Raw genomic sequence first — 72,089 nt, 5'->3', positions numbered from 1 at the left:
ATATTTATAATAGAAGTTACGCATATATACCCATGATGTTTTTCCCACGCCACATTATTTCTAGCCTACTACACTTTTTCTGAGCAGTTGTTTCTGTTGCAGTTATTTTCTGGGGCGATTTATTTCGGCCACGCAAATATTCATCAAGTGGTGCATAAAAAGTTAGCTTAAATGAGGGGCGCATTGACACAAATAGATGGGGGGCTTTATAAACCTTTAAAACATGTAAATCCATAAGAATATCCTCTAAAAGTACTGTAAATCATGAAAAAAAAACTTTATTTATATGTTTGGAAACATTTCAATACCTGATTTTACACAGGTGTGCTGAACTAGAACATAAAAAAAAAGTGGACAAACCTTGTTCATATTTTCGACTGACTGACTAACATCAAATACCCTACTCCAATTGGCAAGGTTTTCTAGAGTTTATCTTTAACCCTTTCAATACGGCAGTGTGCTCCGTCGGAGTGCTACCGCTATACGGAGCACTGCGCCGAAAAGTATGCACATTGCGCTGGCACACACAGCTCATCGCGCGGATGTCGTCTATAGACTACACTCCTACACACAGGTCGTCGCGCGAACGTCGTCTATAGACGACGCTCGTAGCGAAAGGATTATGCTCCTTGCTGTAGTGTTTACAGCGAAATATTCCCCCTTATTCCACGCGGCGAGTGACATGAGATAGCAAAGTTTCTCGCATCATTGTGGAAGCAACCTTATTTTTAAACTTCTTTTTGATACCCGAGTCGATAACGTATGAGGACACGACTTCAAATCTCACCTAGTGACAAACTAGAGTCACGCCATTCGCCTACGGGAATGCATTGACTTGAGTCATCTCACCTCATTCGTCGCGCGGAATAAAGGGGACTGTTCTCTGAAGCTTGTGTGCGGAGCAATGCGTAATCGGTGTTCTCTATCAAACGCTGACAATTTATTATTTTTGAATTATGTATGAATAATGTTAATGAGCTATTTTGTTGTTGATGGCACTTACGTTCCCAGTGAAACTTTTGCCTTCTCAACGTAGGTATTACTTGCGTTATTTATAGTACTTAGTTGAGATTTCTATGCCTAATAACACGCCTTGAATGTATACTGAAGTGGAAAGCTCTAGAATACACAGTGTAAGTCGGAAGAAAATTCATTGACAAAAATGAATTCGGGTTCGATTCCCGTTCCAACCAGAACGGGAATCGAACCCGAACCCCCGGCGTGATAATGTGGGACGCTAACCACTCGATCACGGGAGCACTTGTTGTGATTTATCTTGTGTTAATAAGAAATTATTGTATTTTTAATATACGATATTTTAAATATTTACTTTCACTTCGTCTTAGATTTAAAACAAAACATATTCCTAATTCTACGTTTCAAAACATATTTAGATACATTAAAATCGAAGTGACATTGAACTTCATTAAACGCACGGAAGCAGCTGGACAAAGGACAGTTTTGCCCGTACGAAGTTCTATGCGGCCGTATCGCCAATAGTTGTCTTTCGCGGAGCTGTCTGGTGAGCGCGTAAAGCCGTATCTCGCTGATTAACTCCGCACAGTCGATGTTTCCGGACAGTAAATCAAAGACAAACAGGCGTTGAATTTTCTTCCGCCTCACCGAAAGCGTTTCTATGTCAATAAGCATGCAGCGACTTTCGTAATCAGGAAGATGAGCGGGATCATTTCATGGCAGTTGTCTTAAGGCGTAGCGAAAAAAACAGCGTTACACTTTTTCGATCCTGATGATGTGCGTTGTATGGTAAGGAGCCCACACGCATGCTGCGTATTCAAGAACACTTCGAACCATTGAGCTGTACAGAGCCTCCAGCGTGTACGGGTCACGGAAGGACTGCGTGTTCCGCCGAATAAACCCTAGAACAGCGTATCCTTTTGCGATGACGTTGTTAATGTGCTCGGTAAACTTTTGTTTGATGTCGAGAATTACCCCGAGATCTCGAATGGAGTTAACGCGATCGATAACAGCAGAAATCGATGATGTAGTCATGAGACAGAAACGATTGGCGCCTTGTAAATGTGATTGTCTTGCACTTGCTGATGTTCAACTCCATGCCATTATCAGCACACCATGCAACCAATTCATTCACGTCAGCTTGTAGAGCACAGCAGTACACTATGGAAGAGATTTTCCTAAATATTTTTAGGTCATCAGCGTAGAAAAGTTTACCAGACCTCAGCCGGCTGGCGAGATCATTGACGAAGAGAATGAAAATCAAGGGCCCAAGAACGCTCCCTTGAGGGACGCCAGATGAAATATGATATGTACGGGAACGAGCACTTCCAACTCTCACGAAAGCTTTTCTATCGGTTAGATACGATCTGAGCCACTCAGTTATCCATTCAGGAAGTCCAATATGTTTGAGTTTCGCGATAGCTAGTTCGTGGGGGACTTTATCAATAGCTTTCGAGAAATCAAAATAGATAGCATCTACCTGACTGCGACTTTCTACAGTTTCTGACAGAACGCTCATGTAACTCATCAGATTTGAAACGGTTGAACTTTTCTTCACGAAACCATGTTAAGCATCAGTTATGAACGAATGAACCGCATTAAAGAGACTCCGGTGGACGAGTTCTTCAAAAACTTTAGCAATGCAGCATAGTATCGAGATTCCTCGGTAGTTACCAATGGCGTGAACACTACCAGACTTGTGGGTTGGAGTGATCGATGCCATCTTCCACACCTCTGGAAACCTATGCTCGCTCAGGGAACGGTTGAAGATTATGCTGATAGAGTTTTCAATGCATCTGTACATTCCTTTAGAAATGCTGGAGGTAGACAGTATGTACCGGCACCCTTGGAAGCGTCAAGGTTTTTCAAAACTGCAGCTACGTCATTTGGAGCGAAAGTTAATAGCGGAAGGTTTATGTCAAACGATGGAATGTTTCGACCAGCCGCTGAAAAACTGGGAGTGTCACGATTGTGCACGCTACTAAAAAAGTCCGCGAAAAAGTCAGCGATATTCTCGGTCGAGTCCACAGTAGCTCCATTATGCGTCATTCATAAGGGAATTCGATTATTATTTTTCAGGTTCCTAATGTAGGACCAGAAAGATGCTGGATCACGTTTCAAATTCGATTCGGTGCGGTTGTTGTAACTTCGAAACGCGTTTTCTTAACATTCATTGTAAAGCGTTCCAATGTGTTTTAATCTATTCCTGTTGCACGAAGATCTTTCGCGGAAAAAACGTTTACGTAATTTCCGAACGTTATTACGAAGGTGTCGTAGTTCTGGTGTCCACCAAGGGAGTTTTCAGTGAACTGCGGAACTCCTGTGTTTTCGTGGAACTTGATCGTCGAGTATGCCAAAAACCTTTTCATAGAACAGTGTAGCTGTCTGGTCTGTGGATGCGTCGCCGAGTATAGCATCCCAGTCAACCGCCGCAAGCAGGTCATTAAGCGCTACGAAGTCACATCGTTTAAAATCGAAATCATCAACATCACTTACGCCGATAGGGTTTTGATTTCCAGTCACGATTTCAAGTCGGAGAACAAACGGGTTATGGTGAGGGTCAATTTTTAAAAGCGAAGATGGTGGATCTATGAGTTCTACATAGGTAGATTCACTCACAAAGGCCAAGTCAAGAAGACGTCCGTTTGCGTTACGAACTGAGTTGATTTGGTGAAATCCGGATGTGAGGATGGATTCTGCAAATGCAATTTCTGATTCGGTAGAGGCGTTGCTTGGCAGGTAACTGTTGCAGTCGTTGTCGAAACACCATGATAGATGTGGGAGATTATAGTCGCCAAGTACAACAATGACGTCGTTTGCGGAGAACAGGTCGCAAATCTCTTGAACAGCAGCTGCGTGCGATTCATAAATATCAGGACGAGAGCTCGGGCGAATATAAATTCCGCAGACGTAAATAGTTGTCCCGGGAAGACTAATAGAAACAGCCGTTTGTTCGAGATGAGTACAGTTTGTTAATGTAACCGCACAACACCAAATATCGGATTTAACGGCGACAAAAACGCCACCGCCGCGTTGTAGAGTGCTTGTGTTGGCATTACGGTCACAACGAAAAATGCTGTAGTTTGATGTAAGCTCGGCGTTTACTACGTCTGGGCTCAACCACGTCTCGGTCAGAACAATTATGTCGTAGTCACAACTCGTCGTTTTCCTACGGAATTCGCTAGTTTTAGTACGCATGCCTCGAACATTTTGATAATAAAGTGTCAAATGTTTTGAGAATAATGTCACCGCAGTGTCAAGATTGGAAGGGCAGATGATTTGATCGACAACGTGCAAGCTTTGCGTAGATGACACTAGTTGGATAACAGTACTGTTTGGGGGTGGCGGAGTTGTTACGTCGACGTTGAGGCTCCTGGGTCGGCTATCGGCGCTGGTTTCCAAAAATGCCGTGAGTTGGAAACATTGTCCTCAAATACGCGAAATTCGATCCCCTGCGGCCAAGTAGAGGGGTCCATTGCCTTGGTTTTTAAGTTTGGGTTGATACCCACCTTAAACGGGTGAAATTTTCGACAGGTACATCCAAAGTCTACTCTCTGTCCTTACGGAGGCAGCAATAGATGCCCCGTTTGCCGTCAATATTCAGTCGGATAGCGAATATTGGCCGGATAGGCCGGATACCGGATATCAGTTTCATCTCTAATTTTTACTACCACGAAGTGATACTCGTTTACTTCAACGTTGATTTGATAACGACATCCAATAAGATTCCCCATCCGAATTCCGAATACAGAAGTGGAGGAAACACGGCGTTGTAACTTGGCTAAAATATTTTTTATCTAACGTTAAACGTTTTGAGAATTGATTAGGAACGTGATTAAGGATGCATTACATTCGGTACATTCCAGTATCCATGAGATTGAATCCATAGGTTAATGAATCTAGTGAAAGTTCGAGTAACAGCATAAACGAGCGCTCATATTTCATGGCCGGTTTTGTGTAATTGATGTGAAATAACGATTCATACCATTTACATCAATACATTTTTTGAAACTGACTGTTTTCAATGTACAATTATTTACATGAAAACCGGCGTTGCATTCGAACTTTCGGTTGCAAAACATACAAAGACCCGCGAAGACAAGCAAAACAAAGTCTACCCCATAGTGATGAATATACGGAAAGAATATTTTATCTAATTAGTCAACTCGTTAGCGTTTATCGATACAAATTATGTTCATTTCCACATTAATTAGAAAATTCCACTTCTTGTTGATAAATGAAATATTTTCAACGGTGCTTCTTATCAATTTTTTTGTGAATTGAAAACCGATGTGAATGGAAATCGAGTTTGAATGATACGAATATAAAAGAAACGAACAACAAAACGCAATTACAGTTGTAGCATAACTTTTCTAAGAACAGCATGGCTTTAGCAGGTTATTTTTGTCTCGTGGTTCTTCTCGGTGTTATTCATGCTGATTACTATACTCCAAGTGAAGAAGTTGGTTAGTAATTCCAGAGTATTTTGACTACCAGTAATAATGATTTTTTACGAATTCCAGGACGGGAATTGGCAAAATATGATCGAGAAAATGATGAGCGATATCCTTTTGAGTATGGACTTGGGTACTATTATCAAGGAGACATAATGCTTGTACCTCCAGAGGACGCCCGAGTCTCTATACCGGATTCATTAACTTCTTATATATGGCCCAATGGCACAGTGCCATATGAAATAGCAGGAAATTTCTGTTAGTTATACTGACACTATCTTCAATGCTTATTATAATCAACTTTTTTTTGTTATTCTAGCTAGAAGTGAGTTAAGAACTATCCGTAATGCTATGAATATGTTCAGACGGTATACATGTGTTCGGTTTGTTAAAAAAACGGATGATGATGACTTCTTCGTTACAATTGTGAACAACAATACGGGATGTTATTCATATGTTGGTAGACAGTCTAACAATGATTTCAACCTGATCAATTTGCAAACACCTGTGTGTTTGATGGCGGTCGGTACACCGGTACATGAAATGATGCATGCTATCGGGTTCTATCACGAGTTTGTGCGTCCGGATAGAGATGAATATATTTATATAAACCGTAGCGCTTTGCTTCCAGAATTACAGAGTGAGACAACAAATATTCTTCTGGAAAATATTCGTTTTTATATAGTTGTTTTTTTCAGCCGATGAAGTTTATAATGATAATTTTGCAAAGCTACAGCCACAAGATGGTCAAACATACAACATTTCATATAACTATGGAAGTGTAATGCATTATTCACGTTACGCAGGCGCAAGGAGTCGTGAATATCCAACACTAATAAATAAGGTAATGAATTTCGCTTTTCGGGAACTTATTATTATATAAATTAATTATTCACTATCCGTATTGGCACACCAATTTCTTCTTCGTATTGGCATTTTTGATGTTTGACGCAGGTAATACACCAGTCTATGAAGTTTATCACCCTGATTCTGTATTCCGACGAATTTACATCCCGTTTTAAAGAGATATTACAATTGAGTTCGAATTTGTCTATTTCCTAATTGTTCTACTACACAGGGAATTAAATTAGCCAAGTTGGTCGAATAATTTCAATTCAATCGAAATAATGATTCGGGTGATTTTATAAAATCTGTTAGAGATATTTTATACAACATCTAAAACGATCCTATCTTTTCAGAAACCATATGTTGGAGACTTTGGTAACGAAAATGGATTCGCACTCACCGATGTCATGGAAATTAATTTGAGATATAAATGCATCAACAGAGATAGAATTCCGAAGCCCTCCACATCCTTTTTCCAAACGATGTAATTGAAATAGAGTTAAATTTTATCGACCAGCATAATACCCTCAATAAAGTGTTAAATAACTTCCGTGAAAATTTCAAGGTTATTGTTGTGATATCCAATAATTTATATTTCCAACACGTTGACTGCCACGTCAGTCAACGTTCATATATCGAATAAATTCTAATTTTCCAGTATTGCGCTTCACATTGCTGTACTACGATATCAGCACGTGGCCTGACGGGAAAGTCGCTATAAAACCGCGAGGCACTCAACGTGTTAAACGTTGTAGTATGGACACGGGCTATTGGTGCTATATCACTGCAAGTTAAGCAGCACACTGTTATAGAATTGTTAATTTTTGAACTGATAACTCTCATTATTTCTTGGATATTGCTTCCAGTGACTTTTATTCATTTCTTCTACTAACAAGAGACAGGCGATGAGGTAGTGTCAAGTCCTGGATTGAAAAAAGTCAAAAAAAAAAGGTCAATGACGAAATGAAAAAACGTTCTTTCACGTTGGGAGAAATCACTATCTCATGGATGGCACACCAAGTTGCGCCCAGCCTAATCCTTTCGTATATGGCCGAAGATAGGCCAAGTTTGCCAAATTTCAAGCATACAGCGAACATATTTCCGAAAAATTGCAATGTAATGAGCGATTCGAAAAGTTTAATTTCAATTTGAGGAGCGAGGAACGTGGAAAACCGCCGGAAACGATGGGTCAACTCAACAACTCGCAGCTCGCAAAACAATTAAATCAAGCTTTATGTACCAAAAAAGGACAGAATATCAGAAATGGCAACACAGAGTGTTTTTTCTTGATGACAATGTCTCGTCACACCGAGCAACACTGGCGAGCTTGTAATTTTGTATTTACTTTCTGTGTTAAAACTAGCTCATTCAGCAGGGTCGCTCCCCCCAACGCTCACCTCCAACCACTAGATGTCAGTTGGGAGCTGATGGGAATTCTCCATTGTGTTCTACACACGTCCACATGGGCTAGGGTCCTCAACCACGTTCTAACTCCCCCACAAAGCCTACGATGGTTCCTTTTCCATCAAAACATATCGAATTCTATTACTCATATATATTTTAACTTTGGAAGAACCATTCCAAGAAGAATATACGTTTTATTATAAGTGTTTTGTATGTGTATTTTTTCCTTATTTTCCTTACAAGTAGGATTAGAATATTCTGACGTCACATTTTTCATTTATTTCTTGCGCAGTTTTGAGCAATGTGGTTCTGTTTGTTAGATTTCCTGGTTGGTTTCAGGGTTAGCTGTGTCATCCACGTTTGATTTTTCTTTCTATATTACAGTAACGTCTAGTCTGTAATACAAAATATTATTACATTATTACATATTATTATTACAAAACATATCGAGATTATTGTTGCAAAGCTTTACTCATATTACTCATAGCATACGATTTGTTTTGCCCAATCTTATAATTCGAATTATTTACTGTCATTCAGTGTGAATTGTCTTCCGCTGATGTTTTTTTTTATCCAAAATATATATTTTTATTAAGGCTCATATGGCGTCAGACTAACGAGGCCGGGAGTTCAATTTTTCGACAATTTTTGTTTACAACTATGTTAGTAATATGTAACCGATTACTCCCGGTTGGCTCGAGGTTAGTATTACAAGTGTTCTCATAATTGGGATGTTGCAGTCTTCAATGCGTGTGTCCGACACGGGATACTTCCTATTGGGATGCAGCTGACCGTTAATCTTCCGCTGATGTTATACCGCTGAGGTTATTCGATCGCATATTTCAGAGTTGTTATTTCCAGTTGATATCTGTATGCATTCACTAACTTCTTCATCTTCGTCAAAATCAATATCTTCAATTCTTTAAAATTGCCCATTCTGTACACTGATAACATGTGACACTGTGACACATTCTTTCTTCTCCGATTTCCGGTACAACTATCCGAGTCTCAATGGCAGTTAAAGTAGGTGATATTATTACTGAACCTTTCTTCGTTACTTCCGGTGTTGGACATTGGACAATTCTTATTTCTGCTCTATTTGAATGACATCAGCTTCACTCTGAAATGTTTCAAACTTTCGTACGCAGATGACTTCAAGCTTTATCATGTGATAACTTGCCAAGAAGACGCTCAGTTCCTCCAGCTGGAACTCGATAGCTTCTCCGACTGGTGTGCAATAAACCATATGAGTTTGAACGCTGACAAATGCTCCGTCATCTCCTTCGCTCACAAACGTATTCCGTATTCTCGTTCGACTACACTATTGCCGATACAGTTCTTAATCGGGAGGATAAGGTTAGGGATTTGGGCGTGCTCTTAGATTCAAAGCTCATTTTTAAAGATCATATAGTTTACATTACTTCCAAAGCTTCGAACTGCTTGGACTTCATTTTCCGTGCTGCAAAGAAGTTCTCAGACATCCACTTTCTGAAAGTTTTGTATTGTTCGTTAGTCCGATCTATTTTAGAGTATGCTGTTGTTGTATGGGCTCCGTACTATCAAAACAACATTTTTTCCCCTGTTGGGTGTGAACCACTGCGTCCATTATTTTGAACTATTGCGGTATACCCCTTTTTTATACCACACTTCAAGTTTATCTACTACTTATTGATGAAGGAGTAGACTGAAAGCTATAGTGTTATAGGTGCCAATCAGGAATAATCTGTTTGATAAAATTTATAATCCTGATCGACGACGCAGACCAAAATTCCTTGGGCTCCAGAATAGCTTTATCAAGGTGTTGAAGTCTGCGTCTAGTTAGAGCTCCGCAGTTACAGAGCAAATATTCCGAGGTTTCGCTTTCGGCATTACAAAAGCGACAAATATCATCTTGTGCTAAACCTATGTTCAGAACAACATACAACAAACAGAAGCAATAAAGGGTGTGTCACATTAAATTGCATCACGGAAAAAACGCTGTAGAAATTTAATTTTTAGGAATTATATCTTCAGCTGTCGCTTATAATCAGATAAGAGTGTATAGATCACGTTGGTCATGCTTCACTGTCAATTTTTCGTAAATTTGGAAAAATGTCGTCGAACGAAAAAGAGCGTCGTGAATTAATCCTGTGCACTCATTTCGAGAATCCGGAGTTGTCACATCGGGACATCGGTAAGATGCTGGGAATCGTCCAATCCACGGTCAGCAGAGTACTAAAACGATACTTCGAGAACCTAACCATCGACCGGAAGGGTGTGTCACATCAAATTGCATCACGGAAAAACGCTGTAGAAATTCGCCCAGTAGACCGATCCTTTTGAAAATTTTAGACAGTAAAATAAAAACTATTAAACAACTTTTGGCCTTTTTTTTTATTCATACTTCGAGCCCAAGCCCGTATGCTCGCACCTTCCTCTTTACCCCATCCATAAGGTTCTGTACAACGTCAGGTTGTAGTTTTTTTTGAACAGAAATCCATTTTCTCTTGAAGTCCGCCTCCGATTTGACAACTTTTAGGTTCTTCCGGAGGGCTTGCTTCATAATCGCTCAATATTTCTCTATTGGGCGAAGCTCCGGCGCGTTGGGCGGGTTCATTTCCTTTGGCACGAAGGTGACCCCGTTGGCTTCGTACCACTCCAACACGTCCTTTGAATAGTGACACGAAGCGAGATCCGGCCAGAAGATGGTCGGGCCCTCGTGCCTTCAATAGTGGTAGTAAGGGCTTCTGTAGGCACTCCTTAAAGTAAACCTGCCCGTTTACCGTGCCGGTCATCACGAAGGGGGCGCTCCGCTTTCCGCAAGAGCAGATCGCTTGCCACACCATGTACTTTTTGGCAAACTTGGTTGTTTCTGCTTGCGAATCTCCTCCGGAACGCTGAATTTGTCCTCTGCGGAGAAGAACAACAGGCCCGGCAGCTGACGAAAGTCCGCTTTGACGTAGGTTTCGTCGTCCATTACCAGGCAATGCGGCTTCGTCAGCATTTCGGTGTACAGCTTCCGGGCTCGCGTCTTCCCCACCATGTTTTGCCTTTCGTCGCGGTTAGGAGCCTTCTGAATCTTGTATGTACGCAGGCCCTCCCGCTGCTTGGTCCGCTGGACGAATGAACTTGACAAATTCAGCTTATTGGCGACATGGCACGAAGGTGACCCCGTTGGCTTCGTACCACTCCAACACGTCCTTTGAATAGTGACACGAAGCGAGATCCGGCCAGAAGATGGTCGGGCCCTCGCGCCTTCAATAGTGGTAGTAAGGGCTTCTGTAGGCACTCCTTAAAGTAAACCTGCCCGTTTACCGTGCCGGTCATCACGAAGGGGGCGCTCCGCTTTCCGCAAGAGCAGATCGCTTGCCACACCATGTACTTTTTGGCAAACTTGGTTGTTTCTGCTTGCGAATCTCCTCCGGAACGCTGAATTTGTCCTCTGCGGAGAAGAACAACAGGCCCGGCAGCTGACGAAAGTCCGCTTTGACGTAGGTTTCGTCGTCCATTACCAGGCAATGCGGCTTCGTCAGCATTTCGGTGTACAGCTTCCGGGCTCGCGTCTTCCCCACCATGTTTTGCCTTTCGTCGCGGTTAGGAGCCTTCTGAATCTTGTATGTACGCAGGCCCTCCCGCTGCTTGGTCCGCTGGACGAATGAACTTGACAAATTCAGCTTATTGGCGACATGCCGAACCGAACTTCTCGGATCACGTCTAAACTGCTTAACTACGCGCTTGTGATCTTTTTCACTGACGGAGCATCCATTTTTGCCGTTCTTCACCTTCCGGTCGATGGTTAGGTTCTCGAAGTATCGTTTTAGTACTCTGCTGACCGTGGATTGGACGATTCCCAGCATCTTACCGATGTCCCGATGTGACAACCCGGATTCTCGAAATGAGTGCACAGGATTAATTCACGACGCTCTTTTTCGTTCGACGACATTTTTCCAAATTTACGAAAAATTGACAGTGAAGCATAGCCAACGTGATCTATACACTCTTATCTAATTATAAGCGGAAGCTGAAGATAAAATTCCTAAAAATTAAATTTCTACAACGTTTTTTCCGTGATGCAATTTGATGTGACACACCCTTTATTCTAGTCGTATTCTGAACACCCATGACTTCCTCCGAATTCGTACATTTCGTACCAATTATGGCTATAATGAGCCTATTAGTAGTATGTGGCGTGCGCTCAACCGTTGTTTCCATGTGTTTGACTATCGCTTGTCTCGTCACGTCAGTGAGAATAGGCTTCGTGGAGTGCTTGGAAATACTAGCCTAGTTTTGAGTTAGAATGAATCGTATTTTTGTTAGGATTAATATTGTGTCATTTGGACTGTATTTTCTGTTGACGCAAAAGATGAGCAGGTTTTATGACCATTTTAGAAAAAAGCTTCAAGCACACTAAAATGGGCTTTTCCCTGCTCCAAATAAACAAATAAACGCATTTTCTGAGTTGAAACCAGCTAATAGTTATCACGTTCCTTCACCGAGTTCAATTTTGTAAGAAAAACCGACAAAAAACTTTTTAACATAATTATATTTACGCAATTTTTACATGTTTTGAACACAACATCGCGATTTTGATAATTTTGTTATGTAGTGGAACTGGCGGAAATATGGACAGGTTGAGGAGAATTTCGCTTGTATCGGTGGAAACTTATAGCTTTCAAAGTCAGAGGCATTTTATTCAGAAAATTGTTGAACGTTGATAATGGATATTTTTTGTCTGACGGAACTATTTGAGGGACTTAGAATGGAAGGGGTATAAGAGATTTGATCGATTTCTCTCCATCAACTTTCTCTTTGGTTAATAATTCAACTGCAAAAACGTTCCAATTTGAGTTTGCTATAGAATCCGATAGATGAGGTTCTGATCTATCTTCCACATTGTCAAATACAGCTGGGAATGAGTTTGCAACTGAGTTATGACCAAAAGAGAAATGCGATGTAGAGAAATCGATGATGTCACTTACATCCCTTTCATTTTGAGGCCCTCATTTATAAGCATGAATTTCTGTGGAATAAATGGAAAAAATCTCGCCAGAGAGTATGAAATGCACATGTTTTACACGAACGAAGTTTTATACAGCCAAACCGATGTAGCGGTTCGCCGACTTTCGTTAAAATTTAAATTTTTGTTTCTTTTTGCAGAATATTACAATTATATTACATCCGCAATTCCATATTATATTTCATACCTGTGCCCGTACCCATTTCCGTTTTATGGTGGCTAGAAAAATATTTTTTTTTTTGACGTAGAACTACGTCTTTCATTAAGGGTGCCAAATCAGAAAACAGGTCACGTTTTTATGAAATAAAGTTAACGTTAATAACTATTTTTGCTGCGAGAGAATGTTGGCGATTTACATACTAAACGAATCGGAAATTCCGTAAGATTTGTTTAATATGCTATACATTAGAATCCCCTGGTTTTAAATGGTTGAAATTCATGAAAACTTGAAGCGTTTCCATTTTCCCTTACATTTGTTCTGTCCATTTGTGTGCTTTCCCGAACAGAGCTGTCAATAACGAGCAACTTATCGCCGACCAACGGAGGGGAAATCGTAGGAATTAAAGTCTCCGTGAACAAAGGAAAAGTAGAAGAATGAAGGGGAATACTTGTCTACAGTATAAACAGTGGATCTCGCTGAGGCAAACTTTCATTCTGCATCGGACTGTTGAGCAATTCAGTTCACTTTGCTTTCGCTGCGCTTCGATCTGAGATTGGACCCCAAAAGTTGTAATCCAACTTGGATATCGTCGTGTGGTTTTTCTGTTAGTTTTTCGCGTTATTCGTATCGTGTGTTTTTCTTTCCGCGTCATAAATTGGACGCTTCGCGTAGTGTGTGATGAGCAAGAAGAAGAGGAAGGCAGGCTCGAGCCCTGCAAAAAACGAACGCATTGCCAGGGGCAATAAAATTTCGAGGCAAGCGTCATCTAATGATGCACGCGATGTTGGTGCAGTAAAAAGCGCTCGCACTGAACCGAGCCTTCGCGAGTGTGACAGCGCATCGAACAAGAGCGAAGTAGGCGATTTCGGCGCATCGGTCGAAAATGTAAACCCAGGCAGCAACCAAAATCAAGCTCCCCCGCTGGTGGTGAAGGCGGTCGCTCTTGACAAACTCATCAGCGAATTCGCATCGACGGGTGTTACAACAGAGTACAAGCTGTGTGGCATAATTCAGTCTTTTTCCAAGCAGTTAACATTGTTTGTTTTCCGTCATCATAAGGGCTTCGTTAGTGACTTTGGGAATACAACAATGCATCAAACTGACGTTATGGCGAAGCAAGCGTTAAGGTTGTGCGCCAAAAAAATATCTTGAATGTCTTACTGGAATGTTATTAGTTATTTGGGTTCGCGTGCCAGTCGCAAAACTGCCTTCAACTAGGATTGCATTTGGGCTAATATTGATCATTATGAAGCATTGCTATTGTTTTCGAGGTTGTTATTAACAAAAAGAGTTTATTTAGCTTGTTTAGTCACCAAGAAACTAAATGTCGTTCTGGAATTGTGTATGTGATTAAGTTTCGCTTGCCAGTAGAAAAACTTCCTCCACTAAGGGTGATAGCTGCGCTTCTCTCGAGCATGAGAAAGTAATGCAACATTTTTCGAGGCCAGTAATATTAACAGAAGAGTTTCTTTTGAGAATAGCGCAAAATGATGAGAAGTGTTTATATTCCTAGTAGTTTCAAGCCACCAATATATGGCTCTGTATGCATGCTATGGCGAACGCTTGTTTGGCGCTTGGTTTATGTTGTACGAACGATGCCTAGAGGTGCGATTCCTTTGAGGCAATACTAAATAACATGTAGCATGATATTTGATACTTGCAAATGTTGTCATTGTTGTTGTTTCCATGCGGTACCAGAGATATATTGATGTAGTTATGAGAGGTGGAATAATGGTGCTAATGCAACATGTATACAATCGAGTGTAGCCGAGTCTATGTCAATTTCGAAAAAAGTCACCGGAATAACGTTCGAGGTAAATTTTCAATGCATGCTAGTGTATTGTCTTGCGAGGACAAGAATGAATCATCAATCAATTATCGTCAACAGATTCTACAATGAAAAAACTATTTCAGAGATTATTCTACTAAGCAGTTGTTTCTAAAATTTCACAGCATTATAGAATAATATCCGAAGGTATAAATAAGCGACTTATATAAAATAACAGCGTAGTTCTACGTCAACAATGCAGTCGTATCTTGGACACAACCTCCTATATTTTTTTTTCGTAATTATTGATTGTGCAGAGCGTTGTCTCTAATTCGATATACCGAGGCACCACTCAGTGTCGCATTCGAGGGGAATGTGACTTGTAATTAGACATATCAACAAACACTACACAATGTGAAGTTAAAACAGGAAAATCATTGAAAATCTAAAAAAACAGGCATTATAAAAGAGTGCAAAGTACATAAACTGTGTTGAAAACACTCCTAAAAATTTATCGTGTTGTAGAAACTTGCACAAGTGAGGTTTACAAAAATGTCCAATTAGAGGCGAAAATGTCCATTTATTCGTGTCGCATTATACACGGTGTACACCAATACCAAAGTACATAGAATAGAAGGTAAGTGATATTTTCTGTGCATACACACGGAGCGCGCATGTGTTACACACACAAAGAAATTAGGAATAAATTAACCTCAATTTGTTCGATGTTCGGAAGTTTTTTCAATATTTCTTGTTTTTAAAAGTTCAATAAATCCTACAAAGTGACAAAATCGTAAGTCGACCCGACGATAAACACGATAGTGTACCGCATTTTCACTGCAGGTAAGGTTTGATGTAATTTTTTTATCGATTTCATACTGAACAGTGTTTGTTTATGTGAAGCATTCATATATTTACTGTACAGGTTCCTCAATGTAGTCGGTATAAACCTACAGTGAAATCACCCGACACAGGGAATAAATATTGAGTATGACTTACCGGCTCGACAGTTGTCTGTTGTGAGAGGAAATGATGCCCAATGTATGGCTAACTAGTGTTGCCAGTATATAATATCAACATCACTGTTATACAGTCAACTGCGAGGGATAGGACGTTGTGTCTTTCACGCACCTCACATCTCCCTTCTCCCTTATTCTTTTTATGTTATTTTATTTTTTTGTGTCATCATTTGTCATTTCAATTTATTTTAATTTCTTCAATCAACACTATAGAATACTTGAAATAGTGTAAACGGATTAAAAAAATGTACTGCTGCGTGCATTTTATCTGATTACTGTAGCGTCTCGTCTGAAAGTATCCTCCTATTTCCCGGAATAATTGAAAGTCCGTAAATTGTCCTTAACCCTTTTATTTGCTTCCACTCGCCTCAACGGTTAAACTCCTAATAATCCCCGAACATCACAATCGTTTTCTCTACCTCCACGCGATTCCCTCTCCCTCTCTTCGAATCATTCGCTCGCCTCGCATTATTCTCTCTCGCACCAAGTACACGAAAACTAATAGGGTTAACGGCCCTATTAGTTGGCTATCGCTTACCGACTCTACAATTACAATCCCAACGGTCTATACTGATCTGCATACTCTATCTATTCTTACCATTTGCGTAACACTTGTAAAACGGTTTATAATTCAGAAAGGTGTTTTGTAATTAGCATGATTTTTTAAAGGAACGAAAAATGGCGCCAAATTCTCTGGGTGATATCCATAATTACAGTTCGATAATGCTGACGTAATATGTTTACATCCAAATTGGATGTCTACTTGCGGGAATGGACTGCCTTGTTTTGTATACTTTGGCTAGTGCCTGTACCAAGGCGCGTAGAAGTATATTCTAAGGTGGGCCAACTTGCTAAAACCACTCTTCAGCCATATTGGAAGTCTACTGTGTTTTGTTTGTAAACAAAACACAATACGCTAGTGCCGAAGCTCGCTCCTGATCAGTCTGTCTCTTTCACGCTTCAAGGAAATAATTCCCCTTCTGCTTTCTTCCGTACTGTTTTCATATACCGCTCCCCTAACCAACTTAGTTACGAAACGGCCTCACCTAGTACCATAGACCCGTCTTGTGCCTGTACATACCAGATGAAGCAATCATGTGGCATTCTCGAATTTATGTGAAAGAGAAGGAAGGATTTTGTAGAATTTCATTCTCACACAGTTCATCTCTCGTATCTCGCTCTCGCATGTGAAAATGCGAAAATGGCATACCCTAGCAATAACAAAACAAACAACCCCCGCTCGACAAACCGTAATCCTCTTCCTATTGAAGTAATGTTGTTGCTTCACTTGTATATATAATCATGGGCTAGATCTAAGTAAGTACTGCACGCACTCAATAGATATAAGTAAGTACTGTACGCACTCAATAACACGCAACTGTTAAAATTGTTCATTGCTTGTGTTTTTTTTATTCTTTTCTTGTTCCTGTATCATCTAAATTTCCACAGAGTCAAATTATAAATACTCGCATACAGAAAAACCACCCAGGAAATGGCAACGAAAATATCCGTAGTTTTTCCATACGCTGCACACCGGAACAAATATCCACGTTATTAATACATACGTTAATACATACATTCCAACTATCTTAATAAGAAATGGAAACAGAATTGAAACTTTTCTTGGTGCAGGCATGTCAGTTGTGGATACATGATTTAAAAATATATATACTGCTTGCTCAAACCTCTACTTTAGGTTATCCAGCTGATTATCATCAATGAAACGGTGTACAATGCTCTTCACAATGTAACGTTCTGTGTCAAATCCGGAACTTCCCCTAGTTTCAGATTGTCACTCGACCATTACAGTGACTATGTGCTCCTCCACGGTCTAATAGGGGCGAAAACCTTTGGATTTTCCTTCCCGCATTACTTTCTCTGGAGAAAACCCTGATGATTGAGTTGGAAGCTAATATGCTATCAACCAAACTCGCATTATCACTTCTGCAGCCATTCAAACTCGCCGACATTGGGTGGCTGCTCCGCCACCATTCTTTTGCTGAAACGGTTGTCCCAACACGCAGCTTTCTTAGACGGTTGTCCCGACACGTCTCTTCCAAGCGGTTTCCCAACACGCGATTGTCCCGACACGCCACTTCCAAGCGGTTTCCCAACACGCAGTTTTCAGACGGTTGTCCCGACGCGCCATTTTTCCAAGCGGTTGTCCCAACACGCCTATTTTTCAAGCGGTAATTCCAACACGCAGTACCTCTGGCGGTTGTCCCGACGCGCCATTTATTTTCACAGACGGTTGTCCCAACACGCCATATTTTTAGAATTTCTTTTCTCTATGTCGGGTGATTTCACTGCATATTTAAATATCCGGCAGGATCGCCAATGTGAAGCATTCATATATTTACTGTACAGGTTCCTCAATGTAGTCGGTATAAACCTACAGTGAAATCACCCGACACAGGCAATAAATATTGAGTATGACTTACCGGCTCGACAGTTGTCTGTTGTGAGAGGAAATGATGCCCAATGTATGGCTAACTAGTGTTGCCAGTATATAATATCAACATCACTGTTATACAGTCAACTGCGAGGGATAGGACGTTGTGTCTTTCACGCACCTCACAGTTTACTTCAGCAATATGTCGAAGTGCCACGTCCCGCGATGCCGGAGCAGAAAAATTTTAAAACTTGGGGATACTGTTTTAACCTATAATCAGCAAAGCAGACATCTTCGTACTGGAGGTAAGTGTGTTTTATATAAATTGTGATGAGATAAACTAATCGGAGATGTTTTCAGCTATTCAATGCATTCGCTTCTTGGATCTTCCTAAACGTTCCGTTCCAATGGTTTCACATGAAATTCTAAATTTATACATTCACTTCTTGCGAAAGTGCAAAATATTTATTTGCAATCACTTCGGAAGTAGACCCGGGATGGAGGAAATGTTTTTCTCGTTTTCCAGAAACGCCAATTTGGTCCCGGCTGAACGGCTGAACACTCCAAACCGAAACCATTGAAAGCGTTGCGATGATTCTTGATAGCTGCTTCAACAAAAGAGGAAAAAATCAGCAGTGTGGGAGTTAATCTTTCATCATACTTTGAACGACACGAAACGAAACTGCTGCGATATAACCTCTCCACACATTTGTTCATTGGCGATCTAACGTTCAAATCTACACCTAGTCGGCGCTGCGGTGAAAGTGATGATGGTTTTAAATTTTGCCATGTGAGCTTATGGAAGGTTTGTAGTTCTTTCCATAAATTACAATGTTATAATCATAAAAGATTATTTGATTGCGATGAGTTTGTTAGAAATTTAATTCTGCGCAATTTTATATATAGCATGTTATTTATTTACCTCTTTCAGTATTGAAAACTATAAAAATGTTGACAATGGTTGAATTAAAGAAGGAAATTCGAGAGCACAATCAAACACAAGTAGAAAAATGCACGATTCCTGCATGTGAGAACTACCTTGGAAAGCCCGGAAGTAAAATATACATGATTTGTTTTTGAGTTTTAGGTTACATTAGCATCATTTTCTTAGTTCAAAAACAAAATCCAGATGTCTCACCGATCGTTTACGTTTTGCGTTAGATCGCCAATCGGTTTTTGCATTATTTTCATAATACAGGTGTGATAATTTCACTTTTTTCTATTTTAAAATGATTAGGTAAATTGCTATTTCATCATTTAGAAACATATTTTGAGACAGTTCTTTTGTAACAATTTAAAAAAAATCAAAAAAGTTCGAATTTATATAGATTCGATCGATGGCTTATTACAATTTTTTGCTTTTTTCCTTTACCTACCACTACTTGAACAAAGCAGGGAGGAGACTACCTTCTATTCTACGTACTTTGCACCAATACAAGGTGATATCAAGGTGATATATTCCCGAAAATGACATTTGCGTGATGTCAGTTGTATCTGTGTTGTCAACAAACTCTGCATCCTATCAGTGTTATCAGAGACGAATGAACTCCCAGAGTTTGAAGTCTCTTTAATTCATCATCATCATCATCACCTATCAGTGTATAAGAGCAAGCGAATGCAGTGTACGAGCGTAGTAATCGATTTGATTCAATGTTTTACTTCACTTCACGTTTAGCTGCTTTGTTCGAAGAAAAGCGGCCCGATAATGCTGACGTCAAATGTTTACATTCAAATGTGTTGTTTACCAGCGAGTTTTTCATAGTTAACATGGTTTCGGGACCAAGGGCGCTAAAATTTATAATATTTGTCTTGCATGTTGAGAAAACGAATATAATCAGTGATAAGAGTTTAATTTCAGTTGCGTAATTTATGGACGCCAGCTCCGCTCCGAAACTCTACACATTGCATTTTTGACATCTGTTCTGACATTCATTGTAAAGCGGTTGTGTGATTTGAAAACGATTTTACCATTTCACCTCGAAAGTAAACAAACAAGTTGAAGCGTTTAAATTTTATGATATCATGGTAAATTTTGATACTCAGTACAAGTTCTTAAATTATTACCATTTTTAATATTTATTCTGTTTTAGCTTTTCTATTCATTCTTCAAATCCCTCGTAGGTAAAGACGTGGTAGTGGAACTAAAAAATGATTTAAGGTATTGTTTGTAACGCTGTCATTGAATTGAGATCTATGAACGGCGTTTTCTTTTAGCATATGCGGTACGCTTCATTCGGTAGATCAATATCTAAACATTAAACTTACTGACATCAGTGTAACTGATCCTGAAAAGTATCCTCACATGTTGTCTGTAAAGAACTGTTTCATCCGGGGATCGGTGGTAAGATATGTCCAACTGCCTGGTGACGAGGTTGATACTCAACTTTTGCAAGATGCTGCGCGGAAAGAGGCAGTAACTAGTGTAAGATAATAAAGGTTTCATTTGAGTTTAAATAAAAAATATTTATACTATAATAATGATTGGAAAAAAATAATTTTGCCAAAGTCATCATTTAGAACCCATCACAATATTCAATATTTCGTGTAACAACTGAACTAAAACGTTTAAAATTTGCTTCTCATATAACTTTCAATCCGAAATTGACTAAAAGCAGTGATTTATCATCTGACACTTCAGGTTTACACACTGTTTTTGATTCATGAGTACCAATGAATGTAGCAGACATTTGTTTGCGAGTCTGTGGGTTTTATGCAAATCGAATCAAGAAGTCGATACAATACCGAGCAAAATTTTGTATTTTGTAAATCGAGATAATGGGCCTGATCAAATGTGTATATCGGGGACCAATAAAAATGGTCATCTCGAATTTCAAAAAGTTACCCCATAAAAAATGTTCACCATCTTGGAAAAACACCCGCCGAATTTCAGCTCAATTGGACTTAAGGGAGAGTGGCGCAAAGCAGTCAAAGTTTGAGTTTTTTGAAAATCGAAAATTCACCCAAGGGGGGAGTAAAAGAAATCGGGGCTTTCGAAAAAAAAGTTTTGAGCCTTATTCCCGTATACACTCCACGGTGAAAACGAAATGAACGGCATGTCATTGAACTTCGTTTTACGAGTTAAGCGCGATTCACATACAACATCCACGTCACGTTCACGTTCCGTCACGTCACGTTGCGTCAATTATTATTCCATGCAATTCCTATTGAGGCGTTCACATACACCAGCAACGGCAAGTCGAAGTTGCCGTTGCCGTTGCCGGTGTATGTGAATGTTTGCATAAGAACTGCTAAGAAGAATAATTGACGCAACGTGATGGGACGGAACGTGAACGTGAACGTGACGTGGATGTTGTATGTGAATCGCACTTTTAGTGCGCTACATATATAACGTCCCGTCACCGTAAAGTCAACGTGAAGGAATGAAACTTCAAATATTCTCCAATGAAAATCGTATAGTCGCAATGACATACAGCTTCAACGGCAACTTTAACGTCAGCAAGATAAGTCCAAGAGAATAATTGACGGAACGGTGACGGTGACTTTGTATAGGGTTGGGGAAAAAGAAATGTCGTATTTCTGATCGAAATTTTCTGCTTTATTTAACATACTTAAAATTATCCAATTTAAGTCAAATATGCGCCGTTCGCAAACTTGTTGCTATTTAGAAGCAACCTCATTATCCCCCCCTTATAAAACCTCCCCTCCTTATTTGCAAAAAACTCAGATAGCCAGTTGAGGAGCTCATAGTGGATTACCTTCCAATCCCACCAAACACACAGCAAAACCTTCCTGGCCGTCAATCCGGACTTGGCGATGGTTTGGGCCGGCTCACTGTAAAAACGTAAAATATGGCGAATTTCTTGCTTGGTGGACTTCATCTTTGACGCGCTATAACTTGAGACTAAAAAGAACAATCACAACACTGTTAAAACGATACTTGTAGCACAGTCTTTGAAAAGCCGATAAGTACAACACAAGATATGTTTAAGTGTTGCCATATATTGACAATATACGACATTTCTTTTTCCCCAACCCAATATGTGTATCGCACGTTAGCGTCAAAGATAATGGGTTTTCAGGCAGAATGAACACTTTTCCAAGAGATATTATGAATGAAAATTAACTTCTTTAATTAACTTATGACCATCTTTGTGTTGTTACAGAATAGCTACGTCCACGCAACAATCATCAGCGATGGAGATCGATCCACGGTCGAAATAAGATCGATTCATCCATACAACTGCTCTGCTCTGCCAGACACATCGGGCTACTGTTCTATAAATAACTCAACAATGATCAAACAACTGTCTCCGCTGTCCGGTGATCCAACTGGATAATGGAAGAACAGAAAGAATACCCTTACGCCTAAATGGCTACTGTGTGAATGTACCATATGTAATGGTATAGAAGGAATACTGGCGAATGGCAACTGTGTAATGTGCTAATTATAGTTATGATAACCATGTGACATGTACACGATTAAAATTCGGCTCTGTTACAGCTAAAATGCTAATGAGCCTTAAATAAATAAAATGGGATAAAAAAAAAAAATTAACTTAGTCCCAATTTCTTACCGAATTTCATGTGTTCCAATTGCATATATTTAAGCGTTTCTGAGATATTTCTCGATGGAAAATATCAGGGACGCAAACTAAAACAAAATAATTCTCTGAAGATGTGCGACATGCATAACGAACAACTCGAAAAATTCTGGCAGTTGCACCAATAGCTTTCACTAGTAGAGAATTTGTTTTTTAAACTGAGTAGAGGCGTATGAACTCTGAGAGTTTAAAGCCTCTATAATTCAACAACAAAAACAACAACAACCTGAGTTAGTTCCAAACTGACTCTGTAATAAAAATACAGTCTGAATTCTTTAAATTCGCGATGGAAAATATACACACATACCTTGTCATACGGGTGCTCTTTATACGACATTTTGCTATAACGGCCCTCTTCAATTAAGGCAGGATTTCGATTAACGGCTTAAAATGATTCGTTATAACGGAAAAAATTTTTTTTTTCGATGTCGATATACAGCCATTGCATGTCAAGCCGATACAGTGGTTCTCAGATTTTCGTGGTAGTTTTGTTTCTTGTCGGAAAATAGTGGACCTGTACACTGGAGTCGCTTTTTACGCGGAGGATACGTGCCGCGTAGATGGAAACCGCGTAAATTCCAAAATCCGCGTAAAAATAAACCGGGTAAATTTCAAAATCAGAATATAAATCAAACAAACAGTGGATTATTAATTAAAAATGCAACCCATGATCTAACAATTGATTAACTTATTTTTTTTTGTATGCTGTTATCATGATATCTTTTATTTCTCAGCTACTAATCAGTGATACACCATGTTATTTCGTGAAAAGTCACACCAATAAGCACATTGAATTTGTTGGCGGTTGATACGTGCTGCGTAAAAAAACCGCGTAAATTTCGAAATCCGCGTGAAAAAAAACCGCGTAAATTCCGAAATCCGCGTAAAAATAAACCGCGTGAATTCCAAAAACCGCGTAAAATAAAACCGCGTATGAACAAATCGCGTAAAAAGCGACTTCAGTGTATTTCTATCTTTTTCATAGAGATGTTTATTTACATTTTATGATGTTCCGAAAAATCAACTTTTTCCCGTTTTTCCAAAAATGACTTTTTTTTAAATTCATATCTTGTGGACTACTGAACCAATTCAGATGAACGATATATCGATATAGTGGTGGTTTGGTATGGAATTGCAGTATACATACACATATTTTATGTAACATGAAGTTGTATCATTTTTGTTTATTGTTGTTGGTTTTCGTTGGCCTATTTTTAAATGAAAAAAAAAAACAAAATGCATATTGAATAATAAACCATGTTGAACATTTTATAAATTTGGCACCGATCCGATTGAATTTGTATTATAATAATTGATTCCTTATACGGCTGTTCGCTTTGCGGCCAAGTTTCGTGGAACGGATCTAGGCCGCAAAGCGAGGTATGGGTGTACAGTGCTTGGGAGGGGAAATTACTCTGTACCAGATTAGCAGGGCCGAAGGCTGTTTAACCCTCTTGTACTCGCTTGCACAATCATAACTCGTATACTCGCGCACGGTGTGACAGACCGAAAGTTGAGTTTCTCTGTAATATTTTTTATTTTTTTAGGCTTCATTGGTATTTATTTATTTTATCAGACAAAGTTTTCGTTTGGATTTTTTCCTCTCCCTGAAATCCGTAATCCCTGAAAATCCGTAACCATTTTCTCCACCCAATGTAAGCACACGAATCTTAATGCCGTTAACGCGAATATACCCTACAAGATTAGAATCCGAATTGGACTCCGATTCTAATAATACTAAAATAAAAGCAGCCAGATTTTTATTTTCATAGCTTTCAACTTTAATTTTTCAAAACAATACTCATCACCTGACAGTTTAGTATAGTTGTATTGGTGAACCTGAGTACGAACCCGTGAAACATCTCAGTGCGAACCCAATAGCTTTTGGGGTGAACCTAGTGCGAAACTACGTTGAAACTAAGTGAAAACCATTTGACAGTCGTTAGGTTGGAACTGGTTCGAACCTAGGTAGAAACTGCACAAAAACGAATTCGCTATTGGTCGATGCTATCGACTTGTTCGGTATCTATAATAGTGAAATAGAGCTAACGAGCAAAATTCTTATCGACTCGATTTCTATAATAGGGCCCATAGTTTATCGTGTCCACGCATATGTGAGTCTGATCGTTTACTTCATTATGTTTTTTTATAGAAAATTTCACTTGAAGTTTGAAATTCAAACCCTTGTCGGTTCATACTCCGAGAAGTTTAGTACTTTAGGTTTTCCCATCTATGAAGATACGGACGTTTCTTGAATCATACCTAGTTTGATTATCAGTTTGTAACTAGTATTACAGTGTCAGACAAAACTTTAAGACCACTGCTCAAGCAAGAAAAAAAGAACAAAACTTTGAGAAAAATAATCCAATGCTTCAATCCATTTATAAAAGTTTATTTGCATTGTTCGAAGAAATTTATAACAACTAAAATGACACGATTAAACTTAGGATCAGTTCCTTGTTTCAGCTGTTTCTCGGTGGTATTTTGTGTTTTTCGGATCCGGGTAAGTATTTATCATGCAAAAAAAAGTATGTAAGGTTTTTATATTGGCGAGGTCCACTCGGTACAAAAGGATAAACCCGCTGGAAGGGCTCTCAGTTCTCAGCTCAATATATGAGTGTCAATTGAATAGAGTAGCTATACATCGACGAAAACAGGCTGTCTTATCTTTGAAGAAAAACTGAATAGACGTCTTTCAATTAGCTCTAAGAAAGAGTCTGTTTAACTGTTTCCTTGGTATATAACAGTTTTGATTCTCGAATTCTAGTTGCAGTCGAAGAAAAATGGGTTCCGCGCATTTTTGCACGAAAACACAGCGGGTGGTCATCCGCAAAATGTCCAAGGCAGCCAGCAGCCAACACGAAATCGCAGAGCACTTGGGACGATCCAAAACCTTCGTGTTTTATGCCCCCCACGACCTCAAAATATACGAAACGACTGGACGATCAAGGAAGACGACCGCTAGAAATGACTCTGCCATATAGCGAGCCTTCAAGAAAGATCCTTTCAAGGTCTCGAAAAAATGCTGGACGAACTGAACTTGTCCGTGAGTTCCGGGACAGTTCAGCGGCGGCTGGTGACGCAGGATCTAGGCGGTAAAAGCCCTCGGAAGGTCCCGATGCTGACGCCGAACGATCTGAAGGCGCGGCTGATGTTCGCGAAAGACCACTTCGACTGGATTGGTCCGGAGAAGGTAAAGCAGATGCTAAATATACTGTGGTCGGATAAGACGAAGGTAAACCTCATCGGCTCAGACGGAAAAACATAGGCCAGAATGGAGGTACATTATGGTGTGGGGGTGCTTCTCCTGGTACGGGGTTGGCCCTGGAGTGGTCAGCGCAGTCACCGAATCTGAACCCTATAGAGAACCTATGAGAGATTGTGAAAAGATCAGTGTACAGGGGGAAATCGAAGAATAAGCAGCAACTGTGGGATAGGATCCAAGCTTGTTGGTGCGCCATCCCGGTCACCACGTTCCAGATGCTGGTGGAATCCATGCCGAAACGGGTACGTGAAGCGTAACAAAGGTTACACGACCAAGTACTAACCCTAGAAGTTTTTCACGGTATGAATTTTCTTGTTTTTATTTTGACGTAGGACTATATTCATTTCTATACTCGGGTGTAAGTTCAAAGTTTCGAAAACGAAAGCGTTACGCCGGAGAACGAGATTTTGAGCGTTAATAGCTCTAAAACATCTGAACGCAATGGTGTGATATACACTTCATTCGAAAGATAAAATGTCTACGCATTCTATGCTTGTTACTTTTTGATCCAAAAACTTGTTTCGATAGCCTTAAAATTGCTTTCAAAACAGACTATTGAAATCAAACCAATCGGTATAAAAGCGTGTGTCGCTCGGAAATCCACTCAGTTATGATTGCGCAAAGATTGAGGTACCATCGCTGGAATGAATGGATGTTTCCCTAACACAGCCTTGAAAACCACTGAAACATTCGATACTTTTTTGTTTTATAAAATGACGCTTCCCTTGCTTTCGTTCATTTCTTACTCTACTCTCGCACCGTGAGGACTCGTTTCATCGGGACTAAGCAGACATCTCGTTAGTCTTTCGGTGGTCAGGCACCACGAAAGTAGCTCGGATAAGAAGCCACATCGCTATCGACCGGGAACTTCGCATGCAATTCGTCATCCAGCTGGCCCATCGTATCCGAAGAGAGCGTGCAATATTAGCTTAGCATATAATCAACGGCCCTTTTCAGGGCTCCAAATTTGATGGATTAGAGTTCAGAAAAGTTTTTTGCAGGCCAAACTGAAAGGAGAATTTTCGTTTGGATGCCATACAGCATCGAGAAAATCCCGGAAAGATCTAATCGTTGCTGAAAAATAATCTGCCAGTTCCCTGGGAATTGAAAAATACATTCATGCGAAAGAGTTTATTTTAATGTTTTCTAACCATATAACACAGCGACCAAATACATTTGATTTGGTAATTTTTCAATCAAGGGTAATTAGCTGGAAAGCTTCTGAAGATTATTCTTTCCCATCAGTAGGATATTTCCAATATTGGAAATCCAATATTGTATGCGCGCGCAACGGAAAATGTTTCGTATTGCGAAAATTATATAATTTTCAATCGATTATTGCTCAGTTGCCGAAATTTTCATACTCAGGGAGTTCATTATCCTCTCGTTTACCTTCCAAATTGCATCGTAAACCACACCTTCTCTCGATTCAATCACGCACGAAAAGCATACTTAAATGATATTCTGGTGGTGAAACCCATTCTATTTTCGTGAGGCGTCGTGCACAAACTACGTAACGCGATAAGGGGGGAGGGGGTAGTTGTTGCGTTACTTTCTGTGTTTTAGAGATAGGAAATTGCGTAACGGTAGGGGGGGGAGGGGATTCAAAATCCGGATTTTTAGCGTTACGTAATTTGTGCACGACGCCTGAGGACATCGACAAGACAACATCGTTACTGAACGAGCTGAACGGCGAGGGATCGAGGGATTCGTTACCTGGCCTGACCTGACCTGAAATGCAATCAGTTTGTTTCAACTGTGAGGGAGCGCAGAAAAGCCGGTCGATCAGAAGGAGAAGAGAAGTTGACCAAGAGAGTATCAGCATCGAAATACGGTTCCTCGGGAAGACATCGAAGCAGTCGCCACACACACACATACACGCGCGCAATTCTTTTCGTTTGCTGGTTATCGAGAAGAAACCTGGAAAGAAATGATCGTTGCTGAAAAATAATCTGCCAGTTCCCCTTGGAATTGAAAATTACATTCAAGTGAGTTTATTTTAATGTTTTCTATCCATATAATACTGCGACATCATACATTTGGTTTTGTGATTTGTCAATCAAGTGTAGTTAGCAGGAAAGCTTCTGAAGATTATTATTCAGAACAAGGTTTTTTGTATCCAATATTGGATGCATAAAACCTTGAGCCTCCAACGTAACGCTCTCGTTTTTGAAGTCCCCCAAATTTTCATTTATTCATTTATTCAGAATGGATTTAGATTCAACTTCAAACAAATGATCTCTAAATCAACGATAGTCCTACGTCACCCTTGCGGTTATACCATAGATATAACCCACTTCCTGTTTTTATTAATCACTATTGTTTTAACTACAGATGTTATAAATTGCTTCGAACAATGCAAATAAATTATTATAAATGAATTGAAGCATTGAATTGGATTATTTTTTCTCAATGTTTTGTCACTTTTTTTTGTTTGAGTAGTGGTCTTGTCCGACACTGTATATGATCGAGTCCGACCTGTAACATTTTCGTGCCGATTTTTTTGAACTCAACCATTATCGAACAAATCTTAAAGAGGTTTCGAATGCAAGTTATCAGGATTCGTTCGCAGCAACGTTAAGTTCGTTAGTTAATATACGAAGTCACATTTGTTTTGACCAGGTTAAGTAACAGTTCGGCTGAAAAGTTCATAAGGTTGACGTCTAGATGGCGCCTCTTGCAAAAATCCAGGTGTATGGCACGATTCACGCTATCTCATTCTACCTACCGTCACCGTCTATCTCACTATCCCTCTGCTGAAAAAGTTCATCATCGACATCACGATATGTCAGTTTGTGGTAAATTGGTAATTCGCGACGACAGTGGCATTGTGTCGACGTCTGGTGGCGACTTCGAATTAGGGCCATAATTTGGGTCCCAAACTCGTTAGTGTGATCTCTATCAGATTAGAAGACGCGAAGCCGGTTTTTAAGTTTTAAAATTTGAATGAAAATTTTCACATCATGTTATTTAATTACTTGAAACATGTATTTCTGACTTTCATTCAACCATATGGCTACACAATTCCAACATTATAACTGAATTTTTTCATTATAATATAAAGTCATCTTCACAAACAATTTTCGTATGAGACCTTTTCCCCACCTGCAATTCAAGTGTTTTTAATTTAAATAGAATACTAATTTGATATATAAAAGCTAATTTTCATTTATAATTTAAATTCTGAAAACGTTCATTCCGACTGAAAATCAGCTATTCTTTGACGCTCCCCTAAACTAGTAAATGAAGCTCAATGCCGTCAACGCGGATCGCTGTTTTGAAGAGAACAAATACTTTTGACGTTGGAGATATTGGCACCAAAAACATGGTGGGTGTCATACGGCTGCAAAAATCTACTTGACTATCACAAAGCACCATCTTTCAATGGATACGTGTCAAAATTTGACAGCAATCGGTCGATTGGCTCGTGAGTTACAGCATTGAGAGTGAAGCAACTTTTTTTTATTGTGAAAAAAAATGGAAAAATCACAAATCAATGAAAACTATGACAAAATTGCATGAATTGGGCTTCGAATTGCTTCCGCATCCACCGTATTCTCCAGATCTGGCCCCCGGAGACTATTTTCTGTCCGCAGACCTGAAGGGAATTCTCGCTGGCTAGAAATTTAAGACCGATGATGAAGTGATTACCGAAACTGAGGCCTATTTTGGGAAAACCGAGAGAGTACTATAAAAATGGTATCGAAAAGTTGCAAGATCGCTATAATCGTTGTATCGCCTTCGAAGGCAATTATGTTGAATAATAAAATTGAATTTTGCAAAAAAAAAATACAGTGTTACCTTATAAAATTTTCAGCCGAATTTTTATGATAATTGACACACAGGGTATTATTTCGGAAGTCAATAAAAAAACTCAATTATCGTTCTAAATATATTTACTGCCTAAATGTTTGCATTGCTTCTCTTCTCGACTAGTCGACTATAGCAAACACGTGATTCAATTTTCAGCTTCGAGTTTCCTGTATAACAAATTATTGTATATCCATCAATAGAAAGTTGCTAGAAATTATTTACAATGAACTAATGTTTCACCTCTGTTGAAAGCTCTATGTGTATAACAATTTGTGACAGTGTTTTTTGGTTTTAAAATGTCTTTAACTAAAACTGATTTTTCGTGATTTTCTACAATTAATGAGAAAAGAAAAGTTCACTCTATCACTGTTGAAATAATGACTCACGCTGGAATAAAAATATTTTTTTTACATAACGGTGTCACAAAAGTTTCTGCCTTAATATTTAAATTTAAAACCCTTTTGTTTGTATTGACTAGTACGAAACACTTTTTTCATGACGTTGACAATTAGTTTCAAACTTTGGCGCAAAAATGTTGCTAGGCGACAGTTTATGCTGGGATTCCTCCGTTCGCTTGTGATATTTACAATCCATTTACATACCCTCCGCACGGCACAATCACTGTTCGATGACCGTAGAGTTGAAATAGGAGTTCTGCATCAGATACAGTTTGTCTATGTGGGTGATACTGTTTGCTGCTATTAAACCATTGATGTTGTTATTGTTATGATTGACTAAATTTGCACCTGTATTGTTATTTGCACTATTGTTACTGCTGCCACTACTGTTCAGGTTCGTCTGCAGATCTAGGTTTTGCAAAGACATACTGTCTGAAGCGCCTTCATCAAAGTTATCGAAGCTCTCGTCCAACGATATGTCACTGCTGCACATGCTGGCATCGGAATTCTCGGGGAAATCTGTAATTATAAGGGACGTGAATGAAAACGTTGTATCGAAAAAAAAGGTCAGTGTAGTACCTGGTGAGTAGGGTATATTCGGATTGAGCGGTTGACTGGAGGATCCATACGATCCATCGACATTCAAATAGTGACCATGGTCACTTTGTGGCGATTCAAGTTTGATCGATTTTTCGTCTTTATCAGAGTGTGTTTTCTCTCCATCGGTGTTACCGTTTTGTGCGGTTTTGCTTTTCCTAGAAATCTTCTTCATCTTCGCTCGCTGATTTTGGAACCACACCTGAACAACCCTGACTGAGAGACCGGTATCTTTCGCCAGTGCTTCACGCACTTTTCGGCAAGGTTTGGGTGACACGTCGAACGAGGCTTTGAACTGACGTCGTTGGGCTGAGGTTAGGATTGTTCGTGGTCGTTTAGGGCCACGGCGGCCATCACGCGAACGGATTCCATCTTCAAGCAGATAATCGTCATCACCGTACAGATGGGGGCTCTGATGCGAATGCAGCGAGTGCATATTGCTGTACATGTCTTTCTCCAAATCATGCTGACAGATGAGTTTGCCAGCTCGCATCGAGAATGGTTCACCTTTCTGGAGGGGTCTGTTGCAGGTGTAGCACAGAAAGCAATTCAAATGATAAACTAAATTTTTCGCTCGCATGACCATCTCGTTTGGCGAAATTCGTTCCCCGCAGCCGTAGCAATCTCGACACACACTTTGCTGTTGCTGTTGCTGCAGCGGAGAGAGGCCATACATTCTGTAACATGGAGAGAAACACAGGGAACAAGTGTTTAGGTTTTAGTTATGTGAGAAACCAGATTACGTTAGGGGAGTAAAACATGTTTTTCAAATTCGTGTAGGTAAAATTTATTATGTCATACTCAGGAAAATCATACACGACCAAGGAGTCTTTAAAAGTTTAAAAGAATGATAACTTTAGAACCAACAGAGTAATAGTTTTGAGAAACAAAAATTGATGCCAATGCTCAGGTAGCGAATGAAATATGCAACCCTTTCCCTTATCTCAATCCTTTAAAAATTTTGAAAAATGAACCTCCAAAAATCACCCTGTTGTGATTTTGTTATAACAAAAATAATGTGGTTTTTAAAGGCGATGGCAACAAACTTCTGCCGTCGCATGGATAACGATGTTTATCTTTGAATTTTTTGCATGATGCTATTTTCTCGTTCCATTTCCTCATTATTAGTGCAACGAGATGGTTTTCTCCCATTACCGCGAACTCTCAAATCTAGTTTCGAACTATCTACAATGGGTGTCACCCATGTGAATGGGAAGTTTTCCTTCTTGTTTCTTGCGAGAAAAAGTATACTCGTAACCGATGAAACCAATTGACTTACAGAGAATCTCACACTGACTCGCTTCGCGGATTTACTAAGATGAAAACACAACATATGCTTCAGAAAAATAAGCTTACCTGTAGTAGTCTTCTTTGCAGTACACTTTGGTGTTTTTCGTGAAGCAGGACTGGTTGAGCTGGATGTGGCAAATGCAGCAGAGAAGGCACTGCTCGTGCCAGTACTGATCGGGCGAAAGTTTCATGAAATACCGGTCCTTGATTTTCTGGCCACATCCTTCGCAAATTTCTTGCGATTTTTCACTTTTTATCGTTCCGACGATATCTGGAATTCGAAGGAAATGCACATCGTTATGAATACGGACGATTTGGGTTCAGGGTACAAATTATTTGATCATCTAATAATATTGATTGTGGTACTTGGTATTCGATTCTTTCAGACTGAACGAACTGTTTACTTTCTCATTGAAACGTATCGATTTTAGCATGAGAAATCTTTGATAATCTTTTTCTCAAAAACGATGACTCGTACTGAAATAGTGTCCTAGAAAGAGTTATAGAGTATTGATGTTTAAACGTGAATAAAATATACACTGAGAATAAGAATAGCATTATTGGTATTTATTTAATACTAACTGACACACTAAACTTCGTCCTGCCCACAATTGTTATTTTGATTTAAAAAATTTCGAACACTCACGTTCCCCGAAAATTATTGTTCTGTACGCGGTCTATATTTACGGTGTATAATTTCTTTTTTTTAACATAGAAACCTGATACAGACTAAGACACATCAATCCTGATACTGACTGTTCAAATCCGTTGCTCCGTTCTCGAGTTAAATCGTGAGGAACGGACACCAAATCATTTTTATATAGAAAAACATATGGTTAAATGAAAAAACCCCCAGAAAACATTTTTGCTTCAACTTCATTCAGTTTTAATAGTTTAATCCTTCTCGAACCCTCCTCGAAACAACTGATTCTCGATTTGCGAGACCGTATGCTCGAGTATTGGAGGAATTGGAAAAAAACATAAATATTCAATCATAAATTATTCTATAAAATAAATATCGTTTACTTAATAAATAATAAGAAATACATTACTTTCTCTCAAGTCTCATCAATCAATGTCGTTGATTTTTTTTAAAGAAAATTGTCAATTGTCATGGAAAACAAATGCTTTATAAACATACAATAAAGCATTTGTTTTCCATAAAAATACTCCCAAGATATTGAAAAATATTATGTTATGTAAATTGAATCGAACGTCGATTTGGTCCCTATAACTGTCACACCGAGCAAATTTTCATATTTTGTAAATCGATAGAATCTTATCGAATCGAGTTCTTTCTCGAACGTCATGTGTTGAGAATTGCATATTTTCAAACGTCGTCAAAATGTTCCCCAAAGCAAAATATCAGGGATGCAACAAGCAAACCAGCTGGAAAAATTATGTCAGTAAATATAACAGCAAAATAAAGCTAACGAGCAAAATTCAGTTTTTGAAATAAAAATAATAAATAAAAATAATAATAAATAAAATTGAAACTCGCATTCGCAGGTTTCAAAGGTGAAGTTTTTTCCAAAAAAAAGTTTTTATTGATTTTAGAAACTTTATGCCGAAGGTTTCCAGCATTTTCAATTGGTCATTTAAAAAATGATATGCCTGGAGAAAACATTGTTGAAATTGATTCTAATGATAATGTTTTACTTCATTACAAGTTATGGTCGAATAGCTGGATGTGTAAATATAAAATAACTAACAATCTGAAAGAAAATATTAAACCGGGAAATTTAACGAAGAAAAACTAGAAGTGGGTTATATCTGGGATATAACCGCAAGGTGGACGTGGGACTACCGTTGGCTTAACAATCAATACGTAACGCACATATAACTCTTGGACATTTCATCTTTCGAATAATCTTTCGTATAAAGTGATTATCATACCACTCCATTTAGGCGGAAAAGAATGATTAACGTTCAAAGAAGGAATCGATTCCTCGTCGGAAATATCAAACGCAAATAATACCCCTTTTCCAACCCCCGACATTTGGAATCATCGGTCGATAGCGGCATTCGTGAGCATTCGATAATAAAACTGTTGCTCCGACCAAAAAACGCGGCTCCATTCAGCCCGGCGGCAGAAAAGAGATGGGATTGGAAGAGAAGAGCATAGTGCTTGGCGAACTAGCGAGAACATTCTCATGTCACTCCGCAATTACAACTAAATGGATTTCTTCCTCTTTTTCTTCTTCTTCTTCTTCTAATTCATCTTTTTGCTGAATCATAGAGGTTTTAAATATTTGTAGTTAATTCGTCTCTAGCTTAAGAAGGGGACAACTCGATCCAAACTTTTTCTCCAACAAACTGTGTCTGCTTTCGGTACCACCAATCGAAGAACTGTTGAATGGATTTCCGAATGGGCACTAGCTTATACAGATTTTTATGATTTCAATAGTCTGTTTTTATCTATTTTTAGCAATTTTTAAGCTATTGAAACAAGTTTTCGAAACGCTAATTAATAAGCACACAACTCGTAGACATTTTACCTTTTGAATAATATGATTACAATACCACTTCGAATTATTAACGCTCATAGGAGGAATCGATTTCTTCTCGAAAATATCCAGCACAAATAAAACCTCTCAGCATCCGAGCCCGAATTCTGGCCACTGTTCGTTGTTTAAGGCTTCAACTGGGTTGTCTACTTGCCCAGTAACGTATGTAGCCTTCCCGGAGACAGTTCCGCTGCACAGTACCAAAATGAAATGCCCCATTTCGAAATGATTTAAGCGTTATAAGAGAAGCCTTCAGAATTCGCAGTACAGGTTGGACTCGATTATATACAGACTCGATTATAAAAGATCTTTTGGATTAAACGCTCAGGCGAGAAAATCGAATAGTTTACTATAAAAATATTTTTTCGCTCCGTCGATGGTAACACTGAATTCCCCACTTCGGGACGATAATATTCGGCTACTGGTTCAGTCTGATCGGATGGTTTTTAGTGTCAAACTGTACAATTTAGAAGAACATGAATTTTTAGTGAAATCGTGAATTTTTATCCAGCAATCGAAGCCTTAATGAAACTTTGTCCTCTTATGCTAAGAATTTCAACATTTCTCGTCATCGATTACTTCCTCTGGGGGTACGTAAAGACCGTTGCTATGTTAATAAGCCACAAAATTTGAAGGAACTCAAAGAAGAAATAACGGATTTTCAACAGCATCGTAGACGTAATGTTAGAGTTGTGCATGAAGAATTTTGTTCACCGTTTAAAACGCGTTATCGAAAAAAGGGGTGATCTCACATCGAAAATGTCCTAAAATAAGCTTTATTTTCGTTTTTTAAAATAAAAATCGGTTCACTTTTGAAGAAGTTATTAGAATTTGTTGTGTGAGCGTTTAATCTGAAAGACCCTGTATATGATTCGATTATATCAATTTTAGACTCGAATATATACAGTTTAAAGAAAAAAATTTTTTTTTATATTTCAAGTATAACTCCATTCTTCGGCATAAGCTTCGAGTAACCGGTCATGTGCTGTGAGCGTCTCCGTTAAAGCATTGTTTTCGGTTACCGTTGGCTGTTATTTTTTTTTTATCGCCCGGGTGTGCTTTTTTCGCGCGTTTTCGAACTGTTCGAGATATCGTAAAACGCAGTGTGAATCCGGAATTAGTGAGAAAAGCAGAATCATCAAAGCCTGGCAAGGCCAGCCGGCTTTCAGTTTTCGCCGATTTGTCGCCATCGCAATCGAAGTCGGACATCGGTGCTCAGTTGCACGCACACAATACCAGCGCGATTCGCTGTTCACTTACAGCAGTGTGAAGGAGAGCATCACTTCTTAGTGGTGTGTGATAGTGCCGAGCGCTCAAGCGCTCCGATTGAGAAGCAAGCAGCGGTTGCCAGTTCATCAGCACTGGGTGCATTGTGGTGAATAGAAATAAATAAGATATAATTTTTTTTTATTTTATTTTTTTTTTTTTTAATTATTATTATTATTAAAACAAAATATTAGATTATAAGTACCAATTACAGAATGGCAGAAGGAGGGGGAGGATCTCCAGATATGGAGATCTCTGATGATGACTCCCCTCTGGTTGAAAAAACAAATAAAGGAACAGCGAAGACACTTAAACGCGTTCCTACATCAGAGGATGTTTCGTCCGGGGACGAGTCTGCTAACTCTAGCAAGCCCCCCTCTAAAAAACCTGCAAATATCTCCTCTCCAACCCCCCTCGCTCCTACCCCAGCTCAGATTTCGCCTCCCCATCCTGTTGTCCCCGATCCCCTTCAATCCTCGTCATCTCCTTCTCCTCCTGTTGTCTTCTCTCCACGTGTCAAGGTCTATCCTGAAGATGCACCTGGAACTGGTCCGTGGGTTGTTTTCTTCAGGCCTAAGCCAAACGGAAAAGCACTTAATGTTATTCAGATCATGAAAGATCTGGCAAGATACTCCTCCGTGACAGAAATTACGAAGGTTAGACCGACCAAACTGCGTGTTGTCGTGGCTGATCGGAAAGACGCAAACGGTATTGTCGTCGACCAGAGGTTTACCCTGGAATATCGTGTCTACGTGCCTTCCCATGACGTAGAAATCTCGGGGGTGATAACCGAAACGGGTCTGACGTGCAAATCAATTATGGAAGGAGATGGCAGATTTAAAAAGCTGCCTTTGATTAAGGTTAAAATCTTAGAATGCCGACAACTCGGCAAAGTCTCCCAGGAAGGGAAAGAACCGAAATTTACGCCGTCCGACTCGTTTAGAGTCACTTTTGCTGGCTCCGCCCTCCCTGACTACGTTATGGTGGACAAATTGAGGCTACCGCTGCGACTCTTCGTGCCAAAGCCCATGACTTGCCTGAAATGCAAGTCAGTTGGTCACACAGCAGCTTACTGCGCCAACAAGGAGCGCTGTGCCACTTGCGGAGAGCAACATGTGGACAAATCCTGCAGTGCGATTGAGCAAAAGTGTCCATATTGCGGAGGAAATCCGCACGTGCTCTCGGCTTGTGAAACTTACAAGAATCGCTGGGAGAAGCAGAAGCGCTCTTTAAAGGAACGCTCGAAGCGCACTTTTGCGGAAATTTTGAAGGGCGCTTCTCCATTGGCCCAACAGCAACAACCTTTAACCGCAAACAATGTCTTCGCTTCGCTGCCAGTTGACGAAATGGAAGCGGATACAGCTAACGAGGGCACACCGTACATCTTCCAAGGGAATCCCCGGCGCAAAAATGTGACCACTCCCAAAGTTCAAGGACAAGCCCCTCCGGTTATACCCTCTGTTAGCATGCCTAAAAAATCGAGTGCAGCGGACAAGCAAAATCAGGTTCCTCCTGGCTTCCGTGGGAATAATTCACCTTCGAACGACCCAGCACTCGAAGGGACATCAAAAACCCCAACTGTCCCTATTTTACCGTCCAGTTCAACTTCCCAATCGGGATTTATAAAGTTGACTGACCTTGTGGCTCAAATCTTCACATGCTTTAATGTTTCCGACTCCATCAGAACCATTGTCATATCAATGCTTCCAGTATTAAAGACAATTTTGCAACAATTGATGCAAACATGGCCCCTCCTTGCAATGATTATCTCTCTTGATGTCTAATTCAAATAGAGAGGTCGGAGATATCACTGTTTTACAGTGGAATTGTCGTAGTCTTATCCCTAAATTGGATACATTCAAATTTTTAATTCATAACTTCAATTGTGATGTTTTTGCTCTGTCCGAAACTTGGCTTTCTTCGCGAGATGATCTCTCTTTCCACGATTTTAATATTATACGCTTGGACCGTGATGACAGATACGGAGGGGTGCTATTGGGGATCAATAAGTGCCACTCATTTTTTCGAATTGACCTTCCACCTATTGGAGGGATTGAAGCTGTTGCTTGTCATGCAAACATCAGAGGAAAAGACCTCTGTATTGTCAGCTTGTATTGGCCTCCGAGAGCTGCGGTTAGCCGCAAGCAACTTGTTGACATGTGCTCACTCCTTCCTGAGCCACGATTGATCTTGGGAGACTTCAATTCTCACGGAACTGCCTGGGGGGAACAGTACGACGACAATCGTTCACTGTTGATATATGATCTTTGTAACAGCTTCAATATGACACTTTTGAACACTGGGGAAACAACACGTGTACCTAAACCTCCTGCTAACCCAAGTGCTCTTGACCTCTCGCTTTGCTCGAATTCACTATCGTTAGATTGCAAGTGGAATGTAATCCAGGACCCCAACGGTAGTGATCACTTGCCAATCAAAATTTCCATCACCATTGGGTCGAATATTTCTGAATCTATAAACATTGCATATGACCTCACAAGACACATTGACTGGAAAAAATATGCGGACGCGATTGCTCTAGCCATCAATTCCAGAGATGGTTTACCTCCATTGGAGGAGTATAACTTCCTTTCTCGTTTGATCTATGACAGCGCGGTTCGCGCTCAAACGAAACCCATCCCAGGCTCCACTATTCGTCGAAGGCCTCCCAATCCATGGTGGGATAGCCAATGTTCCAAGCTTTATCAGGATAAATCGAACGCATTCAAAGCTTTTCGGAAACGTGGGACCATTGAAAATTTTCAATCGTATTTGGACCTTGAAAATCAATTTAAAAACTTGATCAAAGGGAAAAAACGTGCTTATTGGCGAAATTTCGTGGGAGGTTTGTCACGAGAAACGTCAATGAAAAAATTATGGAAAGTGGCTCGAAACATGAGAAATCGCTCTTCATCCAATGAAAGCGAGGAATATTCACATCGATGGATTTTTAATTTTGCACGGAAGGTTTGTCCTGATTCCGCTCCTGTGCAAAAAATTGTTCGAGATATACCACAAGATAGGTGCGATCTTGATTCCGAGTTTTCGATGGTAGAATTCTCTCTTGCTCTGCTTTCATGTAACAATTCTGCTCCGGGATCGGATAGAATTAAGTTCAACTTGCTGAAAAACCTCCCTGATGTGGCGAAACATCGCTTGTTGAATTTATTCAATCGGTTTCTGGAGAATAATATTGTTCCAGATGATTGGAGACAAGTACGAGTTATAGCTATTCAAAAACCCGGAAAACCCGCGTCCGACTTCAATTCGTACCGCCCAATAGCAATGCTGTCTTGTATACGGAAATTGTTGGAGAAAATGATCTTGTTTCGCCTTGATCGATGGGTTGAAACGAATGGCCTACTCTCAGATACACAATATGGGTTCCGCAGGGGCAAGGGGACGAATGATTGTCTTGCGTTGCTTTCTTCAGAAATTCAAATGGCTTACGCCGGAAAAAAACAAATGGCTTCAGTATTCTTGGACATAAAGGGGGCCTTTGATTCTGTTTCAATAGAGGTTTTGACAGACAAATTACACTCTCGGGGTCTGCCGCCTCTATTGAATAATATGTTATATAACTTGCTTTGTGAGAAGCATTTGAACTTTTCTCACGGAGATTCGGCAGTAAGTCGGGTCTCTTACATGGGCCTCCCCCAGGGCTCATGTTTAAGCCCCCTTTTGTACAACTTCTATGTAAGCGACATCGACAATTGCCTTACACAAAATTGCAGCCTAAGACAACTTGCAGATGATGGAGTGGTGTCTGTCGTAGGATCAAACGAATCCGACCTGCAAGAACCCTTTACAAGATACTTTGAACAATTTTTCAACCTGGGCCATTGGGCTAGGGATCGATTTCTCCACGGAGAAAACAGAGATGGTGGTTTTTTCTAGGAAGCATAGACCAGCAAAACCAAAGCTTCAACTTTTGGGTAAACCGATCACTCATGCTATGTCATTCAAGTATCTTGGGGTCTGGTTCGACTCCAAATGTACTTGGGGGGCCCATATTAGGTATCTGAGTAAAAAATGCCAACAAAGAATAAATTTTCTCCGTACAATTACCGGCACCTGGTGGGGAGCCCATCCCGAAGATCTTATAATGTTGTATAGAACAACTATTCTCTCAGTGATGGAGTATGGCAGTTTCTGTTTTCAATCAGCTGCCAAAACACACTTCATTAAACTCGAGCGAATTCAGTATCTTTGTCTCCGTATTGCGTTGGGATGTATGCCCTCAACGCATACCATGAGTCTCGAGGTTTTGGCAGGCCTACTCCCACTAAAAGATCGCTTCAATTTATTATCTCTTCGGTTCTTCATCCGGTGTAAGGTCATGAACCTATTGGTGATCGGAAATTTTGAGCGGCTAATCGAGCTAAATTTTCACTCCGGATTCATGAGTTCATATCATGAATTCATCTCCATGCAGGTTGATTCTTCTTCGTATATTCCCAACCGTGTTTGTTTCCCTGACTACATCCATTCCTCTGTGCATTTTGATCTGTCCATGAAGCAAGATATCCATGGATATTCAGATTACCAACGATCGAGGATCGCTCCAACGATCTTCGATGAAAAATATAGGGGTATCAATTGTGATAATATGTACTTTACTGATGGGTCCACTATAAATGAGTCCACAGGATTTGGAGTGTTCAACGAATTTTTTAGCACCTCACACAGTCTTCAGAATCCTTGCTCAGTGTATATTGCTGAATTGGCAGCAATTCATTGGGCGCTGGACAGCGTCGCCTCACGACCTGTTGAACACTATTACATTGTAACGGATAGTCTGAGCTCCGTCGAAGCTATCCGTTCAGTGAGGCCGGAAAAGCACTCGCCGTACTTCCTTGAGAGAATACGAGAAATTTTGAGTGCTTTATCCAGACGCTGTTATGTTATTACCTTTGTCTGGGTCCCTTCACATTGCTCAATTCCGGGTAATGAGAGGGCTGACTCATTAGCAAAGGTAGGTGCGATTGAAGGCGATATTTATCAGCGTCAAATCGCCTTCAATGAATTTTACTCTTTAGTCCGTAAAAATACCATCGCTAACTGGCAACGCAATTGGAACGAAGATGAATTGGGCCGGTGGCTTCACTCGATTATCCCTAAGGTTAGCCTCAAACCATGGTTCAAAAGTCTGGACTTGAGTCGGGACTTTATTCGCACCTTCTCCCGACTCATGTCCAATCACTGTTCGTTAGATGCGCTACTCTTTCGTTTCAATCTGGCCGGCAGCAATATCTGCGTTTGTGGCCGAGGTTACCACGACATCGAACACGTTGTTTGGTCGTGTGAGGTGTATCTTGTTGCCAGATCGAATTTAGAGAACTCCCTTCGGGCTAGAGGAAGGCAGCCCAATGTGCCGGTGAGAGATGTGTTGGCTCGGTTAGACCTTGATTACATGTCCCAAATATATGTTTTCCTTAAATCTATCGATGTTCGTGTGTGATTATCCTTATATCCTTATACCCTCCATTTCTTCCTTTGTGAGTAATTGGTCCGCTTGCTATAAACAGAAGAATGAAATGTAAATTCACAACTGATGTACGAATAGATTTAAGAATTGAGTGTGTGTGATTATCAACATTGTAATAATTTCCTTATACCCCATCCTTTTCCTGAGAAAATGTCACCCTTTTAATCTCGAGTCCACCACGAGTAATCGGTTTCCCACATTACTAACCATAGATTTAAGAAAATTGTTCATATATATAGTTTTAAAAATATATTTAAGATTTCGGCTCCTTTAAACTTATGTAACTGAGCCTGTAAAAATAAACGAATTTATAAAAAAAAAAAAAGTATAACTTATTTCAAGAAAAAAAAATGAATTATTTCAACGTTAAGATGAAATTCGTTTGGCTGTTATAAGTACAGTGGAGCAAAAATTGATTTTTGGAGATTAGATTGAATTCACACCTGGAATTGTTTGTAACGAAATTGCAACAAAATTAAGAAAGAGAGAAGTTGGGTTTCGAAGTACAAGTTGTAGAGCAGTTTGAGTGCTTTAATTTGTGTGATAAAGTCAATCAAGTTTATTATGAATTTTTGAGTTAAAACTAATAATAATACCTTTAAAACTTAAGTTTTCACATCCAATATGTTATTTAAATCCACTAATTTAGATATTTTACAACTTAATTTTCTCATCTTTCAGAAGGAAGCAATAGAATCATTCTACGTAGCGTACATTTTAAAGTAGAGTCAGTACAAGGCAAACATAACCCGAAACAATAAAGAAGTTTAATAACTTCATCATTGTTGAAATTAGACCATATGCGTAAAATGATTTTTTTTTGTCAAATATGATCGTTCATCACCTCCTGAGAGTTTTTGGATAAAATATTTGATGAATGAAAAAATATATTCTTTTATATTTAAAAAACAAAAAAATATCTATATGTATAAAAATGGATTTCGGTCTGTCTTTCTGAATGTTATGGACTCGGAAATGACTGAAATGAAGTATACATTTCTGCATAACTGCATAAGAACTAATCAAGCAAATGGAGCCAAATTTGACTTGTGAAGGTTTTATGGAGTACGAATCGTTTCTATGGTGAATAGACACTCCCCTCCCCTCTCTAAAGGGACTGCCAAACAAACGAATCATAAATTTTGGTATAACTTAAAAACTAATCAAGCAAACGGAGCCAAATTTGCCATGTGGAGGTATTAGGGGTCAAGAAACGTTTCTAAGGTGGATTGACACTCTTCCCCCTTTATTAGGGGGTTCTATTATATAAATGAAACACAAATTTCTGCATAACTCAAGAAATAATCAAGCAAATGGAGACAAATTTGCCATGTGGAGATTTTAGGGTGCAATTAATGCTTATATGGTGGTTAGACACCCCTTGAATCTACTCTAAGGGGGGACTGTCATACAAATGAAAAAAAATCTGCATAACTTAAGAACTAATCAAGCAAATGGAACCAAAATTGACATGTGGAGGATCTAGAGACAATGATTGTTTCTATGGTGGTTTGACAATCCTTCGCCATCTATAAAGGGGAGGGGATTGAATAACTCGAGAACTAATCAAGCAGGTTGAACCAAATTTAGCATATGGAGGATTCAGAGAGCAATAAATGTTTCTATGGTGGTTTGACATAATAACCCCCTCTCTAAGGAGGGAGCTGCCATACAAATGAAACACAAAATTCTGCATAACTCGAGAACTAATCAAGCGAATGGAGCGAGAAATGTTTCTATGGTGGTATGACACCCCTCTCTCCTCTAGAATGGAGTGGGGGTACCATAAAATGTAACGGAGAAACATGTGATTTGCAACTGGTTGAAAAATCTTGAACGAGAATTGTGTCTGAAAATACTCTGATATTATAATGATGAGTCTTGGTAGAAGTACTAGGAATTTTATAGTAAAACGTGATTTTGGGTGGGACGACGTTTGCCGGGTCAGCTAGTATTATATACAAATGAAAATTTTTTTTTCTCGATTTTATACATGATTCGATTACTTTTATTTTTTACTTTTATTTTTTACTTGCGAAGTACAATGTGGTTAATTGAAAATGCAAATATATAATCTTATTAAGGAAAGAAATTAAATGTAAGTTTCTTCTATGAAATGAATTTCCCTTTAGTTCAGTCTCAGTTTATCAGTGAAATCTGACGAAAAATATTTAACATTCTTCCGGAATTTATGGGATGTGTACGGAGATGAGTGGATGTCGCAAAAAATGAGTCCTTGATTTGGGGAAGCGGTTCAAGCCGGTCGTGAATCGGTAGATGCTGGTCCACGATCAGTTCAGGCATATCGAGCACTGACGACAATATTGACCGTCTGCGCCCGTTTCACCTCTGGCCTTTTGACGGAGGACTAAATCTTTAGTTTCATTTTGGGGTCAATCTATGAAATTAAAAATGAGGCAAGTAACGGAAATTGTTAAGAGATTTCAAACGCATGCAAAGCAAAATCGTTATTACGATATATGTTAAAATATATACCATTAGACAGGAAATTTATCCAGTTTTTTGTCCAAGAGATGAACAGTGAAGGTAATAAAACAGGTAAACAATTGATGAATGAAATTAGAATGATTTCCGACTTTACTCGCCGCTCGTATTGTCCCACGACAGCAATATTTTACAAACAACTCGGGCGTTATCTTACATGAAATGATTCCTATCGTCGTTCTTACACGTTGCTTCATGACGGATAAGGTGAGTCGATGCGTATTACTGATTATTTTCCATTTCCAGACAGCTTGCTTGATGTCAACTGATCAGTTGACAGAATCAATGTAGAGGAGATGATCTTGGAAGATGGTGATACTCTATTATTCCCAAAGTTTCGACGAGAGCTTGGTTCAAAGAGTTATATGTTGATTGATATTTTATTGGAACGATGTTCAGGATGGTACAAATCGTTCTGTGTTCAATGCATGCCTCTATCGGGTCTTGTTACTAACCATTTATGCGGTGAAGGATAACATAATATCGAGTTAAATTGACTTCCGTTTTTAACACTAGAACTACCGACAGTTTTTATTTTCTATTTATTTCTACCAAACCGATCATTTGTAATATTTAGTTGTCAAAACATTGAATATTCAAAGGAAATAAACTATATTTAGAATAAAGTCATAACATTATTGAAAAAAAATTAATAAAATTTCAAGACAAAATCTTGTGAGCTAATGATACAACCGGTCATTTTTGATCGGTTAGAAGTTCTAATGTAAAGGTTCGAAATGGTAATCTCACGCATACTGGTCGCAATATTCTAGCTAGATGCGATTTTTGGTTTCTGTTACCTATACGCTTCTACTTGAAGCTCCACTTGCACGTTCACTAATAATGACAATACTTTAACAGATTTTCCCCAACGATGATCGTGTGACGTTGGAATAACGGAAAATATTGGGATATGCTGCGAATCAAGATTTTCTATTTTTTTCTTTCTAATTATAAAAAAATAATGCTATTGTCAATGTTTACTGATATTAATAGGTCTAGTGGTAAAGTCATTATTGATGATTGGGTAAGGGCCTCCTAAGAAATACAAATGCCATTATTTAGGCAGTTGCATTTCCCCAAATCCACATGTCCATTCTCCCCTTCCATATAAACAAGCAATCCTAATTGAGATCTGTTCACATAAACTTCATAAGGGAGCACCCATAGCCATAAGATACCTAATCTACATCAAATAGCGATATAGTTATTATTTCCTATCACAGACAGAATTCCGGACAATGATAAAATCGACAAGGCAATTAATAATCCACAAATTATACTATTCAGCATCTTTCGCAGAACGGCAACAAAAAAATTGAAAACGATTGTGTTGGTGACACCTACAGCAGTTGCAGTGGAATTAATTTTCATCTTCACCCTTCAACCGAAGAACACAGTACTCACTGCTGGAAAATTCTTTCTTCCCATCCGGCTTGCAATGTGTTGTACTTTGATGCCGCTTTCAATCCGGAAACAACGCACGTAAAAATTGAATGATCGATCTGGAGTCACCAACTACCGAAAAGCCCAAATAAAGGGTGTGTCACATCAAATTGCATCACGGAAAAAACGCTGTAGAAATTTAATTTTTAGGAATTATATCTTCAGCTCTCGCTTATAATCAGATAAGAGTGTATAGATCACGTTGGCCATGCTTCACTGTCAATTTTTCGTAAATTTGGAAAAATGTCGTCGAACGAAAAAGAGCGTCGTGAATTAATCCTGTGTACTCATTTCGAGAATCCGGAGTTGTCACATCGGGACATCGGTAAGATGCTGGGAATCGTCCAATCCACGGTCAGCAGAGTACTAAAACGATACTTCGAGAACCTAACCATCGACCGGAAGGTGAAGAACGGCAAAAATGGATGCTCCGTCAGTGAAAAAGATCACAAGCGCGTAGTTAAGCAGTTTAGACGTGATTCGAGAAGTTCGGTCTGGGATGTCGCCAATAAGCTGAATTTGTCAAGTTCATTCGTCCAGCGGACCAAGCAGCGGGAGGCCCTGCGCACATACAAGGTTCAGAAGGCTCCTAACCACGACGAAAGGCAAAACATGGTGGGGAAGACGCGAGCCCGGAAGCTGTACACCGAAATGCTGACGAAGCCGCATTGCCTGGTAATGGACGACGAAACCTACGTCAAAGCGGACTTTCGTCAGCTGCCGGGCCTGTTGTTCTTCTCCGCAGAGGACAAATTCAGCGTTCCGGAGGAGATTCGCAAGCAGAAACTATCCAAGTTTGCCAAAAAGTACATGGTGTGGCAAGCGATCTGCTCTTGCGGAAAGCGGAGCGCCCCCTTCGTGATGACCGGCACGGTAAACGGGGAGGTTTACCTTAAGGAGTGCCTACAGAAGCGCTTACTACCACTATTGAAGCAGCACGAGGGCCCGACCATCTTCTGGCCGGATCTCGCTTCGTGTCACTATTCAAAGGACGTGTTGGACGCCAACGGGGTCACCTTCGTGCCAAAGGAAATGAACCCGCCCAACGCGCCGGAGCTTCGCCCAATAGAGAAATATTGGGCGATTATGAAGCAGGCCCTCCGGAAGAACCCAAAAGTTGTCAAATCGGAGGCGGACTTCAAGAGAAAATGGATTTCTGTTAAAAAAAAACTACAACCTGACGTTGTACAGAACCTTATGGACGGGGTAAAGAGGAAGGTGCGAGCATACGGGCTTGGGCTCGAAGTATGAATAAAAAGAAAATGCCAAAAGTTGTTTAATAGTTTTTATTTTACTGTCTAAAATTTTCAAAAGGATCGGTCTACTGGGCGAATTTCTACAGCGTTTTTTCCGTGATGCAATTTGATGTGATACACCCTTTACACTCCTAAATTCACACAAGCACAAGTGTTTAACTGAAACTTTGATCCATTTGTATAAAATATCTAAAATCAATCTCAAAAAAATGCAGGAAGAATGACACAAGTAATATTATACTACAAATTGAAAAACTGTTGTGTGTATCGAGAAGGTAGATATTGTACTATATTCTTGTTGATTATTGATTTTTTCTATATATTCTGCGATGTCATCAAATAACGACATGTATATGCTGGCGAAAATCAATCATTCGAATGTTCTCTATCTGTATAGCCGCATAATTGAGCAGACAGAAGTCAAATCATTCAATCGTTATCGTCACCACCGTCATCGTGCCGTAAATCGTAACTCATTTCCCAGCACCTTATCAAGTATATATCATCTGTTCGGATTCCCGTACGCGTGCTGCAGTATGTGATAAGGATAACAAACAAAATTTGCTGCTAATCTGTAACATATCTTTTTTCTATCTATCTGTTCGCCCTAAACTTTGATCGTAGAAAAAACATTTCCCTTGCGACAGCGATCCAAACATTGGAAAAGGTCAAAGTATCGGTACGAGTGCTTGCCAAATATTCATAGTTTATGAATGTATTTTCAACCTGATTTTTCAAAAGAAAATCTAGTGGTGCCACCTATCGCAACTTGTGTGAGTTGAAAAGGCACCCTTCTTACCGACGCTATGTCGAAATGTCCAGAATAAGAAACGATTACAAACACTTTACTTACCCGACAGTGGATCAGCATTGAATCGTTTAAATCGTTCAGAGGCATACTTCATTCAATTAAAAAAAAATGCGGTGAAATATACCTTAACCTTCCTATACTCGCGCATAGGTCTGATTGACCGAGCATCAATGAGGTGGCTGGATGAAATGACTGTTAAACCTGAATGAAGTTAAAGAAAAAAATATTTTCTGGAGTTTTTACACTCAATTATACCTTTTTCTTTGAATAAATACCAATAACGCCTAAAAATACACAATAGCAAGGATAGTCGTTGGATCACAAGTAATGATGGTGGCCACCAAACGAAACTTGAAATGGAAAGGAACTAATCCCATTCACTACAGTTAGCCGAACTTTTACTATTTTGCTCTGTTATTTGAACCTCCGAAAAGTTCATTCACGCTTTGTTTTGTAGGAATTGACGAATGTATACAAACAAGTGGTCAGAAGCCAACTATCAAAATACCGGATAAAAGGAACATACTCATTGTCTCAACTCAGCTCACTCGATTTCTAATCGTCTGCTTTACATGAAATTTTGACAGAACTTCAGTGAAGGATGTCCCAATTCAATCACTTAGTTCAATGTGTTATTATGAAAACAGACCCGCTTATCAGGGAAAGTGCTTCTCATATTGACACCGATGCTTCTCGGGGCGTGAACTGATGAAATATACATCAATGAAGCTAATGTTCCAAGTTCGTAACAGGAGACAGGCACAGGAGAAATGCGATCAAATTCTAAAACGTTCTTAGAAAGCGACAATGGGACGCGCCCGTTGCCTGGGACGCCAATTCAGAAGAAGTAGGATAGCGATGGCAGCCAAAAGGAAATAATTAAAATTCAAGTTTACTCTCCAGCGGCACAAGAAAGCAGACGACAGCCAACAATATTGAAGTTGTTTGTCGACGAGATAGCTTATCCACATCGGCTACACGGAAGGGGGTTAAAGGGTACGAGATTGTGGGAAGCCTCTCGTAGAAGCGCTGTGGTGTGGAGCATTCTGTGTTCTTTGCGGCCAAAAGCCTTTTGTCAAAGGAAATGAGTGTGTTTTTCGTTCAAATATTTGTGCGAAGGATACTCCAGTTGCATTGGACGATATCGATAATGTTTGTGCACTTTCATTTGCATAATCTCTGCTTCTTCAGTTGCGAAACGGAACTGTAGCCGAATTGATTATTGACTTGAAAATGGTGTGATAGAATCTAAGATCTTTTCTTGATTTAGAAAAAAAGCATTAGTTACCCGTCTAACCTAGAATATCGAGTCACACTCATGGTGCATTTGAATATCATCGGGCGTTAAAAAGGGCTCAACAGAGCAGTAAAATAGCGCGACGTGATAGTGACCAAATAACTTCAACGGTTTAAGATCGAAACTAAACCATGTTCTGTCGTTGATGGTCATCACAGCACAGCACAGTACAGCAGCAGCTGCCATAGCTGATTTATGATATACAAAGTTTTGTTAACTGTTTTGTTTTGTTGAGGTCTAAATAAATGCATCTTAACTGTTTCTTTTGTTTCTATGAACCATAGTGTTGAAAAATCAGTGAAGAAGGTTTTGTTTTGCAGCTTAAGTGTTGTATTTTGCGTTTATCTACTAATTTAAAAAGAATATTGAAAAGAACCTTCTAGATTCTGCAAAACTGTCGAGTGTATTAAGGGAACAGAGTGCGATGTCGGAAGTTTCAAGTGGTTTTTGACATGCTGTAACTTCGTGCAAAATCAACGCATATCGATGGAATACACACCATTTTAAAGCTGCTACTTTCAGGTATTACAATATTTTACGTATACATTTTCATCTCGTTGTGTGTAAGTGTATTGGGGAACAATACCGGAAACAAATAAATAATCATTTTTTTACTGTTTTTTAAAAAAATGTTCTGGACTAACCAATTTTTTGCTAACCAACTCAACAGATAATCCCTTTAACCTTATCAACCACATTTCATTTGGGTCCTAGAACGTCCATGTAGAACCTTTCCTACCGAGCGAGACGAGCGTTACATGATTTAGAATCACTACCTTGTGACATTTTAACGGAATACTTTTAATAGAGTTTTAAATCTGAAAACTAAACATATAAGAAATATTGAAAGATTCCGATCGTTTATATTAAAAAAAAGAAGTCCCACCACTGTGTGATTCTTTATTATTTTTATTATGAGCCAGTATGCATAGAAATACCAGCTGCAGCGGCAGTTTCAAGTTTCCTGCCTCAGATGGAAATATAACATGTGTGTTTCATTTCACCGTTTACCAAGCAGAAGGAGTTACCTTATCAGTTCTTTTTAGAACTATTTTTTTTACTTTTTTTATATTTTCGAGCCTCCGCTCTGAAATGTGTCCAGAGACACATTTCCATCGGAGAACCGCGAGCCTGGATTTGATTGATGAAGTTGATTTTGGTTTCAAAAAGATATAACAAATTCAAATAATATGAGCTACATTTCTGAGTTCTTCTTTTCCGGCCAATAACGTACAATTCGATTCAATGTACAATTTTGAAATTGAAATGTACATTGTATCGAAGTTTCCCTATAGTATCAGTGCAACATATCTATATAATATAAAGAAAATGATGCCCACGCTTTACGCTAATCTCAATAACTGAGTTTAATATGGAATCCAAAGAACAGCTAGGGAAAGCTCAACCGGAATACTCGTAAATTCATCTTCTCAACAGATAATTATAATGTATTGTGGCAGATCTCATTGTAAATTCAGGTTGATATGTTCATACTCCAAGGTGAATGTAGGGCTTGAAGTATCGGATGGAATTAGGCTTAGGTTTACTCAGCTGTCTGGTCTCGAAAACGATCGCATTAGCATGGCTTAAATTGTTCGTTCGATTATTAATCTATTTCTGCGAGATAACATGTCCGTTTCGTTTTTTAATTCAATTTGCTTACTGGTTAGTTGATGAAAAAATACCGTAATATAATTACTATCAACTAGCTGACCCGGCGAACTTCGTCCCGTCCAAATAATTTCTTTGATATACTGGTCGGATTCGATTATATACAATTTTGGACTCGATTATATACAGTTAAAATTTTTTTTTTATATATTTCAAATATGACTTATTTCAAGCGAAAATGAAATATATCAACGTTAAAGTAAAAGTTAATTGGCTCTAATGAGTACAGTGGAGTAAAATTTGTGATTTTGATAGATTTTAGTTGTAGATTTACCAGGATTTATTTAAAATGATATTGCAGTAAAATTAAGAAATATAGAAGTTGGATGTCAAAGAACGAATTGTAGAGAGGTTAAAGAGCTTCAATTTGGTTGATAGAAAGATTCAAATTTATTATGAATTTTTTGGATGAAATTAAAAATAACACCTTAAAAACCACTAACTTCTATGTTTTTCACTTCTAAAATGTTACTAAAATGTTACATGACCAGTTTTTCAGTTATCCTCGCCCTTAAAACTCGTCAATTCATTTCTAGTTGAAGCAAATGTTTGTTCTAATTGGTGTGGCGGATGAATACAAATCCGCCTCTCCATTGAAGTTCATTTGACGGTGAAAAACTAAACGAACACGGACCGTCGTAGAGATTGATAGCGACGAAAGGGCCCAAATGACTTTTGATTTTTTGTTGACAGAGAAACTGTTGGAGGAAGCAAAAACTCATTTCCAATTGAATGCGGAGACCGATGGCTTCATATGGTTGGTTGCGATGGTTGCGATGGATGAGAATACGGATATTTCAGATACAATCAATAAGTTTTTTTTTAGTCATATCCAAAGAATTTAAAGGGGTGGAAGAATTGATTTGCCTATTCATAAGAAAAGAACGACACGAGCGACATCTTCAACGCACCTCGTAAAGTTCAGCAGAAATTCGATCCATTGCTGAAGAAAACTCCGTTGCAGTTACTGATGGAGCTCCTGATTTCTGTGGTAAGTTAAATTTTGATTACGTTTCCCATATTTCATATTAATGTTGACTTTTTTTTATCTTTTACTTTTTACCTAAGACGCTATTCATGAGTTCCAAGCTTCTCTTGAAGATGTGGACGCTCAGTATAAATCGGTTCACAACTCAACCAGATCAAAAAAAAAAAATAAGGAAAGCAAACTCATGTTGTTCGAAAAAAAAAAAAATTTTGTTCATTTTATGACACTGAGTATCAACCAAAAATACGTTCTCGTACTCAAGGCGATGAAGACCGATTTCTTTGAGAACTTCAAAGCACATTAATTTTTTCTATTATTTTCTATTCCATTTAGTTTCCTTGATGAACATGTCCAACATGTACACTCGACAAAAAATTAGAGGAACAGAGTGCGAAGTCAGGTATTTTAGAATATTATGCGTACTTATTTCTATCTTGGTATGTGTAGGTCTAGTGGGCATAAATATCGGGAAGAAATGAAAAAAATCGATTTTTCTCTGTTTTTTCAAAGATTTTCTGGACTGACAAAATTTTTTGCGAACCAACTTGAAAGCAAATCCAATTAACCTCATCAATCAGCTTTCATTTGGTTCCTAGAAAGTTCCTGTAGGAACCTTCCTAGTTTGATTGTAAAATTACCCCTTCATCTTTTATGATGAATTATTCAATAAACAACCATCGCACCGCAAATCGAAGGCAGTTTTGGGAACTCCAAAAAATTCTGCACAAAGATAATTTGTTACTTTGACAAAAAAAAATTCGAAAAAGTACCAAAAACCGGATTTTTATAATGCTTTACAAAATCCACTGTAATTCTGCAAGTATTGCAGAAAGTTCTAATGTTTGCAGGCCAATTTTCAGCCTCTTCATTGATTGATTACCCTTTAACCCTTTACAATTTCCTTTTAATATAAATTTCCTAGTACTTATACCAAAATTCGTAATTAAAATTATTTTGAAACACAATTCTCGTTCAAGATTCTTTAATCACTTGCATATGATGTTTCTCCGTTGCATAGCATGATCTAATTGTACACCATATGAGAATTCTTTTTTTTTCGAATTTTCCAACCTTCCTTCAGAGTTTTACAAGAATTTTCCAAATTTCCTCTCCGCTTTGTTGGTCTACGGAAAGAGACGAATAAAACAAAGTAAAGACGGCTCAAATTGAACCATTCCTTTCTCGGGTTTTGCGCTTACCAACACATTTGGCCTTCCATTTTTATTTATATAGATAGATGAGATAACTCATCTCGCTCGAACCTTTGCAGGGGAAGGTGGGACTATCATCATTTCTTCTTTTTTTTTTTTTTTTAATAACATATTGATGGATTCGTAAGATTCTTTTTTTTTGTTTGTCTCCTCTCGGTTCTCGGTTTGTCCTAATCTCGGTCCCCGACGTTATTTTACGACAAAAAGACAAACTGTCGAAACAATATATTGAAAAATTACCAAAAATACAACGTTATTTATTTTACTATTATAGCTGTTATAGCTATCATAGCAGTTGTTCTATTATCAGTCTGCTGATTCAAACTACAGAATTTAAAATTGGATGCGCTCCCATTCTCACATAAATACATGATTAAATAAAAACCCATAGTTTTGAACCGAAAAATCTAACATCCAATGCATAATCATAGAGTTAAACAACAACATCACGATTGTGATGATCTAAACTATGTAATTCAAACAAAATTCTACTATTGAATCAGCAGCTAAAGTATGATTACAAAAATCTAACAAAAAGCTTAAAATATGGCGAAATTTACTTTTGAGTTGATTTTGGTATTGATAAACTTAGAAAATCAAATTGCACTGGAACTCGCAACGTTCCTAGCATAGTCAATGCCAATACTTGTCTGAAGATTTCCAGTTTATAGAAACACATCTCAAATTATCTCCCAACATGCTTGAAGCAATTGCTGGTTGTGGGTCTTGGAAGGAAGAATCCATCGGTTTAATAGCGTTTTTCATGAATTTTTCATACCGACTGCATCGAAGGCTGTTCTCATTAAAATGATATTTCCGAACATTATGCTAAATTTTAGGGATCAGATCTGGGCAACTGAGAGTGACCGATATTAGTTAAAAAAAAAATAAAGACGTTGATTAGTTGAATGACAAAAATCCGAAGTGAAATTGCTGAGCAATTGTATTCATACAAAAACGATAGCCGAAACCTTGTCGTTAACTATCTCAGTGAATTCGTTCGTTCGAATTCGTTAGAAAAGGCTCCACCCTGGCTGTGAAAAACCTGATGAACAACATCATTGAAGCCACAATCCTGATGGGGGCATACAAAGACGATTCCATGCATCCCAGTGACACCTATCGGTTTCCTATTTGATTTAACCCCTCGTAAGGCTGTGGCAACTATATTGCCACCAACAAAAAAAAAATCGCTGCACTTGAAATATTATTTTACTTAACCTCAAAATTTCAACATGTATCGGGCAATATTCCCATTTTACTGAGCTGCTTAAAATGTACGATATTAATTTGGAAGACATTTTATGTAACAAAACCACGATTTTAAGGCGTGGGCAGAAAATACTGTTTAAATTCGTTGAAAATGCAACAAGTTAATAAGTTTTCCACTGTAAGATCAGGCAGTTTTTTCAATAAAACAAATGGTGTGTTAGATGAAAAATTCAAATTTTAACCCATTATAAGGAAACTAGGCAACGAATCGACTCCAACTTCAGAGAACATAATCATAACAAAAGGAATAACACATATTTACCTTTAAAAAAAAGTCAACTATTAAACAGTTGAAAAAATTGGTGGCATTACAGTTGCCACGGCCCGTTAACCCCAAAAACAATGCCTTTAAATTAATTTTATTGCGCCTTTGGTTATGCGACGACGATGTTGAAATAAAGAGGCTTTAAACTTTTAAGTTCATTCGCCTGTTTTGGTTGTGCAAAAATCAGAACAATAGTTCTAGTGCAGCGTAAAAAACTGTTTTTTTTATCTAGGGCAGAACGGCAGATCGTTTGTCAGGTCTGTTAGTGATTACTAAAATAACAATGAATACATTATAGAAAGAGAGTATGAGTATTCTACATAATAACGTGTTTGGCGACTCACTATTGCTCAATTTTCTTGGATTATCTAACGTTATTTACATTATCTCGCTAGTCAACGACAGTCTTGTTTCGTATATTGCAACTTGGCTAATCAATTCCTATTTCAATTCCAAAGCCAATATCGTAGCAAAATTTCGTTCAAAACATGAAATTTGAACGACATTATGCGAACATAGATTTTTTTCTTCACTAACAACCACTTACGTGCGCACAAATTAACTTTAAGGAAGTGTATATGTGACTTCTTCGAATCAAACGGATTATCGCTGCATATTTAAATGTTTATGTTTCACTTGCAGGAAATTAGATTGACGAAATCTCCGAAATGCGCAGAACCGGCGAACTTTTTGACAATTTTCGTCATTAATATGATATTAGTGTGTCATCTTACCATCAATAATAACTTAATAAAAGATGTTCAATTCCGTTAACACGCTTTAGTGTCACATGTACAAAAAAAAGAGCATATTTTCAATTTTGTCAATTTCAAACTCTTTTTCTTCAGGTTTAATGAGCAGAAAGAATGCAAATCGATTCGATGCATATAACGTTATTGCCCTCGAACAAACTAATGCCACAAGATCGTGAGACCCATCTAAAATGATTTGTATATGCGGCACACACTCGGTGTTGCCGATGGATATCGAAGCCAGAAATGTTCTGTCAGAGTCAGAGTTCTGTCACACAAATAGCCTGTGAACCAATTTCAGCAATTTGCAACGAGATGTGTGAATCTAGAAATTGTTCCAAAAGCCCGAGTATCGATAGTTTGTTGCAAAATTAAAAACACATTAAACTACACAAGAGATTAACTCCGAAACAGTCGTAGGCGCCTTAATCCTTCCGGCTGCCGTTGTGCCCTTCCATATGTTGTACATTAAGCCATGTGTTTGGGGTCTTTTACCTGTTTGCTCGTTACCGTTCAGAGGATTATCCTGCAGTTTACTGTCCGCCGTTTGACCCTGTGTTATTCCAGTGTTAAGATTAAGATTATGATAAAATTCCAACATTTTTAAGTCACTTGTTGGTTTGATCGCCAAATTCGGCCTCACTTGTCCAGCGAGCTCTCATTAACACCTTCGGTACAGCGTTGGTTGCGCGGTGAATGTTAGCACGCACTTCATGAATATCACTGCATGTGTAAAATCACTTTAATCCTTGGGCTTGGGGTGTTGTTGTTGTTCACACACGGGTAATCGCGAATAAGGTCGACCGCATACAAAAATAACAGCGCAACGCACAATAATTACATCCGAACGCGAGGAATGACAAACCGCGTGTGTGATTCTTTCGCCGATGAAATGTTAACTATGTGCAAGCCGTCGACAGCAGTGAACGCATGAAGGAACAACGAAAAAAAAAGGGAATGGACTGAGGGTGTGTAGGATTGAGAAATGTCAACATTCGCTGTGATGAGAAACAAGAGAGAGAGATGGACGACTTGCATACACACGTCTCCCTTCCGTTTCGAGACTCCCTTCCAAGGATGAGAGTTTTGAAGTTTTGTTGCGCTTGAGACAGACTATGACAAACGCAATCTGTTACGATGCCGTCGAGGGCGCCACATGGGAACTAATCGATTTTATCGTTGAGAGATATTTCGGACGGTGTGTGAAATAACCCATTCAAGACAACATACATAACTCGGGATCTTGGTGAGAGAGAGAGAGTTTTGCGGGGATGAGAGTCATGCATAAAAATCAATACCGTATCATCGTTCCCTTCGAGGGGAACACGACAGCCTATCAGAAGCGCATGCTCGCGCGCAATGAACGAGATAAGCCAAATGAGAGAGAATAGAAGAAAATGAATGGAAACAAGCAGCGATACCACGCCCACAAAATACTTGGATGAAGTTCGTTTGTGTGTGTGTGGATGATTGCATAATTCACAGGGAAAAACGAATTATACACTAATACCTACGCACTCATAATAACATCGCAAAGTAACGTCTGTTGTTTTGGGAGTATTTCGAATGATCAAAATGTTGGGTCGTTTATACCACGTAGTTATTATTTATGATGGTACTGTTGAAATTAATACACGATGTATGCGGTTTTGCTCACTAAGTGAAATTGTATGAAATAGATTATTGTTTTTCATTAATCTTGAAGGAATATAGTGTTGAAGCATGAAGTTTACTCTGTAAAACATACTGGAGATTACGTTGTTTGAAGTAAATTGAAACTGAAATGATGTGAAAAGGAACATTTCGAGCGAAAGTTGGTTGAGCTAATACAATAGCAAACGATTTAGAACCATGGTACTATAGTACATTGGTATTTACGATACCCAAACTTACACCTTGAGGTGAGACCTCGGCCTGGAGAGTCAAAAAATCCTGGATTTTTGACGGTTTATTATGTCATTGGAGATTTAGTCAAGTGTTCGAATCTCTCGCGGCGTGTTTAGTGTATGTATGAAAAAGTAGACAAAAATATCGTTCATTAATGGCACTGGAAGTTCTGCGCGTAAGCGCCCTGTGAAAGCTGGCGGAATATTTGTCTCATGAACTATAGGTCAACTTTGCTGAAAGGGCCTGTCCGGGTAAGGGAGTAAAAAGTGCCCCCAAACCAAATCACCAGCTGTATGGCAAATATTGTATAGAATACTAAATAAGAAATTTTGGCAGTTTATTTGAATCCCTATGTGGTTTAACATAGGATCTATAGTGAAAAACGTACTTTATCATTTATTTCACGCCATCCTCAAAAGCTTCGAGATAAAAATTTGAATAAATACGGAATGTGTATCAAGAAAAATTATCAAAAAAAATTTTTATCAAAAATTGAAGTACTAAAAAAAATATTGAAATTTTGAAAAAAAAAAATTTGGGGTTTAGAGTTCAGTAAATTATATTTAAATGTATTCCTACGACTTTTATAGATATTTGTGATTTTTTTCAGATTTTTTTCAGTGTTGCGCGGTACAAAAAATATTTTTTTTTTATTTCCAACAGGTCTGGCTGGGTAAGAGAGTAAAAAGTGCTCCCAAACCAAATCACCAGCTGTATGGAAAATATTGTATAGGGTATTAAATAAAACATTTTGGCAGAAGTACCACATGTTTTGATATGATACAACATAAGATCCGTTTTTTCATGTCATTCTCAATAACATTGAGACAAAACTATGGAAAAAATACTAAAAGTACATCTTACTAAAGCGTCGTGCACAAATTACGTAACGCGAGTAGGGGGGAAGGAGGGGTCGAAATTTCGTTACTTAATGACACATAAGGGGGAGGGTGGGTAGCGATTACACGTAACAAAATTTCACTTTTATTCCTGAATAAATTCGCGCGCCCTAGCTTTGATTCTGAGACCAAAAGAGGTGTATTTCAGTTAACCAACCGAAACATGATTTTGTCATAGCTGGAAAACATCGGCTTATTCCGTTTGTTATCGCAGGATGCAAAATGAAGCTAGGGCTCCTCGATCATGCTGAAGTAGTTCTATGAAGTGTTCCAATATACGTTGCAGTTTGTCCAGGAAGAATTCGAACGCATTTCTTCATGGGATCGATTTTCAAAGTGTGTGCGAGCTGCCTGAATTCGAGATTATTCGGTACCAAAGAATAACCAAGCCAGTAACCATAATTAATGTGGGTGGAGGACCAGACGAGAACCCTCGTATTAAAAAGGTCATAGATATTTCCGATCTATTATTTTAATCAATTGAATCTTGCTTTGTAACAACTAATATTACAAATTCTCCAGCATGCAGTGCATTCAACTGAGTTGGATTGTCCCCCTTTCCCGGCAGGTTAAATACTTCCTCGTGATCATGGGGGATTTCACTTGGATGAAAAACTCGAAACAAGGAACCCGGAAATGGAAACAAACCATTTTTAGCAATCGATGGAAGCAGAATATAGGGGAAGGGTGGTGAAGACGGACACCTTAAGTAAACGTTGATTTTTTCGTGAATTTCACGAAAAAATATTTAGCAATCTCACCACATATTGATAGTCTAGGTCTGTTTTTATAATGAAATTTGTCTTTAAGGCAGACATTTGGCAAAATGAATGTGTCCGGCATTTTTGAAAAAATAAGATTGAGTCGGGAAAAACGGACACTTGGCGGGAAAGACGGACACCTGGGGTGGGAAAGATGGACACTATCTTAAAATTTAGGTTTATGTACTCGATAAATTTTGGTGGTCTTCAAATAGGCCTTAAAATGATCGAACAAAAAGGCTAGACTGAAATCACCTAAAGGACTTGCAATTTGTCTAATTTTTCCATTTTTTTTATTCGTTTTTTTTAAATAAATTTAACAGAAAGCCAACTAAGTGTACATAGTAAGTGCCACAGGTATTGATACACTGTATTGCAAGTTTGCACATCATTCAAATTTGAAATAAAAAATGTGATTTATTAATAATACAGGGGAGTCCGTCTTTCCAGGCTTTCCCATATTAAGTCCGCAAACTCTAAAATCGACGAAGCGGAAACAGAACAATATGTTTGCTCGTCACGTAAGGACATCCCATTTGCAAGGAGTGAAATGTAACGACAGGAACTACTGCGTTGAACGAAGGTGTAGTTATTTCTGTGTAAATCAACATCAATTTATACCAGTCCATGTTCCTCTCAGCTTAACGCCAGATGGTTTGAAAGCACCAATCGTAACAAATGTGAGCATCAATTTTCCGTCTCGGTTTGTTAGAAATTCTATGAACTTGTCGAAAGTTCTTCCGAAGTCACTACTTGCATATAAAGAACTTCCGTCTGAACATTTGATACCGACGTGGGCAGATATCTGATTTTTTTACGTTGATTAAAAAAATTTAAATAAAAATTTTCAAAGACTGATTTGTGTACAGATTAACGTTACGTAACATAAGGGGGAGGGGGGTTCGTATTGCGTTACTTTTTGTTACATAGGGGGGGGGGAGGTGGTATAAAAACCTCATTTTGAGCGTTACGTAATTTGTGCACGACGCCTAAGGTGTATCGATAAATATCTTCAAACAATTTTTTCATCACAAAATCTAATAATAAAAAAATTGTACAAAAAAATTTAATATATTTTCTGGCATTTCGAAATTTTGAAAAAAATATAACTTTGAGACCCGCTTCTGTTCTAATTTTCATTTAAACGCGTTCGTATGTGTCTTTTTGTCTACATGTGTTGCAATTTTTTCCTTAATTTTTAAGAGCATTGCGAGACACAAACATAATATTCTTCAACGTCTGCATTTTTTTTGTATTTTCTTGAAATCGATTAAATTACGCTACATGTGGAAAAAAACAACACATACGAATGAATTTGAATAAAAATTAGAGCAAAAGTGGGTCTCAAAGTAATATTTTTTTTCAAAATTTCGAAATGCCTGAAAATATATATAATTTTTTTTGTACCGCGAAAAACACTCTAAAATTTCTGAAAAAAGTCACATATACCTAAAGAAATTTGAATACAAACTAGAGTAGTACTGAATCTCAGAATAGAAAAATTAAAATTTAATTTAAAATTAAAATTAAATTAATTAATTTTTTTTATATTTTTTTTTTATGAAGAAATTGTTTGAAAATATTGATCAATTAAGGAGTATTGATCAATAAGATATAGTTATAGATATAGTTTCAGTATTTTTTCCATATTTTTGTCTCAAAGTTATTGAGAATGGCGTGAAAAAAACGAGAAGGTGCATTTTTCACCATAGATCCTATGGTGTACCAAATAAGGACTAAAATATATGGTACTACTGCGAAAATGTTTTATTTAGTACTCTATACAATATTTTCCATTCTGATTTGGTTTGAGGGCACTTTTTACTCCCTTACCCAGCCAGACCCTTTGAAAATATAAAAAAATATTTGTTTTGTATCGCGCAATACTGAAAAAAAATCTGAAAAAATCACACATATCTAGAGAAGCCGTAGGAACACATTTAAATTGAATTAGAGTAGTACTGAATCTCTAAATCCCACAAAAAAATTTTTTAAAAATTTCAATAATTTATTTTTTTTGATATCTCAATTTTTGATAAAAATTATTTTGAAATTTTTTCTTGACGTATTAAGATGCACATTCAGTATTTTTTTTCAAAATTTTATCGCGAAGCGTGAAATAAACGAAAAAGTACGTTTTTCACTATAGATCCTACGTTAAACCACATAGGGGTTCAAAGAAACCGCCAAAATTTCTTATTTAATATCCTATACAATGTTTGCCATACAGCTGGTGATTTGGTTTGCGGGAACTGTTTACTCCCTTACCCGGCCAGGCCCTTTGGCTAAAAAACGTAAAAATGTATTCTCCAAGAGCCCCCACAGACTGTAGATTTTCTATCGGCGATAGTTGGGCTGCTAGCAGAGTTGTCAACCTTCCAGTTTTTTCCTAAATGTTGCCAGTTTTTTCTAGGCAAAATTACCGGTTTCTTTAATTTTACAGTTTTATTCAGCGTTTTTATTTTTTCGTCATTTTCGGTTTTATACTCTCCAAAATTATATTCTGTTCTTTCAATTATGATAATCCTACTCCGTTCCATTCACATCGAGGACCTTTATGAAGTTGACCGCCTTTCTCTATCTCCCTATCAATCTATCTATCTATCTACCGTTTTACTTCAAATTCCGAGCAATTAAGCTTTATTGACCATTAAATAGTGTTTCATTGCTCAAAATGATACCGTTTGGCGTAAGTAATTAGATTGTTGAATGCAATAGAGCTTTTTTCCACTTAACTTGACAAATACATATTCATGGCAAAAATCTAACAGCATTTTCAATTATACAGTGTCAGACAAAACATTAATACCATTTCTTCTTCTTCTTGTTGGCTTTAAGAGGCTTTGAAGTTTTCAGTTCATTCGCCTCTAGCTACGATTGAGACCACTGCTCAAGCAAAAAAAAGTGACAATTTTTTTTTAGTACTAACTTTATTTTCAAATGGCTCAGCAACATTAAGTAACAATGAGCCGTGTTTATGAATAGGGAAAAGCCTCTATGAGTTGAACAATGCCAATGCTCTTTCTCAAAAAGGCATAAAAACCCTATTATGTTTTCGAAAAATGTTACAATATAGATAATGACAAAATTCACGATAAGACAATATTATAGGCTTCTTGTTGCAGCGATGAGCAACTCCTTGGAACTAGCTATCTCCATGGGAATAGGGAAAGAATGAAAATCTGCTCACTTTTCGAATTCTGAGAGAAAAGGTGGAAATAGAGAAATGGAAACGTTGATATTAAAAATCAAAACAATAAAGGAAAAATAAACATATATATTCATATTTGAAAGTGTATGGATTTGAGAAAATCACAAATTAAAGAAATATCATCGATACTACGAGTAGCCAGAACGTCGCGAATCGGAAAATTAGGTGGCATTCCCTTATGGCGAAAATTTTCTATTAAAGATAAGCTGTCATTTTGAAACTCAGAACAAAACCACACAATATGAACAATATCGTGATATCCTATACCACACACACATAAGTTACTATCACTGAAGTTAATTCGAAAAAGATGTGCATTCGAAGAATAAAGGTTAGACATGTGTCTGCACACTACCCGTATAAAATCACGAGAAAAATTATACCCTTTAAACCATGGTTTGAGAGAAACCATAGGAATGATAGAATATAGCCATCGGCCTTTATCACTACTATCCCAATTTGACTGCCAAGATACAAGTGCCCGTTCACGAGGAAAATGAAGATATTCATCGAAAGTAATTGGCGTATAGAATAAGTCTCCTTCCATAGCGCCCTTCTTGGCAAGAAAGTCTGCTTTCTCATTTCCTGGTATCGAACAATGAGACGAAATCTATACAAAAGTGATATTAAATGAGCTAGTTATCAGAGCACTTAAAAGCCGATGGATTTCAGATAAGAAATTCGACTTATACCTAGTCCTCACTGAACGGAGTACCTCTAACGAGCTGAGACTATCAGAAAAAATGAAAAAGTGATCTGTTGCCAAGGTCTGAATATGAGGTAAGACCATGTATATTGCAGCCAATTCTGCAATAAACACCGAACAGGGTAAACTAAGCCTACAGTAAGTGAAGAAGTTGATATTGAGTATACCAAAGCTTGTGGATTCATTAAGACTAGATCCATCAGTAAAAAAAAGTTTTGGTTGGGTCAATATGTTTATACCTTGACAGGAATATCGCAGGTATAACTAAATGACGAAGATTATCTGAAATATTATGCACATAATCCATCATTGACAGGTCAATAGTAATAGAGGAATTGAACAAAATTGAAGGAATGAATGGGAACCAGATAAAGCAGATGGACATTCCAAAGTCATAAATTCATGAGAGATCATGAGACATTCGCCTAGATCGAACGCCTGAGTTCAACATTTTTTCAAAGTTTGCCTCCCTTTTTGGATGAGGTGTTTCACAGCGTATTAAAAAACGGAATGATAGCTCGAAAAAACGTATGGAAAGAGGAAGTATGCCGGCTAGAATTTCTAGGCTCATTGTATGAGTTGTCTGCATATATCCTAGAGCAATACGCAAAAAGCGATATTGAATCCTAAGTGACAAAACTTTGAGAAAAAAATAATCGAATCCAGTGCTTCAATCCATTTATAATAATTTATTTGCGTTGTTCGAAGAAATTTATAACATGTCAGTTGAATCGTCGTCAACGAAGATTATGCTCGGTCATTTATGCGCTGCAAGGTATGCCTGATGCTATTCTTTTGCTCTAATTACATCCACGAATTCCAGTTGATTCGGGTCATTGTCGAATTACTGGAAGAAATTATTTTCTTGACCTCTAAATTCCAATGAAGCTTATGTTACAAGACTGAACAATAAATAACAGCACTGACTTCACACTCCAACGATATATTTTGTACTACTCCTTTATTTATAATTGTTTTCTATTTTAGCTAATTACAGTGACAAGTGGACATCGAACTGAATTGGTCTCTCCTCGCACTTATCTCTATCTCATACAGAGTCACGTAATATCGGTTTTTATTCATCGTTTAATTTCATCGAATTAAAGCTGACATCAATGCCTTCGCTTTGTTTTTCGTTCACGGCAAGCAGCATCTTTTTGTTGGGTTCATCTTTCCCTCGCTTAACTTCAATTTGAACCTTATTAAAAATTACAATGCGAATTATATACGAGGATGTTTTTTTCGCATGGCACGACATTGGACTCCTCAGAGAAATTGAAGCGGAACGAGTGTCTAGCTTTAGCATAGAACTCAACAGATATGTAAGTGGGAATATTCAAGAGAAGGAATCGTTCGAAATTCCTTTTTTTTATTCTCGACAATATATACAACTGAACGACAACAATCTCCCATCAGCCAAGATATCAAATGGGGAAAACAAGTCTTGTTAACGCACTCGATGGAGATGATACCCAACGGTAGCAGAACAGGGGGATGAGGGCATGGATTGTAGGTTACGAAAATGAAATGATTTTTTCACATTTTTTTTCTAGAACCATTCCGAATTGTGCTTTATGTACTTTGTTCGCGTTCACCTTTTTGTGTGAAATAGAGCGTATATACATTTCATTCGCGAATCCAAATTTTTCAATATTGTCAGAATTGGTTTAGAATATACATTACCTCATGAATGATAAGATTTGTTTGTCACATGAATTCAAATCTTTTCATTGGTGGAAAAAACTCAGTGATTAGTTTTCATTCAACTTCGGAGCTGTGTTTCTCATTTCATACTAAACACACAGCATAGCGCTATGTTCTTACCAATTGCCATAACTACAAATCAATTTGTACTTTTACATATTTTCATACTTTCCAAAACCAATACGAATATAATTGTAGATCAATTTTTTTTGGGGTTTACACAGGAAGCACAGATATTTTCAAAAAATTGCTTTTCAATATCGGTTATGGCAGAACAAACTGGAACGAAAAATATGATTCACATTATTTTACGTTTCCTTATGTTCCAGTGTAAATTCTGCATCACTTAACCTATTTCATCATCGGTTCTATCGCTTACGTCACCTGTTTCATTGGACATAGCGTTTGAATCTGTTTGAATGAGTGTCTTCTTTTTTTACACTCGGTTGCAGCGTGACGTCCGGCTTCCTGTAGTTCGATCAAACTTTAATTGATGCAAGTATTTGCGCCGTATGTGTCGTCGACCAAACAAAATAGTTAAATGAAATTGTTTGTTTATTTTGAATGTATGAAATACAAAGTATTAATTGCAGTACCAATAAAAATGTAGATGACAAATAGTATGCTCAAAATACTAAAAATAGATTGAATACAGATTTTTATATACAGCCATTCCATGCCAATCCGATATGGTGGTTTTCAAATTTGCGTGAAAAGTGGGAATTTGCAAAATGTTACACCCGTTTTTTCATTTTTTTCATTAGGATGATCATTTCCATTTTAGGGTGGTCCGAAAAATCAACTTTTTCCTCTTTTTTTTCTCCAAAAATGACTTTTTGCAAAAAATCATAACTTTTGAACTACTACACCGATTTAGATGATCGACATATAAAATTGAGGGCCCTAAACTATTCTTCTTTGAAAGAATACCGTGCAAAAAATTTGAAATTTGTTTTTTATAATTATTGATTGTATTTGTTTTTTATGGTTTTCTCGCGACCAAGGGCGCTATATTTTTTAAATATTTTTTCTTGAAAGCTGAGGTGTTTTTTATATAATATACCCAGAAATCAGAGAGGAGTTTTTTTTCGTTTTGAAGTTATTTTTTAAAGTCAAACAATGTTTCAAATAATCAATTTTTCTCAATTTTTCTCGCCAGAAAAAACATGTTACTTTATTATACAAGAAACATATTTGAAAGGGAAAAGGTAATTTTCTTTTATAAATTTTACATTCTGAGTGTTTATTTAACCCTTTTCTATTCTCGCTTCAAACCTAACGGAACACGATGCTATATGTTTCAATACGAATTTTAATTGGATCAAAAGCACCTAATTTCTAGTCATTGTAACACAACCACTACTATATACAATTTCACACTTACACTTATGCTAAATGTTTCACAATGCATGATCGGTAATTGATATTTAATTTTTTTGCATTTTTTTTAAGTTCGACTTCAAAATATACATACAACCTCAAATTTTCACCATCCCCAACATTTTAATCGTGATTTTAACATAATTTCTCATCTATATCCAAAAAATTTAATTCGTTTTTCAAGCAGAACGGATTTGTTTACGTTGTTCAATGACAAATAGCGCTACCTCCTACATCGAACTTTCGTCCACATATACGCAAATGATGTCGATTCACCAATTATTAAAATTCTGCAAGTCACACATGCTCGGGTTGCAAAATGACAATCACAGAATTGTAATCAATTCTGATTAAAGAAACCCTGGAGAACATGTGCCGGAGGCAGGATACGTTTATGACAAGGTAGTCTGGACTGACTAGTGCATCAGTAACAGTGAGTCTGTGACATGTTAGCTTTGCAAGTGTCATGGAGCGGTATAATGAATTAGTCTAAATAAAATTTATTTCCATGTAGTTTAGCTTAATGTATATATTTATTCATTGCAGTGTAAAGATAAGGGGCGAGCACGAAATTATTGCGACACCGAAAATGTCATGCCAATTTTCTTATAATGTTTAGAATCAAAATTTAAGGGTAGTTTTATACATATATTTAATTCAAAAATAAAAAAAAAAGTTAATCGATGGAGCCTTGAGTGTAAAATTGAACTCATTTTCGCTTGATGCTCTCCATCAAATTCTTTACAGTGTCTTCCGGTACCATTTTCTTAACATGTCCTTCTCGTCTTTGACTGTCTTCTTGCTCTTCCGAAGTTCCCGCTTCATTATTGCCCAGTACTGCTCCACCGGGCGCAGCTCCGGACAGTTTGGCGGGTTCATGTCCTGTGGAACAAAATGGACAGAATTGGCCTCATACCACTCCAGGACACTCTAGTATAGTGGCATGTTGCCAAATCTGGCCAAAATAGCGGAGCTTCGTCGCGCTGCTGCAAGAACGGCAAAAGGCGCTTCTCGAGGCACTCAGATTTGTAGATCTCGCCATTTACTGTGCTCTTTGTCACGAAAGGCTCACTCTTCATTTTCTTCTTCTTAAATTTGTCGTCCACATCGAACTTGCTCTTGCCGCTGAAAAACTCCAACCCCGGAATTTACTTAAAATCGGCTTTTATATACGTTTAGTCGTCCATCACACAGCAGCCATATTTTGTCAGTATCTTCTCGTAGAGCTTCCGTGCCCAAGTTTTAGCCGTCGATTGTTGCCGCTCATCGCGGTTTGGGAAGTTCTGTACCTTGTATGTATGTAGTCCAGCTCTCTTCTTTGCACCCTGGACGTCTGCGACATACCGATCTTTTTAGACAAATCACGGCTTGAGACGTTGGGATTCGCTTTAATCATCCGCTTCACCTTTCCCTCCGTCTTTTTGTTCTCCGGTCCCAGTTTTCTTCCAGCTCCTTTGCCGTGGTCCAACGTCAACCGCTCCTGGAACCGCTTCAACACTCTGGAGACGATTAAATGGTGAATGTTCAACATTTTTCCCAACTGTCGATGCGACAGGTCAGGAAATTCCAGGTGTTTGGAAAGAATTTGTTCTCTCGACTCGCGTTGGTTCACCTCCATTTTCGTTGAATCGAAAAACACGACTTCGAGTTTAACAGCATGTAGACAATACACATCAATGAGAAAGTGTGCAAAATTTGGTTGATTTTTACCCAATGGTAAAAAAGTTATGCCCTGTTGAATGTGTCGCAATAATTTCGTGTTCGCCCTTTAATCTGTTTAGATTTTCTTTCTAATCAAAACCTAGGGAAAATTGTGGATGGTAATTCGGATTTTAGCTTCCTGAAGCTCTCTGTAGCTCGCCGACACCTCCTGCCGCAGTGCTTGAATTAAGCTATCAGTACCGGCTGAATCCCTTTGTTCTTCATTAGAGATGTTAATGGTTCTACTCCTGATAGTCTTGTTTCATCCCATTAGAAAGCAGGACCGATTCCACGGATGTTACGGTTGTTTTTATTGGATTCAACTCTTGGTTGATGTCAATCACGACCGTTCGGTTTTGATTTCCCGAGGCATGAGAATCGTGCCTCGGAAAATAAAAAAAAATAAAAAAAATCAAAAAAAATGTTTGAAATCTGACAGTAGGAACCTGGTAAGGGAGTAAAAAGTGTCCCCAAACCAAATCACCAGCTTTATGGCAAATATTGTATAGGATATTAAATAAGAAATTTTGACGGTTTATTTGAACCCCTATGTGGTTTAACATAAGATCTAGAGTGAAAAACGTACTGAATGTGCATCTTACTACGGTGTATCAAGAAAAATTTCATCAAAAAATGAAGTATTAAAAAAATATTGAAATTTTGAATTTTTTTTTGTGATTTAGAGATTCTGTACTTCTCTAATTCATATTTAAATGTGTTCCTTTTCTAGATATGTTGATTTTTTTGAGTGTAGCGCGGTACAATTTAAATATATATTTTTTTATATTTCCGAAGGGTCTGGCTGGGTAAGGGAGTAAAAAGTCCCCCGAATCAAATCACCAGCTGTATGGAAAATATTGTATAGGGTACTAAATAAAACATTTACATGTTTTCGGTATTGCTGTTTAGGTCCTGTCCGGAGAATCGAAGCCATTTCTGGTCACATCCCTCTGGAATCGATGAAATGATAATTTGTGGGATATGTTTTTACAATTCGAGTTGGACTCGAGCCCGGGCATCAATGACCGAACGCCCACGCATTCGGGTGCCACGAACAACGTTTGCCGGATCAGCTAGTAAAATATATAATTTTATTCATTTTCACTGTAATGAATTGTTATGGAGTACCCAAAATGATTGATGCTAAATTCTCGTAAATCTAACAGAAAATGACTGAGAAATAATTGGGAATACAAGAGGAAGCTTGTATCTTCGATTTCGATAAATCAGAACGATGTATTACCGGTTACCGGATAACGGTTGAGATTTTTCAATTGTTCGATAGTTAGTTTCATGACATATATTATTTTATTGAATTAAAAAAATTGTGGAGTGCCGAAATCGATTGACGCAAAAATCTCATCAATCCATCATAAAATGACTGAGCTATAAGCGTTTTTTTTTATTAATCCGTTTATTTTTACAGGCTCAGTTACATAAGTTTAATGGAGCCAAACTCTTAACTATATTTCAACTAGCATATATCAACATGTTGTTTCCTTAATTCTATGGTTAATGAAATAGGAAACCGATTACTCGCGGTCGACTCGAATTCAGAAGGGTGACACATTTTCATTAGGAAAAGGATGGGATGTAATTAGATGTGTGTTTACACTCGCACTCACATTCACATTCACATTCTTATTCACACTGACACTTCACACTCAATTCTTAAAACTATTGTTGAGGGGGCAAATCACGCCACTGTTCACTTCATATCACCCTGCGCATTTCAGTACCATCAGCATCGCTCCATGACAGTTCGTCTGATAACCGTCGAAATACAGCTGTCATAACAATCCTATACGTCTTCCTCATACACATCTTTGCTAACCACAAAAAGGTAGAGTTCCATCCGAGTGTTATTAGAAATTAATATTGAAATCAATTTAAGTCATCCTGTAGTAAGCTTCGCTGTATACAAAACAAGGAGACCAAATGTAAGTCGAGATGAATTATTGTAAATCATATCTGAATTCATTATGTGAATATATTATATTATAGCTTTGAGCTCGCTCACCAACAATTCCCGCGTGCTGCAAAGAGTCGTCCGAAAAAACCCCAACAAACTCAAAGATTTGTTGCAACGTGTTGCAAGTAGCAAACCAGGATGCCGGAGACGGATCGTTTCGATTGCCAAATGTGCGATCTCGCCAACAACGCCGATGACATGGTACAATGCGAAGGATGCGGCAAATGGTCGCACTTCGGATGTGCTGGTTTCGATGAAGGGCGAAAGGACGAACATTGGATGTGCCATAAATGCGTCGTCGAATCTGCTAATAGCGTCGTCGGTGTTGATTCGAATGTTTTGGTTGGCCTCGAACCTGCACACGGGCAAACTAACGCGAACGGATCCGACGAAGGAGCAAAGCCGATTGGGGAACTCGCCCAGCTTAACCTCAAACTGTTGGAAGAGCGGAAGGCATTCCTGCTAAGGGAAATTGAGCTGCAACAGACGTTCCAGTTGGAACAACGTAAGCTGCAGTTGGAGAAAGAGATGTGGAAAGCGCGGTACGACATCATCAATGCGAGGTGTGGAGCAACCAACAGGGATGTGATGGCTGGTAGTCTTGGAGATTGGTTACATCGCTTGGATCAGGTCACCGTCAGCCAGAATGAGCTAACTTCTGCGCCGGCGAGAACGGTGACGGTCTCAGCAACGTCTTCCAGAACCAGACCGCAGCATTCCGCTGCTGGAAATACAAAAATTATTCCACAAACAACACCATCGTCACCTGCGGTCACGTCATTGTTCGGAGGTACATCTGTTCTCCCTTCTTGGATAATCTCTCCTACGATGTCGATGCAATCAAACTCGCAACTAAGCCAACCGACAACGAGTGGGTATGCAAGTGGGCAAGGTAGCCTCTCCCACGATTTTCAACCTGGCAGAGGAGCAAACGGACCGGGGGCGTCGACGCCAGTCAGCACGATCAATTGGGTCAATCCAGTGACAGGCTTTACCAGTTCCACCCAGTGCCTGCCACCATACATCAGCTCAGTGGGACAGATTGGAAGTCATCCAATGCAACCGTGGCACGTGAGTCAGCCATATCAGGTACCGAATAGTTTACACAATTTCGCACCAGTAGGTCAGGTAGCCTCTTCGCAATATGCTTACGGTAGCGTAGGAACACTGAATCCTGTAGCCAGTTCAATAAATGCATTTACCTCTTACATCCCCTATTCCTTTCCATCGATGCTTCCGCAACCTAATCCATACCTCCCGCAAATCCCTCTGGGTGGGCAAATGGGTTGGTGGACAAATGGGACCAGCTGCGATTATCGACGAGCTAGCCCCTACACCTCGTCAAATCGCAGCGCGACATGTTATGCCGAAGGATTTACCGTTGTTCAGTGGCAATTCCGAAGAGTGGCCCATGTTCTTCAGTGCTTTTAACACCTCCACGGAAGCATGCGGCTACAGTAACGTTGAAAACCTTGGTCGTCTCCAACAGTGCCTGAAGGGTGCCGCATTGGAGGCAGTTCGTAGTCGTTTATTATTACCTACATCAGTGCCACAAGTGATACATACGCTGCAGATGCTGTACGGGCGGCCAGAACAAATAATATACGCGCTGCTCCAGAAGATCTGCGATGTTCCAGCACCAAAAGCGGATAATTTGTGCACGGTCGCGGCTTTCGGCATGGCGGTACAGAACTTCAGCGAACATTTGGAGGCGGCGGGACAAGTGCAACATCTATCTAACCTGGTGCTGCTCCAAGAACTTGTGGATAAGCTGCCAGCAAATTTGAAGCTTGACTGGGTGGCGTTCAAACGACAATTCGCGGCGGTCGACCTCCGTGTATTCGGTCGGTACATGGCAAATCTGGTCTCGGCAGCAGCTGAAGTCACTCTTACGTTGGATCCAAGGGGAAGTAAGCAGAAGAGAGAGGAGAAGCTGAAAGGTTTTGTGAATGCTCATGCTGCTACATCAGACGCAACAGCTGACGAGGCCCCGAAGGTGGAATCACCAAAAGCAGCTTCGCCAATTAGCTGTTTGGTCTGCGGGAATCCAGACCATCGAGTGAAGGATTGTGACGTCTTCAAAAAGATGGACCGGGATGACCGCTGGCAAGTGGTGAATAATTATTATTTGTGTCGTATCTGCCTCGGAAAGCACGGAAGAAAACCCTGCCGGTCCTCATCGCGCTGTGAAGTTCTAGGTTGTCAAATGCGACACCATCCGCTTCTGCACGGCGATTCGGGCAGTTCGTCGACCAATCCATCTCATCCAATACCTCAAAGAGGCGGAGCAGGCCAGCGAAGTGATGCAACGGAAGGTGGGAATGCTCACAACGTCCAGAGCTCGACACTGTTTCGCATGTTGCCGGTGCGACTCTTCAACAAAGGACGGTGTATTGAGACGCTAGCTTTCATCGACGAAGGATCGTCCGTCACACTCCTCGAAAAGGGAATAGCCGACGTACTACAGGTTGAAGGCACGGAAAAGCGTCTTTGCCTAACCTGGACAAGCAACGTTAGCCGTGAGAAAGAAGGCTCCCGTCAGGTAGAGGTGGAGATTTCGGGTATCAGTGGAGGTAAGCGATATCCACTAAAAGACGTCAGGACGGTCGAGTCCCTTGCACTACCTGCGCAGACGCTGTGCTATAAAGAGCTTGCCGAGCGTTTCCCTCATCTGCGGAAGCTACCGGTCGTAGACTTCGAATCCAAAGCTCCAGGAATTCTCATTGGAGCCAAGAATACTCACCTCACCGCCACCCAACAAATACGCGAAGGTTGCGTGGGAGAGCCGCACATCACATTGATGACCGAAGCGGAAGGGATAGTCAACTCTAGACCTCTGACATTTGTATCACTGGAAGCGGAATCGCAAGAAGCTCTCACGCCAAATCATTTTCTGCTGCTGAGCTCGCAGGGAGTTACTCAACCTCCAAAGCCTATATCTGGATGTCCTGAATCTGTTCGGACCAACTGGAGACTGACCACTAACCTCGTGGACCAATTTTGGAGCCGCTGGGTGCGAGAGTATCTCCCGACCATTGCTGGTCGTACCAAATGGTACGGAGAGGTGAAAGAACCGAAAGTCTCACCGGCACATTGGACTGCTTTCCTCCAGCCCGAAGGGAGTTTTCTAAATTCGATCTGGCGACAAGATACAACTCGCACGACCAAACAACGTGTTCGATGTCGTGGTAACC

The 72,089-nt window shown here is 38.9% G+C and overlaps 3 protein-coding genes across 5 annotated transcripts in view; 2 read left to right on the top strand and 1 right to left on the bottom strand.

Moving 5' to 3' along the window:
- LOC129766553 (astacin-like) overlaps positions 1-6,763 on the top strand; it is a 16,653-nt gene extending 9,890 nt beyond the window's left edge. The window contains exons 3-7 of the mRNA XM_055767126.1: positions 5,370-5,441; positions 5,499-5,687; positions 5,749-6,069; positions 6,128-6,273; positions 6,629-6,763. Coding sequence (XP_055623101.1) covers positions 5,370-5,441; positions 5,499-5,687; positions 5,749-6,069; positions 6,128-6,273; positions 6,629-6,763 — 863 coding nt within the window. The remainder of the gene's footprint in view (positions 1-5,369; positions 5,442-5,498; positions 5,688-5,748; positions 6,070-6,127; positions 6,274-6,628) is intronic.
- Positions 6,764-19,810: 13,047 nt separating this feature from the next.
- On the top strand, positions 19,811-22,437 carry LOC129768993 (U6 snRNA-associated Sm-like protein LSm2). 2 transcript variants are annotated; one of them, XM_055770967.1, is made up of 4 exons: positions 19,811-20,039; positions 20,105-20,172; positions 20,229-20,436; positions 22,139-22,437. In XM_055770967.1, the coding sequence occupies exons 1-4, from the start codon at positions 20,037-20,039 to the stop codon at positions 22,310-22,312; spliced, it is 453 nt and encodes a 150-aa protein (XP_055626942.1). In that variant the 5' UTR covers positions 19,811-20,036; the 3' UTR covers positions 22,313-22,437. The 2 variants fall into 2 exon arrangements, with proteins under 2 accessions (XP_055626942.1, XP_055626943.1); XM_055770968.1 differs by lacking the exon at positions 22,139-22,437 and having other exon boundaries at positions 19,890-20,039; positions 20,229-20,561.
- A 7,309-nt stretch (positions 22,438-29,746) lies between these two features.
- Positions 29,747-55,578, bottom strand: LOC129768094 (LIM homeobox transcription factor 1-beta). 2 transcript variants are annotated; one of them, XM_055769512.1, is made up of 5 exons: positions 55,170-55,578; positions 32,006-32,210; positions 30,632-31,326; positions 30,401-30,571; positions 29,747-30,328 (listed from the first exon to the last, which is right to left on the bottom strand). In XM_055769512.1, exons 1-5 carry the CDS (start codon positions 55,273-55,275, stop codon positions 30,273-30,275), a joined length of 1,233 nt encoding a protein of 410 aa, XP_055625487.1. In that variant the 5' UTR covers positions 55,276-55,578; the 3' UTR covers positions 29,747-30,272. The 2 variants fall into 2 exon arrangements, with proteins under 2 accessions (XP_055625487.1, XP_055625486.1); XM_055769511.1 differs by having other exon boundaries at positions 29,747-30,571.
- Positions 55,579-72,089: the final 16,511 nt, after the last annotated feature.

Source organism: Toxorhynchites rutilus, chromosome 2 (genome assembly GCF_029784135.1).
Source record: "Toxorhynchites rutilus septentrionalis strain SRP chromosome 2, ASM2978413v1, whole genome shotgun sequence".
Classification (NCBI taxonomy): domain Eukaryota; kingdom Metazoa; phylum Arthropoda; class Insecta; order Diptera; family Culicidae; genus Toxorhynchites; species Toxorhynchites rutilus.
Note: the sequence above shows the minus strand (reverse complement) of the source record. Positions and strands in the feature narration are given on the sequence as shown.

Bases quoted from the DNA above. Each gene is read 5' to 3' on its own strand.
- LOC129768993 (XM_055770967.1), top strand. The intron at 20,173-20,228 runs GTATTGTTTGTA...GTTTTCTTTTAG, and splicing joins GAACTAAAAAATGATTTAAG to CATATGCGGTACGCTTCATT. The intron at 20,437-22,138 runs GTAAGATAATAA...GTGTTGTTACAG, and splicing joins GGAAAGAGGCAGTAACTAGT to AATAGCTACGTCCACGCAAC.
- LOC129768094 (XM_055769511.1), bottom strand. From the start codon at position 55,275: ATGTTGGAATTTTATCATAATCTTAATCTTAACACTGGAATAACACAG. The intron at 31,327-32,005 runs GTAAGCTTATTT...TCCATGTTACAG, and splicing joins TGCAAAGAAGACTACTACAG to AATGTATGGCCTCTCTCCGC. The intron at 30,572-30,631 runs GTACTACACTGA...TTATAATTACAG, and splicing joins GAATATACCCTACTCACCAG to ATTTCCCCGAGAATTCCGAT.